The 70,547-nt window shown below is 41.5% G+C and overlaps 4 protein-coding genes, 2 long non-coding RNA genes and 1 pseudogene across 10 annotated transcripts; 5 read left to right on the top strand and 2 right to left on the bottom strand.

The window, feature by feature from the left end:
- The first annotated feature begins 10,638 nt into the window (after window positions 1-10,638).
- LOC143686591 (general transcription factor IIF subunit 2 pseudogene) lies at window positions 10,639-11,406 on the top strand (annotated as a pseudogene).
- Window positions 11,407-18,311: 6,905 nt separating this feature from the next.
- LOC143687362 (uncharacterized) lies at window positions 18,312-21,808 on the top strand. The gene is made up of 3 exons (XR_013177511.1): window positions 18,312-18,475; window positions 20,349-20,607; window positions 21,466-21,808. It is a non-coding gene; the product is annotated as an uncharacterized LOC143687362 (long non-coding RNA).
- AARSD1 (alanyl-tRNA synthetase domain containing 1) lies at window positions 21,776-30,639 on the bottom strand. Its single transcript, XM_077164276.1, has 12 exons — window positions 30,505-30,639; window positions 30,246-30,377; window positions 28,313-28,472; window positions 27,652-27,709; window positions 27,044-27,200; window positions 26,831-26,947; window positions 26,473-26,603; window positions 26,071-26,137; window positions 25,800-25,891; window positions 24,732-24,786; window positions 23,526-23,620; window positions 21,776-22,007 (listed from the first exon to the last, which is right to left on the bottom strand). Exons 1-12 carry the CDS (start codon window positions 30,541-30,543, stop codon window positions 21,872-21,874), a joined length of 1,239 nt encoding a protein of 412 aa, XP_077020391.1. The 5' UTR covers window positions 30,544-30,639; the 3' UTR covers window positions 21,776-21,871.
- On the top strand, window positions 30,554-36,448 carry LOC143687361 (uncharacterized). Its single transcript, XR_013177510.1, has 3 exons — window positions 30,554-30,724; window positions 32,235-32,426; window positions 35,146-36,448. It is a non-coding gene; the product is annotated as an uncharacterized LOC143687361 (long non-coding RNA).
- Window positions 36,449-47,016: 10,568 nt separating this feature from the next.
- PTGES3L (prostaglandin E synthase 3 like) lies at window positions 47,017-52,010 on the bottom strand. Of its 5 annotated transcripts, none has more exons than XM_077164277.1 (9): window positions 51,560-52,010; window positions 51,235-51,328; window positions 50,761-50,874; window positions 50,575-50,641; window positions 50,372-50,470; window positions 48,819-48,908; window positions 47,900-47,953; window positions 47,405-47,524; window positions 47,017-47,218 (listed from the first exon to the last, which is right to left on the bottom strand). In XM_077164277.1, exons 2-9 carry the CDS (start codon window positions 51,240-51,242, stop codon window positions 47,042-47,044), a joined length of 729 nt encoding a protein of 242 aa, XP_077020392.1. In that variant the 5' UTR covers window positions 51,243-51,328; window positions 51,560-52,010; the 3' UTR covers window positions 47,017-47,041. The 5 variants fall into 5 exon arrangements, with proteins under 5 accessions (XP_077020392.1, XP_077020396.1, XP_077020393.1 ...); XM_077164281.1 differs by having other exon boundaries at window positions 47,405-47,432; window positions 51,560-52,004; XM_077164278.1 differs by having other exon boundaries at window positions 51,235-52,010.
- On the top strand, window positions 51,723-61,682 carry RUNDC1 (RUN domain containing 1). Its single transcript, XM_077164275.1, has 5 exons — window positions 51,723-52,261; window positions 55,156-55,314; window positions 56,241-56,439; window positions 58,395-58,502; window positions 58,923-61,682. Exons 1-5 carry the CDS (start codon window positions 51,764-51,766, stop codon window positions 59,786-59,788), a joined length of 1,830 nt encoding a protein of 609 aa, XP_077020390.1. The 5' UTR covers window positions 51,723-51,763; the 3' UTR covers window positions 59,789-61,682.
- A 2,954-nt stretch (window positions 61,683-64,636) lies between these two features.
- On the top strand, window positions 64,637-67,660 carry RPL27 (ribosomal protein L27). The gene is made up of 5 exons (XM_077164282.1): window positions 64,637-64,759; window positions 65,001-65,083; window positions 65,983-66,152; window positions 67,348-67,458; window positions 67,567-67,660. The coding sequence occupies exons 2-5, from the start codon at window positions 65,003-65,005 to the stop codon at window positions 67,613-67,615; spliced, it is 411 nt and encodes a 136-aa protein (XP_077020397.1). The 5' UTR covers window positions 64,637-64,759; window positions 65,001-65,002; the 3' UTR covers window positions 67,616-67,660.
- Window positions 67,661-70,547: the final 2,887 nt, after the last annotated feature.

Raw genomic sequence — 70,547 nt, 5'->3', positions numbered from 1 at the left:
AAACAAATCATTTTTGAAAATTGAAGATATGGCCCAGTCAAAAGAACAAGCCAACAATTCAAATGAGATACAGGAGTTGAAACAATTAATTCAGGATGTTCGAACAGACATGGAAAACCTCATCAAAAATCAAATCAATGAGTTGAGAGAGGATGTAAAGAAGGCAAGGGATGAACAAAAAGAAGAAATTGAAAGTCTGAAAAAAACAAATTATAGAACTTATGAAAATGAAAGGCACAGTAGAAGAGATGAAAAGAACAATGATAGTCTACAGTATTATATTTCAATAGACAGAAGATAGGATTAGTGAACTGGAAGATGGGACATCTGAAATCTGACATGCAAAAGAAAATATAGGGAAAACAATAGAAATATATGAGCAAGGACTCAGGGAATTGAATGACAACATGAAGTGCATGAATATACATGTTGTGGGTGTCCCAGGAGGCAAAGAGAAGGGAAAAGGAGGAGAAAAACTAATGGAGGAAATTATCACTGAAAGTTTCCCAACTCTCATGAAAGACTTAAAATTACAGATCCAAGAAGTGCAGTGTATCTCAAACAGAATCGATCCAAATAGACGTACTCCAAGATGCTTACTTATCAGAATGTCAGATGTCAAAGAGAAAGAGAATTTTGAAAGCAGCAAGAGAAAAGCAATCCATCACATACAAGGAAAGCCCATAGACTATGCATAGATTTCCCAGCAGAAACTGGAGGCGAGAAGACAGTGGTATGATATATTTAAGATCCTAAAAGAGAAAAATTGCCCATCAAGAATTCTATATCTAGCAAAATTGTCCTTCAAAAATGAGGGGAAGCATGCACGGGTAGTTCAGTGGTTAGAATGTCTGCCTTTCATGAGGGAGACCTGGGTTTGATTCCCAGACCATGCACCCAAGGGGAAAAAAATAAGGGTGAAATTAAAACATTTTCAGACAAAAAAATCACTGAGAGAATTTGTGACCAAGAGACCTGCTCTGCAAGAAATACTAAAGTGTGCACTAGAGACAGATAGGAAAAGACAGGAGAGAGAGGTGTGGAGAAGAGTGTAGAAATGAAGACTCTCAGTAAAGGTAAAAAGAGGAAAAATTAGATATGACATAGAAAATCTAAAAGACAAAATGGTAGATGAAAGTACTGCCCTTACAATAATACCACTAAATGTTAATGGCTTAAACTCCCCAATAAAAACACATAGACTGGCAGAATGGATTAAAAAAACAGGACCCATCTATATCCTGTCTACAGGGGATGCATTTTACACCAAGGATAAACATGGATTGAAAGTGAAAGCTTGGGAAGAGATATTTCATGCAAACAACAATCAGAAAAGAGTAGGAGTAGCTATACTAATATCCAACAAATAGACTTCAGATGTAAGACAATTAAAAGAAACAAAGAAGGACACTATGTATTAATAAAAGAAACAATTCAACAAGAACACATAACAGTCATAAATATTTATGCACCAAGCCAGAGTGCTCCAAAGTACATATGGCAAACACTGAAAAGAGACATAGACACATCTACTATAATAGTTGGAGACTTCAATTCCCCACTCTCATCAACGGACAGAACATCTAGACAGAGGATCAATAAAGAAACAGAGAATTTGAATAATACAACAAATGATCTAGATTTAACAGATATTTATAGAACATTACACCCCACAACAGCAGGATACAACTTTTTCTCAAGTGCTCATGGATCATTCTCAAGGATACACCATATACTGGGTCACAAAGCAAGTCACAATAAATTTTAAAAGATTGAAATCATACAAAACACTTTCTCAGATCATAAAGGAATGAAGTTGGAAATCAATAATAAGCAGAGCACCAGAAAATTCACAAATATGTGGAGGCTCAACAGCACACGCTTAAACAACCAGTGGGTCAAGGAAAAAATTATAAGAGAAATCAGTAAATATCTCGAGGCAACTGAAAATAAAAACACAACATAACAAAATTTATGGGATGCAGCAAAGGGAGTGCTAAGAGGGAAATTTATTGCCCTAAATGCCTATATCAAAAAAGAAGAAAGAGCAAACATTGAGGAATTAACTGTTCACTTTGAAAAACTAGAGAAAGAATAGCAAACTAACCCTAAAGCAAGCAAAAGGAAAGAAACAACAAAGATTAGAGTAGAAATAAATGAAATTGAGAATATGAAAGCATTGAGAAAAATCAACAAAACCAGAAGCTGGTTCTATGAGAAAATCAATAAGATTGATGGACCCTTAGCAAGGTTGACAAAAAGAAGAGATAGAATGCAAATAAATAAAATCTGAGATTGGAGAGGAGACATAGCCACTGACCCCGCAGAAATAAAGGAGGTAATGAGAGAATACTATGAACAACTTTATGCTAATAAACTCGACAATGTAGATGAAATGGACAACTTCCTAGAAAGGCATGAACAATGAACATTGACTCGAGAATAAATAGATGACCTCAACAAACCAATCACAAGTAAAGAAATTGAATCAGTCATTAAGAAGCTCCCCAAAAAGAAATGTCCAGAACCAGATGGCTTCACATGAGAATTCTACCAAAGATGCTTAAACTCATTAAAAAAATTGAAGAGGAGGGGAGGCTACCTAACTCATTCTACGAAGCCAACATCACACTCATACCAAAGCCAGACAAAGATACTACAAGAAAAGAAAATTACAGACTAATCTCTCTAATGAATATAAATGCAAAAATCCTCAACAAAATTCTTGCAAATCGAATCCAGCAGCACATTAAAAGAATTATACACCATGACCAAGTGGGATTCATCCCAGGTATGTAAGGATGCTTCAACATAAAAAAAAATCAATTAATGTAATACACCATATCAACAAATCAAAGCAGAAAAGCCACATGATCATCTTGATTGATGCAGAAAAGGCATTTGACAAAATTCAACATCCTTTCTTGTTGAAAACACTTCAAAGGATAGGATTAGACAGGTACTTCCGCAACATGATAAAGAAAATATATGAAAAACCCACAGTTAACATCATCCTCAATGGGAAAATACTGAAAGCTTTCCCCCTAAGATCAGGAACAAGACAAGGATGACCATTGTCACCACTGTTATTCAACATTGTGTTGGAAGTTCTAGCCAGAGCAATTAGACAAGAAAAAGAAATACAAGGCATCAAATTGGAAAGGAAGAAGTAAAACTCTCACTGTTTGCAGATGATTTGATACTATATGTCGAAAACCCTGAAAAATCCACAGCAAAACTGCTAGAGCTAATAAATGAGTACAGCAAAGTGGCAGGTTACAAGATGAACACTCAAAAATCTGTAGTGTTTCTATACACTAATATATTAGCAATCTGAGGGGGAAATCAAGAAAAAAATTCCATTGGCAATTACAACCAAAAGAATAAAATATTTAGGAATAAATTTAACTAAGGATACAAAAGACCTATACAAAGAAAACTACAAGAAATTGCCAAAAGAAATCACAGAAGACCTAAATAAATGGAAAGGCATACATGTTCATGGATTGGAAGACAAAATATAGTTAAGATGTCAATTCTACCGAAATTGGTTTATAGATTCAATGCAATACCAATTAAAATCCCAAAAACTTACTTTGCAGAAATAGGAAAACCAATAATGATATTTATCTGGAAGATGCCCTAATAAGTAAAAATAGCCTGAGAAAGAAAAATGAAGTCGGAGGTCTCACACTACCTCACTTTAAGGCATATTACAAAGCTACAGTGGTCAAAACAGCATGGTACTGGCATAAAGACAGATATACTGACCAATGGAATCGAAGAGAGTGTTCAGATATAGACCCTCTCATCTATGGACAATTGATCTTTGATAAGGCAGTCAAGCCAACTCACCTGGGACAGAACAGTCTCTTCAATAAATGGTGCCTAGAGAACTGGATATTCATGTGCAAAAGAATGAAAGAGGATCCATATCTCACACCCTATACAAAAATTAACTCAAAATGCATCAAAGACCTAAACATTAGATCTAAGACCATAAAACTGTTGGAAGAAAATGTAGGGAAATATCTTATAAATCTTATAATAGGAGGCAGTTTCCTAGATCTTACACCCAAAGCACAAGAATTGAAGAAAGAAATAGATAAATGGGAACACCTCAAAATTAAACACTTTTGTGCATCAAAGAACTTTGTCAAGAAAGTAAAAAGACAGCCTATACAATGGGAGTCAATCTCTGGAAACAATATATCAGATAGGGGTCTAGTATCCAGAATATATAAAGAGACTGTTCATCTCAATAACAAAAAGACAAAAACCCAATTACAAAATGGGCAAAAGACATGAACAAACACATCTCAGAAGAGAACTACAAATGGCCAAAAGGTATATGAAAAGATTCTCAACTTCCCTGGCTATTAGGAAATACAAATCAAAACCACAACGAGAGTGATTGTGAATCTTGTGTCTGATGCTCCTTTTATCTATGGCATGGACAGATGAGTAAAACATATGGATTAAAAATAAATAAACAATGGGGGAAAAATGGTAAAATAAATTTAGTAGATTGAAATGCTAGTGATCAATGAAAGGGAGTGATAAGGATATAGAAAAAAATAGGGGAAACAAAGGCTACGATATATTGGGTAGATGGAAATACTAGCAATCAATGAGAGGGAGGGGTAAGGGGTATGGTATGTATGAGGTTTTTTCTTTTTCTTTTTATTCCTTTTCCTGAATTGATGCAAATGTTCTAAGAAATTATCATGGTGATAAATATACAACTATATGATGATATTGTGAATTATTGATTATATACCAAGACTGGAACAATCATATGGTAAGAATTTTCATGTTTGTATGTTATGTTTAAAAATAATAATAATAAAATGCTAAAAGCAATAAAAATAAATAAATAAATACTCACAATGATATATCATTTTACACCCACCAGAATGGCCATTATCAATAAAACAGAAAACGACAAGTGCTGGAGAGGATGTGGAGAAAGAGGCACATTTATCCAATGTTGGTGGGAACGTAAAATGGTACAACTGCCATGGAAGGCAGTTTGGCGGTTCCTCAGAAAGCTAAGTATAGAATTGCCACATGATCCGGAATACCACTGCCAGGTATCTATTCAGAGGACATGAGGACAAGGACATAAACGGACATTTGCACACCAATGTTTATAGCAGCATTATTTACAGTTGCCAGAAGATGGAAACACCCAAATGTCTATCAACAGACGAGTGGCTAAGCAAGCTGTGGTATGTACATATGATGGAATACTATGCAACTGTAAGCCAGAATAAAGTCATGAAGCATGTAACAACATGGATGGACCTTGAGGACATTATGCTGAGTGAGATTAGCCAAAAACAATAAGACAAATACTGTGTGGTCTCACTGATATGAACCAACATTAATGAATGAACTTGGAGAATTTCAGTTAAGAACAGAAGCCATCAGGAGACATAAATAGGGTAGATTTGGGGTAATTAGAGCTGAAGAGGTACAGATTGTACAACAGGACTGATTGTAAAAATTCAGAAATGGATAGCACAATACTACCTAATTGTAGCAGAACAATGTTAGTATACTCAATGAAGCTGAATGTGAGAATGATAGAGGGAGGGCTGGGGGCACAAATGAAACCATAAGGAAAGATAGATGATTGATTTGAACAGTGAGTAAAGAAGTATTTGCAAAGTTCCCTTGGGGGAACAGCGAGAAAGGGGGGAAATTCAACTTCCCCATTTGGAGAATTACTGATATTCTCACAAGCAGGGGGAACAACGAAATCAGTAGGCTGAGCCCTCAATCTTGGGGTTTGTTCATATGAAACTTATCCCTGCAAAGGATAGACTAAGCCTACTTAAAATTAAGCTTTAGAGTCAGCCCCAGAAAACCTCTTTTGTTGCTCAGATGTGGCCTATCTCTCTCTCTCTCAGCCAACACAGCAAGCAAACTCACCATCCCTCCCCTCTCTACATGGGACATGACTCCTAGGGGGTGTAAACCTCCCTGGCAATGCGGGACAGAAATCCTAGAATGAGCTGGGACTCAGCATTAAGGGATTGAGAAAATCTTCTCTACGGAAAGGGAAAAGAGAGAAATGAGACAAAATAAAGTACCAGTGGCTGAGAGATTTTAAACAGAGTCAAGAGGTTATTCTTACGCATTTTATAGATATCCCCTTTTTAGTTTAAGGTGTATTAGAGAGGCTAGAGGGAAGTGCATGAAACTGTAGAGTTGTGTTCCAGTAGCCATGTTTCTTGAAGATGATTGTATAATGATATAGGTTTCGCAATGTGACTGTGTGATTGTGAAAACCTTGTGTCTGATGCCCCTTTTATCTACAATATGGACAGATGAGTAAAACATATGGATTAAAAATAAATAAATAATAGTGGGAACAAATGTTAAAATAAATTGGTAGATGGAAACACTAGTGGTCAATGAAGGGAGGGGTAAGGGGCATGGTATATATGAGTTCTTTTCTTTTTTCATTTTAATTTCTTTTTCTGGAGTGATGCAAATGTTCCAAGAAATGATCATGGTGATGAATATACAACTATGTGATGATATTGTGAGTCATTGATTGTATACCATGTATGGAATGTTTGTATGTTAAGAATGCTTGTGTTTGTATGTTGTTTATCAATAAAAATATTTTAAAAAATAAAAAATGTCTGTGCTGGTTTGAAAGGAAGTATGCCCCCTAGAAAAGCCATGTTTTAATCAAAATCCCATTTCATAAAGGTAGAATAATCCCTATTCAATATTGTATGTTTGAAACTGTAATCAGATCATCTCCCTGGATCATCTGATTTAGTCAAGAGTGGTTGTTAGGTTGGATTAGGTGACGACATGTCTCCACCCATTTGGGTGGGTCTTGATTGGTTTATTGGAGTCCTATAAAAGAGGAAACATTTTGGAGAATGGGATATTCGGAGAGAGCAGAGAATGCTGCAGCACCACAAAGCAGAGAGTCCACAAGCCAGCGACCTTTGGAGATGAAGAAGGAAAACGCCTCCCAGGGAGCTTCATGAAACTGGAAGCCAGGAGAGAAGAAGCTAGCAGATGATGCCATGTTTGCCATGTGCCCTTCCAGCTGAGAGAGAAACTGTGACTGTGTTTGCCATGTGCCTTTTCAGATGAGAGAGAAACCCTGAATATTATCGACCTTCTTGAACCAAGGTGTCTTTTCCTGGATGCTTTTTATTGGACATTTCTATAGACTTGTTTTAAATTGGGACATTTTCTTGGCCTTAGAACTGTAAACTAGCATCCGATTAAATTCCCCTTTTTAAAAGCCATACCATTTCTGATATATTGCATTCTGGCAGCTAGCAGACTAGAACAATGCCCATCCATCACAGATGGTGTCTTTCCTGGTGAAGCCCTTTTGCAATGCACGAGTTAGGAAAAGAATCCCAGGAGGCTGACATCACTGTCTGTGATGGTGAAAGTCAAGCAGCAACTTGTACCAGTCGCAAACAATAGAAACCAACTGTAACAAACTTTAATAGAAATGGACTTTATTGCAATGATATGGGATAGTTCCCAGAACCAAAGACAAGGCTAGAGAACCAAGCTCAAGAAGAGGCAGGAAGCAGAGAAGCTAGGGGCTCAGAAACACAGCCGAGGCTCCACCACAGGTGTGGCCTGCTCTGTCTTGGCCTCATGGGCAGGTCCTGAACAAAAAAAAAAAATGTCTCATGTGAACTCAGGGTTCATTCCCTCCATTAAAGGAATCTCAGAAACTAACCCCACCTGGGCCCCAAAACTTTGGGCCCAATATATGTAGTGTCGCTTGTGTACAAGAGTCCACTGGTCAATACCCACTTCCTAAGAAACTCAAGGAAGCAATGAAATGAAGTTGGATTTTATATCCAGAAGACTTGAAAGTCTCCAGGCCAAGAACACAAGGGCAAAGAAGAAGCTGATGCCATCTATTGATTTCAGTTAAAGCCTTCCTATGGACCAATTGACTAAATTATGGTGTTCCAGACAAGGCAGCCATTTTTTAGAAAGCCACCACCAGATCAATGACAAGAAGCAACAGATCTGTATACTTCGATAGGGGATTATCTTCAAGATATTTAATTCAGTGGCAGAAAGAAGCAGACGTGTATAGAGAGTATGCCTAATAGAGAAGGAACAGCTACCGATCTATGTATTTGCGTGTGTGTGCATGATTATCCCAGAAGGTTATAGAATTTGATAGCAGCGAACATCTTGTAAGGAGAACTGGGGCAAAATAGACCAAAGAGACTTATTTTTTCCTGCATATCCTTTATACATTGAATTTTTTAAATCATGAGTCTATATTAGCTAGTCACAGCTATAACTTTTAAAAGAAAATTATAAAATTTTTTAAAAAGCTTCTGAATAAATAAATGAAGCGGGGTGCCCCAGTCATACTGCTATCCTTTTTTTGTGAGTGTGATGATTCAGTGGAAGTACAAAAATGTGAAGAATTATTTTTTTCTCTGTGGCTAAAGAGACTCCTTTGTCTGCGTGTATTTTTGCAGATCTTTCTGTTCTGCACCATCTTTTCTTCAGTGCAGTATTTTGGAAAGAACCATAAGCTAAAATCAGAAATTCTAGTTTGCCTCACAAGCAGTGTGACCTTAAACAAGCCCCTCAGCCTCATTTGCTTCTGACCTTCACTGTAAAATGAAGTGAATGCATTAAATACTCTTTAAATTATTTTCAGTTACTGTGAGCTCTGGGGTCCTTTAATAAGAATATTACACGGATGTTGTAGAGCAGTCAGTAGTATGATCCCTACTTTCAGGTCAAGAAACTAAAGCTTAGGAAGAGTCTCTGCAGGGAGATCAGAAATCTGGTTTGCCTGAGATTGTAATGGTTTATGCCTGCTATCTGGCATGATATTTGCAGCACCCATTTCACTTTCAAAGTGCCCTAATTTGGGTAATGAACTATAAGGACGCTCTAGGTCTCAGTGACCAGAACCCAAGTGAGTGATGACAAGCTGAGGCGGCCTCCCAACCCAACACTCATCTTGCACACCCTAAGGAAACAAAGACATAGAAGAGTAGAGGGAGATCACACACACACACACGCACATATGCACATACGCTCACCTCAATAGAAAATGGATTCACATATGTTTCTGTTCATGGGAATCCTGCCTGAGTCCTTCTGTAAGTAAAGAACCCCTTGTGAAGCAAATAATACTTCCCCATCTCCCACCAACGGATCCAAGGATCCATTTTGGACAGCATGATTTTTAATGCAATTTTATTGAGATATATTCATATACCAAATAATCCATACAATCAGTGGCTCACAGTATCATCGTATAGTCATGCATTCATCACCACAATCAATTTTAGAACATTTTCATTACTCCAAGAAAAAAAAGAACACCCAAAATATCCCATATTCCCTATCCACCCCCATTATTTATTTATTTTGTCTTTATTTTATTACTCATCTTCCCATACACTGGATAAAAGGAGCGTCAGTCACAAGATTTTCACAGTCACATGGTCACATGATAAAAGCTATACAGTTATACAACCATCAAGAATACACTAGGATATACGATGGAATATTATGCAGCTGTAAAACAGAATAAAGTTATAAAGTACGTAACAACATGAATGGACCTTAAGGACATTACGCTCAGTGAGATTAGCCAAAAACAAAAGGACAAATATTGTGCGGTCTCATTGATATGAACTGACATTAGTGAATAAACTTGGAGAATTTCATTGGTAACAGAGACCATCAGGAGATAGAAATAGGGTAAGATATTGGGTAATTGGAGCTGAAGGGATACCGATTGTGCAGCAGGACTGATTGTAAAAACTCAGAAATGGACAGCACAATACTACCTAACTGTAATACAATTATGTTAAAATACTGAATGAAGCTGAATGTGAGAATGATAGAGTGGGGAGGGCTGGGGGCACAAATGAAATCAGAAAGAAAAGATGATAAAGACTGAAATAGTATAATCTAGGAATGCCTAGAGTGTATAATGATAGTGACTAAATGTACAAGTTTAAAAATGTTTTTGCATGAGGAAGAACAAAGGAATGTCATTACTGTGGGGTGCTGAAAATAGATGGTAATTAATATTTCAAAATTTTAATTTATGTATGAGACTAAAGCAAAAAAATGTTTATTTGGTACAAAAATTATATTTTGACTAGTGCAGTTCCTAATATAACTTACGTGGACAGCTTAATTGAACACAAGTACATGGAACCTTGAATAGGGCATAAGATTTTGTAGGTTTATCCAGTGTGATGCCCCAATAAATCCCAGAATGATTTGAACAGTGAGTAAAAAAGTATTTGCAGAGTCCCCTTGGGGGAATGGTGAGAAAGGGGGAAAATTCAGCTTCCCCAAGTGGAGAAGTCTTGATAGTCTCACAAGCAGTGGGGACAACCAAAGCAATAGGCTGAGTCCCCAATCTTGGGGTTTGTTCATATGAAACTTAACCCAACAAAGGATAGGTCAACCCTACTTAAAATTAGGCCTAAGAGTCACCCCCAAGATCCTTAAAGAGAATACACCTGGGTTCATCAGGGAGCCCTGACTCAGCAGTGACCACCCATTCTGGAAGCTCTGACCCAGCACAGCTTTCAAATCTGCTCTGCTCAAGAACACATGGCATCCGAAGTTAGCAGACCCATGGCTCAGAGGATGCAACTTGACTTGGAAGGGATTCAACAGAACAACCTGATGTGGCTAGTGAAGGTTCCTAAATACCTGTCACAACAGTGGTCTAAATTTTCGGGAAGAGGCGAAATAGGGAAGCTACGGATTGCCAACAATCAAAGAAAGACAGAGCTGTCATTTACTTTGAGTGAGGAACTTACAAACATCAACAATACTGATGGACAACCAGCCCCAGTCACCACTCCCAGGGAGTATCAGTTTTTCTTTCAGGAGATGGGAAGGCAAATACTCACAGTGCTGACCGAGGGTGCCCAGGACAGGCTCCCAATGGACGGAACAGTGGTACATAGAGTGGAATGCAGACCTGTTGGGTCTGACTCCTACATGAGACTGAAGAGAATGCAAATAAAGGAATCTTCCAAACCTGCCAGAACCCTACATAAACTAGATAAGGTAGTCACAACCAATTATAAACCAGTTGCTAATCATCAGTACAATATTGAACATGAGAGGAAGAAGAAAGAAGATGGAAAGAGAGAGCGGATTGGTAAAGACCAGGTTTTAACCTTGCTATTTTCTGCCTTTGAGAAACACCAGCATTATAACTTCAAGGATTTGGTTGACATTACTAGGCAACCTGTGGTGTTTCTGAAGGAAATCTTGAATGAAATAGGTGTCAGGAATGTAAAGGGGCCCCACAAAAACACATGGGAGCTGAAGGCAGAGTACCGACATTACCTAACAGCAGCCAAGAGTGAGGAAGATGATCCTTTGCCATGAAGCACAGGAGACAACACGAGCGTAATAACTTCAGACGCTACAACTTATGCGATACGTGGGTATTCTTGGCAAGGGGCAGGAATCAGGGGATTAAATATCTTTTTGAGTTTTAGTATTTACTTTTAAATTGTAAAACAAAGAAATAAAAAAAAAATTTTAATGAGAAAATGTTTTCTAAATGAGGACTGCTTGTCTTTGCCGCATCCCCAAGAGCTGAGCTAATGTAAGTCCAAAGAAAAGTGGGGCACAGCAAGGAAAAAACAGGTGTCACCAGAAACTCTTGAATAGGGTGGGAGTTGAGGAGCCAAAGTTCTGCATTCTGAAATGAACTCAAAATAAATCAATAATTTATTAAGCTCAAAGTTATTTCTGAAGTGTTTAAAGTACATGGTCCTTTCATATGCAAATTAATAAAAATATTAAGAAGGAGAATGAGAACATTAGAATTTTCTATTATTGAGCTCATTCTCTTTCTTTTAAGGAAGACGCTGCTCCTGATTGATCATGTGGGAACAACTATATTAGCGGTCCGTTCCTCACTTCGTGTGAGTTATGTGAATTAGATCTGAGATGTGGATCCAAAATTATTGCTTAAAATATCTTTTTACTAGATTCCACTCTGGCAGCATTGAAATGAAAATTTACAATAATAATAGCAATGATAATAAAAATGGCTAATATTTATGTACTTGCTATAAGCTAGGTTGTGTGTTTAGGACTTTACATCACTTATCAATCATTTTTCCTCTCAGCAACTCCGTGAGGGAAATATGGAATCTCTCTTCTGCTATCCCATTCCTAAAGCTACTGAGAAATGAGGGGTTGAGGAAGAAGGATTTGTTGGTTGTTTTCGTTTGTTTGGTGTGTTTTTGTTGAATTTTGTTGTTTTTTAAGATGTCTACATGCTGTCGGGAGGGTAATCAATGACACTGGAAGGGGGGGAGTTGAAGAAATGAAGTCCTCAAAGGTAAGTGGAGGTGGGATTCTGAGCACAGGTTGGATAGGGAGTTGGGCAAGGTCACTGCTTCTATTTTTTTTTTTTTTTAACATGAGCAGGCACCGGGAATCGAACCCAGGTCCTCTGGCATGGCAGGCAAGCATTCTCGCCTGCTGAGCCACCGTGGCCTGCCCAACTGCTTCTATTTTAATGGGCAAAGGGAAGAAAGATCAGTACCGATGCAGGCACACTGGTACATTGCTGGCAGGAAGAAGAGGGCTTTCCTTTCTGGTTGCCTTTATTCTCTCTATAAAATATGAGGCAAATAGAAAAATAGATGAGGCAAAGTCATCAAAGTGATGTGAACAGGAGCTGATTTATGGAAAGATGAGAAAGTAGTAATAATAGTGTAACTATGTACACTACATATCAGGCACTGCTATAAGTACTATATTGATGTCGATTCATTTAATCCTCACAGCAAACTTGTGAAGTACTTTTTCATCCCATCTTTCAGTCAAGGAAATGAGACACACAAAGGTGTGTCTGGCTGAGGTCACTGGCTATAAGTGGACAGAGGAGGGATTTGAACCCTGGCTCTGCTTTGCAGACACCACTGCACTGCCTTTCAAGTAGTTGTCTTGGAACGTGGGCCGCATGCTAAATAGTGAAACGTTGAATTCCAGGGTAGAACTGAGTGTCCTTTGAAGTAAAATTGATTGCTAAAATTGAAGTTTTAATTAGGTAGACAGATGTGGAACATGATACAACAGATGTAAAGTCCTAGTCAGGGGTCAAATCCAGTTAGGAGGACATACAAGGTCAGACCAAGGATCTCAAAAGGGCACAGAGAGTGAGAGAAGATTAGTGAAAAGTTTTTTTTTCTTTAGAATCATTGCTGATGGCAAGGTGAGATTTCTCCCTCCACTTTGAAGGTGAGGTGGGGGATGCTACTTTCAAATCTAAGTCTAGTGTGGAGGACTTCAGAGCACCTACCAGGAGACCTCTGAGCTGTGTACCTTGAGTTGAGAGCAAGGCTTAGGGACTATGTGACACTTAAGAAAGCCACAGCAGATTATAGACATGGAAATCTGGAGGGCTTGAGGAGAGTTGATTAACTGGGTCAGGACATACTGCTGCACCAGGATAGGTCTCAATCCTGGAGTATCCCATAGCAAGTGTGCAAAATATTGCCTGAGGGCCAGATGCTAGAAAGGGAGCTAGCAAGGTGTTATCTTGGGCTTGGTCCAGCTAGGCTGTCTGGAGGGGTTTGGGGATCTAAGTAAAGAGAGGCTGAAGAAGCAGTGCTTGATGCCAGGGCTGAGGAAGGAATCACAAAAAGCCACCCAGGAGAGAGAAGCCTTCATCATCCTCTTTCTCCTGTGTCATTAGATTCTGGCAGGTTCCAAACAGTGGCTAATGAGTAAGGGAGGTGTGCTTGTTTGAATGAATATGTACCCCAGAAAAGCCATGTTTTAATCCTGATCCAATCTTGTGGGAGCAGCCATTTCTTTTAATTCTGATTCAATGCCGTAGATTGGAAACTTTTGATTAAATTATCCCATGGAGATAAGACACTCCCAATCGTGGATGTGACTTTTTGATTAGATAGAGATGTGACTCTGCCCGTTCAGGGTGGGTCTTCATTATTTACCAGAGTCTTTAAAAGGGGAAATGTTTTGGAGAAGCCTCAGAAATGAAAGAGCCAACAGAAACTCCAGAGCAGAGTTGACACAGATGCTGTCACTTGGAGAACAGAGACAAGGATGTTTGGAGATGCCTGGAGCCCAACAGGCATTGCCATGAGATATTTAGCAAGCCAGAACCTGGACAGAATTAAGGGAAGTCAAGAGATGAAAGCCAGCCCTGGAGAAGCGAAGTGAGGAATCCCTACAGGAACAGAGGCTGAAGGCAATGGAGTCCAGGAGCAGGGACCAGCTGATGCCAGCCACGTGACTATCCAGCTGACAGAGGTGTTCCTGACACATTGGCCTTCCTTGAACTAAGGTTTCTATCCCTGGATGCCCTAGTTTGGACAATTTTATAGGCTTAGAACTATAAAGTTGTAACATTAAATTCTTTTAAAAAGCTGTTCTAATAGGGTAAGATGTTGGGTAATTGGAGCTGAAGGGATACAGATTGTGCAATAGGACTGAATATAAAAAATCAAAAATGGACAGCACAATACTACCTAACTGTAATACAATTATGTTAAAATACTGAATGAAGCTGAATGTGAGAATGATAGAGGGAGGAGGGCTGGAGGCACAAATGAAATCAGAAAGAAAGATAGATGATAAAGATTGAGATGGTATAATCTAGAAATGCCTAGAGTGTATAATGATAGTGACTAAATGTACAAATTTTAAAAATGTTTTTGCATGAGGAAGAACAAAGGAATGTCATTACTGCAGGGTGCTGAAAATAGATGGTAATTAATATTTTAAAATTTCAACGTATGTGTGAGACTAAAGCAAAAAATGTTTATTTGGTACAAAATTTATATTTTGACTAGTGCATTTCCTAATATAACTTATATAGATAGCTTAATTAAACACCATAAGTACCTTGAGCAGGACATAAGATTTTGTTGGTTTGTCCAGAGTGATGCCCCGATAAACCCAGAGTGATTTGATCAGTGAATAAAAAAGTATTTGCAAAGTCCCCTTCAGGGAATGGTGAGAAGAGGGGAAAATTCAACCTCCCCAAGTTGAATTCTTGATATTCTCACAAGCAGTGTGGACAACCAAAGCTATAGGCTGAGCCCCCAGTCTTGGGGTTTGTTCACATGAAACTTAACCCCACAAAGATAGGTCAAGCCTACTTAAAATTAGGCCTAAGAGTCACCCCCTCTTTTGGGGTGTCCCCAAAAGGTCCACACCCCTAGAGAACCTCTTTTGTTACTCAGATGTGGCCTCTCTCTCCAGCCAACACAACAAGCAAACTCACCACCCTCCCCCTGTCTACGTGGGACATGACTCCCAGGGGTGTGGACCTTCCTGGCAATGTGGGACAGAAATACTAGAATGAGCTGAGGCTCAGCATCAAGGGATTGAGAAAACCTTCTCGACCAAAACGGGGAACAGTAAAATGAGACAAAGTGTCAATGGCTGAGAGATGCCAAACACAGTTGAGAGGTTATCCTGGAGGTTATTCTTACGCATTACATACATATCACCTTGTTATTGAAGATGTAATGGAGAGGCTGAAGGGAACTGCCTGAAAATGTAGAGCTGTGTTCCGGTAGCCATGTTTCTTGATGATGATTGTATAATGATATAGCTTTCACAATGTGACTGTGTGATTGTGAAAACCTTGTATCTGATGCTCCTTTTATCTACCTTGTCAACAGATGAGTAGAACATATGGAATAAAAATAAATAATAGGGGGAACAAATGTTAAAATAAATTTAGTTTGAGATGCTAGTGATCAATGAAAGGGAGGGGTAAGGGGTATGGTACGTATAATTCTTTTTTTCTGTTTTCATTTTATTTCTTTTTCTGTTATCTTTTTATTTCTTTTTCTGAATTGATGCAAATGTTCTAAGAAATGATCGTGATGATGAATATGCAACTATGTGATGATATTGTGAATTACTGATTATATATGTAGAACGCAATGATCATATGTTGAGAATGTTTGTGTTTCTTGTCATATTTTTTAATTTAAAAATTAATTTAAAAAATAAAAAAAAAGAGTCACCCCCAAGAGTACCTTTTTTGTTGCTCAGATGTGGCCTCTCTCTCCAGTCAACACAACAAGTGAAGTCAATGCCCTCCCCCTGTCTACCTGGGACATGAATCCCAGGGGTGTGGACCTTCCTGGCAACGTGGGACAGAAATCTTAGAATGAGCTGGGACTCAGCATCAAGGGATTGAGAAACACTTCTCGACCAAAAGGGGGAAGAGTGAAATGAGACAAATAAAGTGTCAATGGCTGACAGATTCCAAACAGAGTTGAGAGGTTATCCTGGAAGTTATTCTTACGCATTAAGTAGATATCACCTTCTTATCCAAGATATAATGGAGAGGCTGGAGGGAATTGCCTGAAAATGTAGAGCTGTGTTCCGGTAGCCATGTTTCTTGATGATGATTGTATAATTATATAGCTTTCACAATGTGACTGTGTGATTGTGAAAACCTTTTGTCTGATGCTCCTTTTATCTACCTTATCAACATACAAGTTAAACATATGGAATAAAAATAAATAATAAGGGGAACAAATGTTAAAATCAATTCAGTAGATTGAAATACTAGTGATCAATGAAAGGGAAGGGTAAGGGGTATGGTATATACGAATTTTTTTCTGTTGTCTTTTTACTTCTTTTTCTGAATTGATGCAAATATTCTAAGAAACACTTCTCGACCAAAAAAGAATACGCTAAAAACAAAAAAGGAATATCTATGTAATGCATGAGAAAAAACTCTAGGATAACCTCTCAACTCTATTTGAAATCTCTCAGCCACTGAAACTTTGTTTTTTTTCATTTCTTCCCCCCCTTTTGATCAAGAAGTCACTCTCAATCACACGATGCCAGGGCCAGGTTCATCCCTGGGAGTCATATCCTATATTGCCAGGGAGATTTACACCCCTAGGAGTCATGTCCCAAGTAAAGGGTAAGGTAGTGAGTTTATTTGCAGATTGGCTGAGCAACAGACCACATCAGAACAACAAAATAGGTTCTCTGGGGGTGACTCTTAGGCTTAGCTTCTTCTTTGCAGGAATAAGTTTCATAGGGGCGATCTCCCAAATTCAAGGGCTTGACTTAGTAAATTGGGAGTCCCTAATGCTTCCAAGACTATCAGGAATTCCCGAGGTGGGGAAGTTTACTACTTCTACATTTTTCCCCAGTCCCTCAAGGGGCCTTTATAAATACTTTATTTTCTGCCCAAAATACTCTGAGATGTATCAGGATATTGCATTAACCTGTACAGAATAACAAGATCATTCCCTATGTAATTATGTTGTTTAAATAAACTGACCATACAGCTTAAATTAGATAGTATGCTACAAAAAATATAAATTTTGTACCAAATAAATATCTCTTCCTTTGGTCTCATGCAGAAGTTTGAAGTTTTAAATTACAATCAATATCATCCATTACGCTGTATTCTGATTTACCTTAGTCCTAACCAAATCTGTTTCATTCATATCTCTAATTGAAGTCTAATCTCTTTTTAAGCTTCTTTAACAGTTACTGAATGGAGTAATGCCGACTTAGCTGCATGTGCTGGTATGAAAGGATTTATGTACCCTAGAAAAGCCATGATTTAATCCTAAACAATCTTGTGGGAGCAACCGTTTCTCTTAATCCCTATTCAGTATTATAGGTTGGAACCTTGATTGGGTTATCTCCGTGGAGATGTGACTCAATCGGTGTGGGAATTAAACTTGATTAGAGACATGTCTGTGTGGGTCTTGATTAGTTTACTGGAATCCTATAGAGGAGGAAACATTTTAGAGAAAGGAGGAGATTCAGAGAGAGCAGAGCAGAATGACACAGACATGAAAAGCAAAGAGTCCACCAGCCAGTGACCTTCGGAGATGAAGAAGGAAAATGCCTCCCAGGGAGCTTCATGAAACAGGAAGCCAGGAGAGAAACCTAGCAGATGACACTGTTTGCCACGTGCCTCTCCAGATGAGAGAGAAGCTCTGACTGTGTTCGCCATGTACCTTCTCACTTGAGAGAAACCCTGAACTTCATCGGCCTTCTTGAACCAAGGTATCCTTCCCCGGATGCCTTAGATTGGACATTTCTATAGACTTGTTTTAATTGGGACATTTCCACGGTCTAAAACCCGTTAACTTGCAATTTATTAAATTCCCCTTTAAAAAGCCATTCCATTTTTGGTATATTGCATTCTGGTAGCTAGCAGACTAGAACACTGTAGAACTCTAACTCTGAGTCACAGGGTCACACAGATACCCAAAGTTCTAAGGAGCTACCAGATTCCACACAAAGAGCACAGTATCTCAGAATTTAGAAATAACGGTTAAAACTCAGGAACAGATGTGATTGCTGTAAAAGCTTACAATCTAGGAACTTTTAAAATAAGCCTTATTGAACATTCTTGTACAGCATTTTTTTTTTGTATGCTGTACAGCGGGGTCACATTTCATTCTTTTTCCATGTGAGTATCCTGCTACTGCAACACCATTTGTTGAGTTATTGTTTGCTTGCTTGTTTGTTTTGGGGTGGGGGGGAGTGCATGCAACATCATTTTTAAACTATGGTTTTGTACAAAACATGGTACTCATTTAAGTGAGAAAAGCAAAATGAAGAGGAGTATATATTATGCTGCTATTTATGTTTCAAAAGGGGGAAGATTTACATACATCTGTAAAAAAAGTACTGTCAAAAAGATACATAAGAAACTGGTATCAGTGGTTGTCTCTGAAGAGGGAAATTAGATGGTCTGAGGGCAGGGCAGGAGGAAGATATAAAAAAGTTTTTCTACGATGCTTCCCTTACCTCTAGGCAAGAAAATTTCACTCCAAAAACTCAAACTGAAATTCCCCTTCCCCTGGCCACCTCTTCACAGCTCAGCTGTCTCACTAATCCCCTCTCCTGGCTCCAGTGGGTGTCCTCAGACTCCAGACTTCTGTTCTTAACAAGAAGGCTGCCTTGTGGCTTTCAGTCTTACCAGACCAACTGTTTCACCTCTTTAGCTTTTGGAGAAGACTAATTGGACCCTGTCATTCTCTCCTTAGGGGACCCTGCCATGGGAAAACAATGATTTCACACCAGAACCATATCGACCCACAGGCATGGTCTACTGGACTTCAGCTCTCCCCATTAAGCCATGTTCACTGCCATAAACTGGTTTAGTGATGTACTTTTCAGCATTGGAAGAATATGGAAACAGTTTGTAGCCATACAATTGCAGCCATAGAGATTCTTCCCTAAATGTCAGGTTCTTTTATATGTCTCTCCTATTATTTCATTCCGGCCATTATTTCATCTACGATCATCAGTGTTCTGGCTAAAGTTGGGACTGGAACTGAGTGTTAGGTCCATTCAGTTTAAAAGGTTTAATTATGAAGATGAATGCTTTTTGCCAACACCAACAGAGAGCTTATTCCCCTAATAAGGAACTAAATGTCTAGCCCTGTACACAACAATGTGGAAATTGGACCTATCACTGGCTTGGCTGTTTTAATTGCTTACAGGTAATCAGAATTCGTCCATTATTTGTAAGAAAGGTATGAGGTTACTGGGTTATGAAACCTTGAGTTTTTGAGATAATGAGTTGCAGTAGTAAGAGACTGCACCAAAGTTCTAGGGACAAGATTTCTATGGCATACCTTTGGGCAAGTTGCTTAAGAGTTTATCTCTTTGTTTGCCGGAGGAAGCTGTCCATTTCTAAGGTTCCTTCCAGGTCTAGAGTTCTATTTTATCATTCTGTGATATTTAGGATAGTCCAGGTATGATCTGAAATCTATTTGGAAAATTGGGAATTAGTACAGGCAGTTTCTAAAATTAATGGAACTTGTGATGAGATAACTTGTGAATAAACGCTTCCTCTTTTAAAAACTAAATGGAACATCACACCTACATTTCCTAGTTCTGCAAACTATATTTTTATTCAAATTGTTAAATTTGAAGCTAGCCTTTTTATGTAACTACCGTAAGAACGTACTGCTGGGGTGCATGGTGATACAGTGGCAAAATGCTCGCCTGCCATGCACATACACCCCCCCCCCAAAAAAAGAATTTATTGCAGTATGGCGTATTACTAATTATGTACCCAATGGCACCTAACTTCCCTGATCCTTCTAGTTTATAAAATAAGGCTGTTACACTAAAACAATGGGTTTCAAACAGTGCCCTATGGCTTCATGGAGGTGTCTCAGGGCCAACCAGATTAGCAGAGCCTTCCTCTGTTTCTATATTGGGCTTCCATATAAGACTTCACAAACTTTCCCTTACTTTAAATTGAAAACAAGTTTTGAAGCCACTTCATTATGCGATCACTAATCTCCTTCCAACAAATCTCTATGCAGCCATGAGCTCCACCTGCCTCAGTTTCTTTACCAAGAGCAGCAGAGGAATATCCTCTCATTTGGGATTTTTACTTGGATAAAAGTCCTTGTATTGAACAAGGAGACAAACATCTAAATTGAAGCTCTTTACCTGTAGCTGCTGGGTTCAGAAGCCATCTCCATCGGGCTCAAATGTATCTCCATAATAACTTAGGAGAGCAGCTTGGGGTGCCTGCAGCTGTCCATAGCAGCCCCACCCATGGATACAGTCTAACTTCAGGTGAGGAAGGGGGTAGCTACTCTTACATTTAAAATCAACTCTCTATTTGCAGGTTAAGAGGAACCAAACATTAAGATAATCAAAAATCACTTGATCTTGGGTCACCTCAGGCAAAAGTGGCTCTCTTAAGCACTTACAATATAACGTTACTTCACATTGAATATGAAACAAGCCAGTGAACTAGGTTGTTCTTATTGCCATTTTACAGAAGAGGAAACAATTGTGAAAAGGCAAGATAACTTTCCCAAGGGGACACAGCTGACGAACCAGAATTTTATTTTATCAAGTCTCAAATTGTGAGATATAATCACATGATATAAAACATAAAAGTACACTGTAATAAAAAATTAAAGCAAGACCACCACCAGCATGTCAGAAACCCATCCTCCCCACCCCCACCTTGGGTCCCTTCTCCATCCTGTCTCACTCCCTCCCCCTAGAGGTAAATGCTGTCCTGACTTTTACAAGTAATCACTGGCTTCTTCATATAGTTTTACTTCCTGTATATGCACAAAGTTAGGATTTCTACCCAGGTCTGTGGAACTCCAAAGCCTACTTCTTCTATCAGTTACTGAAAAGATGAGTTTAAATCTTCTTTTGATTGCACATTCATTTATTTCTTCCTTTAGATTTGTCAATGTCTGCTTTGTATACTTTGAGGCTATTAAATACGTACAAATTTAGAATTACTTAATTTTCCTGTGGATAGGCCCTTTTATCATTACATGTAGTTTTTAAATAGCTTTTATTGCCTTGAAGTCTAATTTGTCTGATTATTAGTGTTGTGACACCAGCTTTCTTTGGAACAATCTTGCATAAGTTCATCTTTTTTCCATCCTTTTATTCCCTCAATAACAGATTATGGAGCATCTTTCTACTACATATTTTTGGTTTCTGGACTGATTTGCAAACTCACTGGTGCTCTGTAGTTATGAAGCACAAGACTTGGAAAAGAAAGAAAAAAAGAAGAAGAAACCAAGGAAATTTGAATGAGTCTAAGCCCTCAGTCAAATCTCCAATGTGACATACACAATCCTTAAGCAACTGTATTTCTACATTAGAAAAGGTTTCGGCTGGGTTTAAGTTGGTACAAACAGACACTAATTACATAAACACAATGGAATATACTGAACAAACTGTTCAGTAAATACATGTGGGACCACAATCATTTTGAGTTAAATTATTTTATTGTACAAGACTCCTTCTGTGGTGACAGATGGCCCATTCTTAGTGGCAGGAGCACCAGGGAGGGCACCCTGGGTCCTCACTCCTCAGCACTCTGTGTGCTGATATACTCCTGAAGAAATGCCCGCACCTCTGCTCGCCGGCTCATCTTGGTGGCTTTGCCTTGAAAGCGGCCTTTTTTCCCCGCTCCTTTGCCTTCTAGGATCTCAGCAACCCTGGGGAGCAGAGACATAATCAGGGAGGATATCCCCAAGGGAAAAGTCATAGAAAAACCAAGGGCAAGAAGTTTACAGGGTACGTGGGGTAGGGGTGGGGAATGGGAGTTAAGGCTTAATGGGTGCAGAATTTGTTTGATGTGATGGAAAATTTTGGTAGGGGATGGTGGTGATGGTAACACAACATTGTGAATTTAAGTGACACCGCTGAATTGTATACTTGAAAGTAATTAACATGGAAAATGTTCCACTGTACAATTACCATGATAAAAATTAAAATTAAAAAAAAACAACACATGCATCTACACAATCAGATATGTGCAATGCTCATTCTAAGCGTGAATGATTAGAAACAATATAGGTGTCTGTAAGTGGAAGACTGGATAAATCATGGCAATCTATGGTATGAAATATAACAGTTATTATGCGGTTATTATAAGTATTGAGGCATGACTAACATGGAAAAAGTTTCTGAAATATATTAAGAGAGATTTAAGTTGTAGGACAATATGTGTGGTTCAATCCCATTTATGTTTTCCTTTTTTAAAGAGATTACATCAATGTATAGAAAAAAATAATAGGGAGGATACCAAGTATCCACAGGGGTGTTTTCTAGGGAGGGAGTGGGGGTCCACAGGGGGTCAGGAGTGCAAACACAAATGCTATGGGGAGTGGCAGTGAAGCAAGCTGGATGTTGAAGAAACATGGGGACCACGGCAAACAGGAGGGGACTGGCCCACCTAAACGGCGTCAGTGTTGACAGAGGGTCCTTTTTTTTAAAGAAAAGCTAAAACACTCTGCCTTTATATAAGAATCTCCTAATTTTAAAATGTGGCAAGTAATTTTGAAAATTTAAAACAGTGAGCAGGCCAAACTAGACTATAGCTACATCTGGCTGCCTGTCTGGAGCCTTTGCTTTAATACTTATGTTTTACTTCAATGTTTTATAATGAACATGTATTCATCAAAGCCAATTAGGAAACTCTAAATGACATGAAGATTACAGGGCACTATCTCCCCACACCTAACTTATAATGAGAAAATTCTAAACAGTAATTTAAGGATAAGGAAGTCCAACAAGGTTCTAATTTTTCCATAACAACTACAATGCCTTTTTTGCTCTAGTCTCAAAATCCTAATTTTCTCTCCCAAATATTTTTCTGTGTTTCTGCCTTGTTGGTATCTTAAGCACCTACCTTATCTGACTACTGATAACCCAGCACTAGTATTCACATGCTTATGTAATAAAATTTATAACAGGGAAAAATGAAAAAGAAAGCACATGAGATTTGGAATCAAAAGAGTCTCAGTTTTACCACTTTAAGACCTCAGACACAGAACAGGACTGTACTCCAACTGTAAAACTAGGGATGATGATGGTAAAAATGTTCACCTGTGACGCAAATCAAATGAGATCACAGATATGATGACCCTCTAATCAGAAAAGGGTTATCTTAGTGATACCAGGCTAGGTTTTATAGGTTCTCCACCCATGCAAGAAAGTCCACGTAAGATTACCTGGGCCCCAAGGTCTCCACAGCCTCCGCTGGCCCTGCCAGTAAGAAGAGCCCAGCACCTTTTTCATCACCCACGGTTAAGAACAGAAGGGTCTCCTAGAAGATAAAACAGAGGAATGAACCGTGATATGTAAGGGTGTGGGGTCACCACCCTCCCAACCTCTGTACTCTCCTCAGTCCCTAGATGAGTTTTCCTCCCAAGCCACAGGATGATGTCCTAGTAAATGATGATACAGCCCCTTCACTCTGGTCTACCAAGGCCAAGACATGTTGAGATCAACTATACAAACTTAGAGTAAAAACTAAAAAGGAGATGGGAGGCCGCTGGCCATAGCCAAGCATAAAATGCCTTTCATGATATGACTCTCACCAACCTTTCCAAGTTGGCCACCATGCCACCATGTCCCTTTTGCCTGACATTCCCCAAACCAGCATGTTTTTCCATGTTCTGCACCTCTGCCTCTGCTGCCTCCTCTGTCTGGCCACCTTTCCTCCCTTGTCTGTCTGAGGGCCTCTCAGCAGACTTCAAAACAAGTTCAATGGGCCCCAGCCCTAAAGCCTCCCCTCATTTTCAGGTAATGTGCTCCTAAACCTCTCCTCCCATACAGCTCTTTGGGCCTATATGCAACAGAGCATTTAACATCTTAATTAATAAATGTCAATATACCCGCTTGTCTGCCAGACCAGAAAATGAGCTCCTTGAGAATCAGTACTTTCTACCCAGAAGAACTACAGAGAGATGTAACACAATGCTTGACGCAGAGTAGGTATTCCAAAGAATTTTTCTGGGGTAAATGCAAAATAGAGAGACCTGGAAATCTCTAAGTTTTTGATTGCCAGGAGGAGGGAGAGCAGTTGAGGTCACGAGCAGAGGAAAATGGATGGGATGGTTTTCAAAGAGCCTTGCCAAACTCATTTTATTTCTAAAATAAGGCCCTGGACACACACTAATCTGCTGAAGAGCTCCAGCTCTGAGAGAAGGAGCTTAAAAACTAGCAAATGTCACAGCCCCAGAGAGGTCAACATCATAGACCCAGGTCAACACCTGAAACAGAGCATGCCTCAGTACTAATAAAACAGTACTGAACAAATTTCTATACCCTACTGTTCAAGTGTCATGTGGACAGATTTCAACTAAACTAATGCCCCTCATTACCTCCTTAGATTACCATCCAGGTTGGGCAAAGTTTCTTACACCCATTCTTACCTCTGACCCAATCTCATTGGCAATGATATTCATGAACTCGGAATCACCCTCCTTCCTACAACAAAGGACAGAGATGAGATCCAGATTGGAGAACTGTAAAACTGCAGGAAGCCCGGCTTCTCCATATGAAATGGGCCTCACTGCTATCTTTTGTGCTCACAAAGCCCCAGGCCCTCTTAGCAAAGAAACAGTGCTGGCTGAGGAGGGCCAGCAAGCAAGATAATCTTCAACAGCTGACAAACAAGCTGTGTCTGTCTCTGTCTCCCTTAAATAAGATTCTCCAGGGTATGTAGAGATCTACTAGAAGGTGAGGGAAGATGTAATGAAAGTTAGGGTGTGTGCTGGTTTGAAGCTGTTATGTACCCCAGAAAAGCCATGTCCCTTTTTCCTGATCCAGTCCTGTGGGGGCAGCCATGTTTCTTTTAATCCTGATTCAATATTGGGGGGGTGTGGAAAGTTTGATTGGATTACTACCATGGAGATGTCCAGTTGTGGGTGTGACATTTTGATTAGATGCAGATGTGACTCTGCGCATATAAGTTGTGTCTTGATTAGTTTACTGGAGTCCTTAAAAGGAGAAGCATTTTCGAAAGAGCTCAGAGTCAATAGGAGACCCAGATATTTGGACAGATAGAAAGAAAACACCCCCAGGGAAAACTGTTTGAAACCAGAAGTCAAAGGACCAGCTGGCCCAGGCATGTGCCTTCCCAACTGAAAGAGGTGTTCTGGCTCATGGCCTTTCTTGAATCAAGGTATCTTCCCTTGGATGCCTTATAAATATAAACTTGTACCGTAATAATTCCCCTTCTTAAAAAACATTCCATTTCTGGTATATTGCATTCTGGCAGCTTTAACAAACTGAAACAGGGAGTTACTGTGCAGAGAGTTACAGTTAAAAGGTAAGTGTTAAACCCAGGAAATCTGGTATGCAACACATTTTTTAGGGTCTACTCTGCCTTGAAAATATCAGTGAGCAATCCCCTTCTACTAGCTGGTGTACACGCAGAGATGCTGAGCGCCAATCCTGAAACTGCTCTCCTGCCTTTCCTCCAGCCCCAAATCTCTCACCTGTGTAATACGACCACACCTCCCCAGTCTGGGCTGCTCCTAAGGCTGTGGGCAGTATGCACAGCAAGGTCTCGGAGAAGATTCAGGTTGTTCTGAAATGGAGGTAGCAGCACAGTAGATAGGTGTAAAGGATGACAAGAAGGCAGCAGTACCTTCCCTCCTCTCACTCCTCCACTGGACAAAGTACACATACGGTCAGGCAAAGGGGCCAAGTCTGCGGAACCTAGGCTAGGCAAAGCCCTTGCCCTCTCCAAACCATGGGCTATATCACCTTCTGCAGGAGCTTGGTCGAGTTTTGAAGCTTTTTCACTGCTTCCACATGATCCTCCACTCCACACCTATGACAGAAAGGTCAGTGGAGACTTGCTCGGCTTCATGAGCGCTTTTGGTATAGAGAGTAAATCGATAATGCCCTTCTTGAAAGGGTGACTCTCCAGATGGGGACCAGAGGACATGAAGAGGAGGCCCATAAGGTAATTGGGGGAGAGGTTATAAGGGAATAAATCTATTTTATGGGGGGTCTGATTTACTAGTCAAAGCACTTTATCATTTATGATTGCATCTTACCCCAAGAGGTAAGAGATTATTCTCTCCACTATAGGGTAGGAAAACTAAGCCCCAGGGTGTCAAGGATCTGAGAAGCAGAAGAAAGATTAGCAAGAAGGGGGCATACTTAAGCAGAGTGGTCAGTGCTTTTTCAGTCCCATGACTTCTCTCCATCCACTTCAGCACCCGGTTCCCAGCCAGAAATATTAGGTTAGTTTTGTTCTTCTTTCCCTTCTCAGTGCCGAGAATCTTAATGACCTGCATGAGGCAAGGGAGTAACATACACACAAGCAAATGAGTAAACCACAGTGGCTCCTGGAACTCAAAGGCAGAAGAAACCTGCACCTCCACCCCAGCTCTGAAGCAATGAAGAAATGATTTCTCTTAAAATTCCAGAATTGTCCTCCTCTGCCACCTCAGCCCTGTGTGATCCTCCACTCCTGATATTCTCTCTCTCAATCACTCAAAAGCTCATCCTCACCTACCTGGAGGTCACTGAGATTGTTCACGTGGGTTCCACAGCACATGTTGGAATCAACGCCCTCGATGGTAACAACTCGAATGGGCCCAGCATGATCATCTGGCAAACCTCGGCCCCTCACCTGGGACAGAGGGGAGGGAGAAGGGCTGAATGAATTTTGAGCAAGAACCTTCAGAGGGCTACCTGGCAGAAGCCACCCCACTGGCTCTCTCCTCACCTGCTCCACCTCGGGATCATCCAGGCTCAGCTCTCGCACGTTCACAGGCAGACGATTTCTGATTTTTTCATTGACATTTTGCTCAATGGTAGCTACTTGCTCTGCGGTTATAGAGGGACTGTCAAGCTCAATCACACTACGGAGTCGCCCTAATTCCCTGCCAGGTGAAGGAGAATGGTCACAGATGTTGACGATGATGACAATAATAACATATGAACGGTCCCACAGTTTACAAAGCATATTTCTATAAATGATTTTATTTAATTCTCACATAAATCCTGCAAGACAGGGTTTATCATTCTGATTTTACAGGCGAGGAAACGGAGGTTCACATGGATATTAAGGGCCATGATAAAAGTCATGTGGCTAGTGGGTAGAGGAACCAGCATACACCCCTAAGGTCTCTGGGCTCCCAATTCCATTCTTTCCTAAGCACAGGCAGATATCTCTCCTCTCATCCTACTATCCCATCTTCCAGGTGAATAGGGGACCACAGGGGAAATTCAAAACACTCCCCTTTCTTTTATTCCCCTACGCTCTGATCCTTTATTGAGAAAGGAGCAGGTAGTCAGGAACACACGCCCTATGTTCTTCTGCCATCTGCTCACCATGATGTTGTCTTCAGTCCAAATAGATAGTCAGCAACTGCTGTGATGAGATGCTGCCCTAAGCAAAGACAGCAGGAAAAATGAGAAGCCCAGAGAGCCACATACTCCCACAATGATACAATCACAGAAACTGGCTTACTGGAGACCTGTCAGGTCTGGTTAATACACTTCAGATACTTGAAAAGTACTCACAAGAATTCTGCAAGAGGCACTGTAATGCCATCTCACAGATGAGGAAACCGAGGCATACAGAGACCAAAAAACGTGCTAAGGCAATGTGGCTTATCAGAGACTGAACCAGGATTTGAAGTAATGTGCCATATTCATTCATTTAAAAAATACTTACTGAGTGGCAACCACAGGCAAAGGCACAGGACTTGGTATTAGAGATAAAGTAACATCCTGATTGGTGATAAGAAGAAGGAGAGAAATTAACTCTGTGAAGACAGAGGGGATGAGAAACCTGGGCAGGAAAAAGAAGCAGGATGTGCTTAAGGAATCAGGAGAAGGCTGGCATGGCTATATGCTGCCGGAATTCTGAATACCCCTGTTTCTTCCAAAAGTTTCACCTGTAGAGAACTCAAACCGAACCTCAATCATCACGGCATTCCCATACATGGCGAATGCTCCTCCGTAAATGAGCCCTGCCCGCCCCACTTACCCGAATGCTGCTGCATGTGATCAAACCTCCGCTCCCAGTCCACACGGACCTGGACCTGACTCCCAGGGACCAGGGGTGTCTCGGTGAAATGATCAGCCTGGGACCCCTGGCGAGTCACTCTCAGCACAGACACGTCATCAATGGTTCCTCGGTCATCAGGCTGAGGAAAGAAGTGCAAGTAATCAGTGATGGGAGGCAGGGCTCACTCTAACTCCTAGATACAAAAACCCTCTAGGAAAACAGAGAGACAGAATTTAAGCTCCTTAAGGGAGAAGGAGGCAATGCCAAATATGAGTCTAACTGTCCTTCTCTGGCCTTTTCACCTGAACACTTACATATTTTGTTCTTCAAAAATAACAGAATTAAAACAGAAATAAAACTATAACCACAGTAATGTAGACTTCAGTAAGCCTCAAAGATCCCTCATCCTCATAGCCATAGTTTAAATTCTTATCATCTTTTATGAGCCTCTAAAATTATCTGAATTTTCCTCCCTCTCTCCACCCCCCACTCTACATTGCTACTAGAATTAGACTAACAAAATACTCATTCCTTTAAAAAATGTATCCAGTGCCAACTGCTTATAAGACATTGTGCTAGCCCAAGAATATTATATAAACTAGACATGGTCTCTTCCCTGAAAGAACTTAAGAGGCTGGAAAAGAATACAGATAAGCTAACAGGCAATTGCAATATGATTTAAAACATGCCACACGAATAAGTACATGGTGATAGAGGAGTTCAAAGGAAAGAGACCTGCCTTGGGAAATGTGGGAAGGCTATCTGAAAAATACAATGTCTAAACTAAGACCTATGGATATATCAAGTCATAGATTTTCCTTCAGCAGATGAGAAAATCTTTGCGTTAGGAAAATCATGCACTAACGATGGCACTGATATGAAATTAAAATCTTCTCAATAACAAGTCTATTGGAAAATGTTCTCTCATATCACTTTTTTGCCTAAGAAACCACATGGATCACGTGAATTCACACTGCTTCCTGAACGAAGTCCATGCACCTTAGTAACAATCCTTCTAGGCCCTCTGAATTGGTCCTCACTTACCATCCCATAGTTACCTCTAGCCTGTCTTCAACAAACACCATAGTTCCAACTACATCAGACTATTTGCAATTAATTAAAGTCATCAGACTTTTTCAGGCTTCTCTGCCTTTGTTTGTGCTATTATCCCTCGAAGTAAGACTCTCCAACAATTTGATTGTTGACATCCTAACTATCCTTCAAAATACAATTCAAATGCTACCTCTCCCATAATACCAAACTTTGGAGTTACTCTCCTCTCCCACGTTCACACTGTACCTGTCTCTACCTCACCACAACACTGATAATTCTGCCTCTTCCCATGCCATAGTCACCCACCTGTCTCCGCTGCGGACGAACTCCTTTTTCTGTCCGTGTCAAACCTGCTAAGCTCATTTCTACCTCAGGGCCTTTGCACTTGCTATTCTTGCTGCCTAGAATATACCACCACCACCACCACCACCACCAAGTAATTGTAATGGCTAACCTGCAACACTTTATTTAGGTTTCTACTAAAATAACATGCCCCATTCCATCATTCTCTTTCCCTTTACTCAGCTTTATTTTTATTTATAGCACTTAACACTAGGTGGCGCATTATTTATCTATTTAGGATTTTGTCTTCTCCAATAAATAGTCCATGTATGTAAAAATACTGCTTTGACACACATTCCTTATCCTTAGAGCCTGGACTAGTACCTAGCAAATGTTTTGTCTAGATAACCATTTGCAATACATATTTGTAAAATGGATAAATAAACTAAACTGAATTAATTTCCAACTGTACTCAGTATAGCTGGAAATGAATGGGGCAGGAGAGCATTTTTGGCCCAAATACAATGGAACTGGGGGCTCACTAAAAGGGGGACGGGCTGAGAGACGGTTCTGGTACCTGTCCCCCGCCCTCAGGGAAAAGCACCGTGTCTTCCAAAACCACTTGGAAACCGCTCAGCACTTCCTTCTTGCCGTTGCTTCCTTCGGTCTGCAGCTCCGCAGGGCGGCAGGAGACCACGGTGGTGACGAACTAGAAAAAAACGGGTGAAAAAATAAGCCCCGATCCCAGCCCTCTGTACATTAGACTGAAGCCTATCACAGCACTGTCATGCGGTACCCTCTTCCTCGCACCTCCCCATCCGCTCAGAAGCCCGCACCTCCCGGGCGTAGCTGTCCCACTGGCACCAGAACGCCATGGCTTCGTCACCTAGAACGCAGGGTCGACGAGAGGAGCTTGGGAGCGGACGGAAAGCGGCGTGGGACAAACTTTATTATGGGCGTGTCTCTGCGCAGAAGCAAGAAAGTAAAGAATGGTGTGTGGCTAGGACAAATTTATCGAAACAGATGAATTTCGGACATCCTGGGTAAAAGAAGCAGGTGAAATTACGTTTAATAATCTGTCTTATTTAAAACAACTTGTCCAAAATATTATCGCGTCATGTAATGTATATATATTTTTCTTTCTTTTTTTATATTTATTAAAATGAGATATTTTTACTTTTTTTCCGTACAAAAATCTTCAAAACCCGGTGTGTATTTTACACTATAGCACATTACCTCAATTCGGACTAGCTTCATTTCAAGTACTCAATAACCACGTGGCTAGGATTGTACACTATAGAGGTAAACAGAATTAAACGCTGTAATCAATGCTTTAAAATGTTAAAACGGATTAAAAGTTAAAATTAAATTTCTTTCTGCGCTTATAAATCAATAAAGCTTAAAGACCTCAAATATTTCAGAATTTAGAATTTCTCAGATTTTAAGCAGGTAATGCAAAACATACCCCGGGGGTATGTAACACTCTCAGTTGATACTCTGAGGCAACAGGTGTAATCAAACACATTAATATTTACGGAGTAATAAATATATTAAATGGATAAATAAGGTCTATAAATAAATCATTTTAGGTCAAGTTTTGCTACCAAATAAGTATCAATGTCAAAAAAAAAAGTCTTTCAGTTTTCAGAATTGTAGATAAGAGGACATATGCTATACAAATTCAAGTCCCAACTCTGCCACTTATTGTGTCCTGCTTCATCACCTATAAGAAAAGACCTACTTATTTTATAAGGTTGATATGACATTCAAATTTTCTTAATGGGATAATATATAAAAATTTAGTAAACTGGAAAGCATGATACAAAAATGGCTTTTTATTTTCAGGTTTTTTTTTAAAGTTTGAGGACTTTTGTATTAATAGCAAAATGGACAAAAGTCATGGACAGAGCATACTAAAGTAAATATGAACCATTAATAAAAATAAACAAAAAAAATAGACAACGTATAATCATGATTTAAAGCAAATTAAAGCCAGCTACAGATTTTAATCTTAGCAAAGATCTAAAAGGTTTTGAAGACAAGTTGGCAGGAGGGAGAATTGGTGAAACTTCATCAAAAAGCAACTTGGAAAGAGCTATCAAAATGTTTAAATGTATCTATTCTTTAACCTAGCAAATCCACTTAAAGAAATTTACCCTACATTCTTTTGTTGTTAATATTTAAAGCTTTATCATAAAATAACAATGAAAACTGCATAAAACACACACACATACACATTTATTAACAACAACCTAGTAGTCACCAAGATCTCATCATGTTCTAGCACATTTCTGTCCCCCCTCCCAGTGAAATTCACTTATCCTTTAACTACCATAACCCTTCTGTGCCAGTTTGAAGCTATTATGTACCAGAAAAGCCATTTTTAATCCTGATTCAATATTGGGGGGAGGGCAGCTGTTTCTTTTAATCCTGATTCAATCATGCAGGGCGGAAACTTTTGATTAGATTATCTCCACAGAGATACAGTGTGCCCAATTGTGGGTGTGACCTTTTAATTATGTGATATGACTCCATGCATTCAAGGTGGGTCTTGATTAATTTACAGAAGTCCTTTAGAAGACAAAACATTTTGGAGAAAGCTCAGAGCCAACGGGAGACCCAGATGTTTGAAGATGAAGAAAGAAAATGCCCCCAGGGAAGCTGTTTGAAACAAGAAGCCAAAGACCCCAGCAGATGCCAGCCACGGGCCTTCCCAGCTGAAGAGGTGTTGCCAACCCATCAGCATTCTTGAGCCAAGGTATCTTTCCCTGGATACCTTAGTTTGGACATTTTTATAGCCTTAGAACTGTGAACTTACAATTTAATAAATTCCCTTTTTAAAAGCCATTCCATTTCTGGTATATTGCATTTCAGCAGCATTAGGAAACTAATACATCTTCCTGCTTGAATTCAACTCTTTCTCTGAATTTCATAGTAATCATTTTCTTAATTCACATTTTTAATGCAATTTTATTGAGATATTTTATATATTCACAAACCATATAATAATCAGTGGTCCACAGTATCATCATATTGCTGTACATTTGTCATCACAACTGATTTTTGAACATTTGCATTATTCCAAAAAGAAATAAAAATAATGTGAAGAACATCTAAAGCATTCCATACCCCCCTTGCTCCATTATTATTATTTTTTGTCTTTTTTTTTCTTACTCATCTGTCCACACACTGGATAAAGGGACTTTCAGTCACAAGGTTTTCACAGTTACATGGTCACACCTTAAAAACTCTAAGTTATTCAGTCATCAAGAATCAAGGCTATTGTCTTTTGTTGCTCAGATGTGGCCTCTCTCTCCAGCCAACACAGCAAGAAAACGCACCACCCTTCCCCTGTCTACGTGGGACATGACTCCCAGGGGTGTGAATCTTCCTGTCAACATGGGACAGAAATCCCAGAATGAGCTGAGATTCAGCATCAAGGGATTGAGAAAAATTCTAGAATGAGATAAGACCCAGCATCAAGGGACTGAGAAAACCTTTTCGACCAAAAGGGGGAAGAGTGAAATGAGACAAAGTGTGAATGGCTGAGAAATTCCAAACAGAGTTGAGAAGTTATCCTGGAGGTTATTCTTATGCGTTTAGTAGATATCACCTTGTTATTCAAGATGTAATGGAGAGGCTGGAGGGAACTGCCTGAAAATGTAGAGCTGTGTTCCAGTAGCCATGTTTCTTGATGATGATTGTATAATTATATAGCTTTCACGTTGCTTCCTGTTGAAACAGAGCTCGAAGGATATTAAGGAATGATGAGAAAGAGAGAAAGAAAGGAAGAAAAGAAAGACAGACACAAATGGGTTCAGGGGGTCTGAAGCTTAACTCTACATCAGACATCAGACAACTTTATTCTCAACCAGATCCTAGTTATATACCACAGGATGTCAATAGATATGCAGGCATTTCCTGAGGGAGCAAAGTTCTTATCTTAAAGTGTTCTTCATACTTAACATAACCATTTGGGGTAAACATTCTCTTCCTCCCAGACTGCTCTACATAACAATCTCTACAGTATACTGCCGCCATCTTGAGGCCAGCTGCTTCCAACAAATTCTGCAGGTCTTGTTTTAACCCTTGGCTCCTACACTTTCATAATGTGACTGTGTGATTGTGAAAACCTTGTGTCTGATGCTTCTTTTATCTACCTTGTTAACAGATGAGTAGAACATATGGAATAAAAATAAATAATAGGGGGAACAAATGTTAAAATAAATTTAGTTTGAAATGCTGGTGATCAGTGAAAGGGAGGGGTAAGGGGTATGGTATGTAAAATTTTTTTTTCTGTTTTTGTTTTATTTTTCTGTTGTCTTTTTATTTCTTTTTCTGAATTGATGCAAATGTTCTGGGAAATGATCATGATGATGAATATGCAACTATATGATGATATTGTGAATTGCTGAGTGTATGTGTTGGAAATGTTTGTGTTTCTTTCTTGTAATTTTTTTTAATTAATAAAAAATTTTTTAAAATAAACAACGTTAAAAAAAAAAAAGGCCCTCGAATATCATAAGGGCCTGGCATTTAACCAGTCTCGTTTGTATAAATTACTACAGTAATGTCAAACCAGGAAACTCCTCTCATTAAGGGAGGGTTAGTAATATAAGACCAATAAGTGTAATTTTCAGCACAGCAAAGATTTCCCTGTACAGAAACTATAGCAAGCATAGCTAGAAATAAAGATGAAGCCGTCAAGGGAACTCCCTGACGTTTAACCATCTGTTCTCCTTCTTCGGTAAGCTTTTTCAGCTGTCCCCAAGTAGGTGGAGAAGCTCTAGTTGTTTGAGGCAGTGGAAAACGAAATGTCGTGCCTCTTGTAGTCACTCTCAGCTTCGCCATTCTGTGCTGAAGATCTACCATTGGTTCCTCTCGCTCTCTCTTCTGAGCCATGTGTTAGCTTCACTCGTTTATCTGGGACCCACAACCTTTTTGTTCCTGTGGAAATATAAGCATAGCCTCGTCCCCAGCGAATGATGGTAGCTGGAGTCCAAGTATTGGTTAGCACATCAAAATATAAGATTGGTTGTTGTAAATTTTTAGGTTTTCTCTTACCCAGTGTCTTTGTGCAGGTGTTAAGGTATCAGTATTTTTTGTGAGAAAATTTAATGTAAAAAGGGCGTTCAGCAATCTTTTCCTAGGAGAGTCTAACATATCTCCCCCTTTTTGTTTAAACAATATTTTTTCTAGAGTACGATTTTGTTTTTTAATTATGGCTTGGCCAGTATTATAAGGAATTCGGGTAACATGAGTGACATTATATGTATCTTAAAAAGTTTGGAACTTCCGAGATAAATATGCAGGGCCATTGTTGGTTTTGACAGTATGAGGTTTACCGAGTACTGCAAAGGCTTCTAAAAGATGGGTAATAGCAGCATCAGCCTTTTCTGAAGTTAATGCAGTAGCCCAGGAATACTGAGAATACGTATCAATACAGTGATGTACATATTTTTGTTTTCCAAATTCAGGAACAATGGTAACATCCATTTGCCAAATATCATTGGGCTGATCCCCACGAAGATTAACTTCAGCAGGGAGAGAAGGCAGTACAATTTGCTGGCAAGTGACACATGAACGAACGATGTGTTTGGCTTATGTCCAAGAAAGATTGTGAGAAGCTCGTAGAGAACAAGCATTGGTGTGATATAAAGTGTGTTCTTCAGAAGCTGATTGCACAGATCCTACAAGAGTATCAATATGAGAGTTACCTGCCGTCAGCGGTCCAGGGAGGTTGGTATGGGCCCTAATATGAGTAATAAAGACAGAATGAGTCCGGTTTCACATTAAATATTGCAGTTGAGTAAAGAGAATAGTTAATTTTTTATAGAAAATGGCAACGTCACCGTCTCGATCATCTGAACAGTATAAGCAGTATATTGAGAATCTGTAACAATGTTGATGGGACAAGAATTGATATCAGTTAATAAGAGGATAATAGCAAATAATTCTGCTTTTTGAACTGAATTATAAGCTTTGTACCACATGGGAATGCACAAAATTAGAATAACCAGCCATCCCTGTTTTATTGGCATTTGTAAAATAAGTATCAGCATCAGGAATCGGTTGGGGAGAAATAGTTTTTGGTAATATCCATTGAGTTAGCTTTAAGAATTGTAATAATTTATTTTTTGGATATATGTTATGAATTTTTCCAGTATAATCACAGAGATAATTTTGCCATTGTTCATTAAGTGTCCAGTGTTGAGTGATTTCTTTTGCGGAAAATGGCACAACTATGGTTTCAGGATATTGGCCACATAATTGTTGTGAACGTATACGCCCTTTGACAATGATTTGAGTTATTTGATTTAAATAAGTTTCCAATTTTTTTACTTGTTTGTTAGGTAAAAATAACCATTTAATAATATTCTCATCCTACAATAGCAATCCAGTAGGAGAATGAACAAAGTAATCTGTAACTGACTGTAATTAATTAGTTGTAACTTCCACTGCACTTGGACCAGCCCTGTAATGCAGTTATTGTTTTTGAACCTCAATGTTATTTGTGACTTCTCATCATTAATTAAAGCATGCCAAAAAACTTGTTTATCAGTGCTTCCAAAACCTCCAGATCATTTTATTGGGGCGGCCTTTCCAGAAATATAAGGGAGGAGTAATAATTGAGCAATACGTTGATTTTTAGCAAATGACATTGGTTGTGTAGTAGACATCAAAACATAAATTTGCTCACAGTAATCTGCATCGATTACACCTAAATGGACAGAGATACCCTTAGAAGTGAGACTACTTCGTCCAATGATTAAACCTACAGTTTGTAGAGGTAAAGGCCTATAAATTCCAGTAGGGATTTTCCTAACTCCTTCCATTGGATATATGGAAAAGGCCGTTCGAGTAGGTATATCTAAGGCAGCACTTGAACTAGTGGCATGAAATAAGTCAGTTACATTCAATTTCCTGTCAAATTCATCTCCTGATGTAGTGCCCCTGAACTGACTGGGTACTGCTGTATTGGAGTGCTCGTGTTGTTTCTTCTGGGGTCCCGAGCTTGGCCCGCAGTCCAGTTTCCCGACTGAGAAGATGACACTGGTGGCAAAATATTCCCTTGCTTGTCCTTATTAGATCTACACTCATTTGTCCAATGCTTCCCTTTTCCGCAGCATCTACACAGCCCTGGAGGGAAGGCAGGAGCGACAGGAGCTGCGGAGCCCTTCCCTTTTCTACAATCTCTTTTGAAATGTCCCATTTTACCACATTTATAGCACTTCATGGTGGTGACAGACCGCCCTCTTATGGCAGCAGCTAATAAATTAGCATTAAAAGTGCCAGACCCCACATCCCTACAGACTCTAGTATAATCCTCAATAGTCCCTCCCTTTTGTTTCAATGGTAACAAGGCTTTCCGGCAGTCTGCATTAGCATTCTCAAAGCCTAAGGTAAGTAACAAAATAGTCTGGGCTTCGGTACTGTCTATAACTTTGCGAATGGCATCATGCAATCGGGCAAGAAAATCACTATAAGGCTCACTGGGACCCTGTAAAATTTTTGTAAAAGATTTTTCAACCTGACCAGAGGCCTGCAACTTCTGCCACGCATGCAGACAGATGTCACGGATTTGGGCTAGAGCATCATCACCTAACTGACATTAATTCCGCAAAGACGCTGCTCCTCCAGAACCGGTCAATTGCACCAGGGGGATTGCGAGCTGCATTCAACCGACTCACTCGTTCAGCTTCATCTAGCCACCGTGATTTAAATTGCAAATATTGTCCTGGATCTAAAACAGTCTCAGCCAATGTTTCCCAATTTTGAGGAATTAAAAGCTTATCATTAGCATATGCACCAAGCAAGCCATGGACATGGGGAGAATTAGGACCACAGTTAGTCACAGAAGTCTTTAGCAGTTTTAAAACCGGAAAATCAATATTTTGATGATTATCCTGATAAAAGCCTTCAGGAAACTGAGCATTAGCAGGGTGTAACGTACGTTGAATGGGAAAAACAGATAATGGTGAAGGAACAGAATTAGATCCTGTAAAAGTGTTCGAAGAAATATCAGCATCCAACAAAAACTTAACGTAAATCCGAAGGCAAGGGAAAACGAAACTTACTTCCCGCGGAGTTTGTTTGAAAAGGAGAAACACAATGAGCGTCAGGATGTGGCGCAGACGGCTCAAGCTGAGCAGGGAAAGCAACAGAAGGACGTAAAAGTAGAGACTGCAATTGTGAAAGCAACGTAGAAAGCTGCAACATATCAGAACCAGCAGGCTCCTTAGACTGTTTAAGAGGCTTTAAGCCAGGCTAAAGTTTAGGAAAATCTGGTTCAACTGGCTCGGGTGGTGCAGGCCATTCCTCCTCAGTTTCATTCGGAGCTTCCTCCTCCGAGCTATGACTAGTACGATCCTCGGCTTCAGCTAAAGGCAGATCGAGAAGAGTAATTTCATTTTTGCGAGGAGGACGGTCCTTCCGTCGGCCACAGACCGTGTCTCAGATCGAGAGTCCGAGTCAGACTGAAAAGGCAGGAGAGCTAATGCCACCAAATTATATGCAGCCCAAACCTCTGCACTGATAGGATCACCTGCCTGATGGGCTCTGTGCAATGCCTTACCAACCTGTCTCCAAACTTTCAGAGTCAATTGATTACGTTTGGCCAGCACAAACCAATAACAATGTTTAGTAACTTGGGCCAATAAGTCCCTAAGAACATGTTCTTTCATTTTCACTCCCAAACTACGCAGCAAAGATTTCAAGACAGCAACATAATCGTCAACCAAAGAAAGGGAATTTCCCATGACTCTGACTCCAAAGTTTCCCAAAAGATTTGCGTACTACCGCGCAATCCACTTTCCCTTTTGGTCCAGCTCATTCCCAATACTCACCTTGTAAAAAGGGATTTTATAAAGCTTAACAGTAGCTAATTTTTCCTGCTTAATTTCGCTATTTACATATATTTTAGCTTCTGAAATATCCAGCAAAAGCATTTGTGTCATTTTATATTCATGGCTATGCATGGTGTGAGTTAAGAATTATAAAGAAAAGAATTATGGGCCCCATCAGGTTGAAAATAAACACTCCGAGACTTTCCCAGGGCAGTTATCTGTTTCTCACCCCCCCCATGACTCCTTGCGCCTAAATTACTTGTAAAACTGCGGCTATCTGCAATAGCCACTCCCATGACTCATGCTCAAGAAATGCCCGCTGTGAAACTGTTAAAAGTGCTTGTTGTAAAAATGCTCTTATCTGCTTTTTGCAAAACAGCACCTGTGACCCATGCTCGACCCCCACCCCCCTCATCTTACCCCTTTTAAAAACTTTTACAAACTCAGGTTCGGGCTCTCTGTTCATGCGTGTTCAGTGAGCCCCACGCATGTGTGGAAAATAAACCCCTTGCGTGTTGCATGAGAGAACGTCTCTTGGAGTCTTCCTTTGCGTGGCAAAACTCTCAAATTCTTACATTTGGAGGTTCCACCGAGATAAGCTCTTCGTAGGGGAGGCTCCAACAGCCTTCTCTCTCAGGGTAAGTGAGGCCTTTTTGTCTGAGGTGCGATCGCTTAGTCTGTCAGACTGGCAGTGACTGTCGGAGAGTCGCGTGAGCACTCCCCGACCGCAACCGACAGACGTGTCCAGGGGTTGCAGGTCACTCTCCCGAGGGACGCCTCGGGATTGGGGAACCTCCGGGGACGCCTGGAGGCTTCCTACAGGGCCGACTCTGATTCTGTTTCCCTTCTGACGGGGGAGACTCGATCACAGTCATCAGGCCAGTCTGAGCTGTGTCTCTGAAACTGTGTAAACATGGTGTGCCGGCTCTGTGTGTGTCTGTCTGTATTTGTGTGTTGGGAATTGTTTTTTGTTTTACCAAAGATGGGTCAGGGAATATCGACTCCACTTTCTCTGACCTTAAGACACTGGTCGGAGGTCAGGGAAAGAGGTCAGAATCTATTTCTTATTGTAAAAAAGGCAAATGGCAGACCTTCTGCTCGGCCGAGTGGCCCTCTTTTAACGCGGAATGGCCTCATGAAGGAGCTTTTCATCTCCCCTTGATTCGGGCCGTCAAGTCAGTCATCTTCCGCCCTGACCCGTATGGCCATCCGGACCAGCAGCCCTACATCATGGTTTGACAGGACCTGTGTGAAAACCCACCTCCATGGGTAAAGCCGTTTCTCACTCCTCTTGGTCAACATGACTCTCCCTCTGTACTCCCAATCAAGGTGCTGGGTCCTTCTCAAGCTCCGAAACTCTATCCTTCCTTACCTCCTGCAGTCCTACCGGAATCCCAATCGGATCTATTCCTCTTCGACGCAGGTCCTTCTTCCCCTCCTCCTTACCCTTCAGCTCCGGTACAGGACCCCCCTTCTCTTAGCTCACCTTCTCCCTCCTCTAGTTCTCTCTCTCCGCCCTCTTCCATTCCCTCTCCACAGGTTCACCAACAGACGATCCCAGATGAACCAGGACCAGCACATAGTACACGAAGCAGACGAGCACTAAGCCCATCTGATGTGGCGGTCACTCTCCCCCTCAAACCGTACGGGCCTCCAGTGGATGATAGACACGGGGGAGATATGCCCGCTCTACAATACTGGCCCTTTTCCTCCTCTGACTTATATAACTGGAAAAATAATAAGCCTCCTTTTTCCGAGGCTCCCACTAGGCTGACTGGATTGGTGGAGTCCCTTATGTTCTCTCACCAGCCCACTTGGGATGATTGTCAACAACTCCTGGGGACTCTCTTCACCACGGAGGAGCGAGATCGGATCCTACTGGAAGCCAGGAAGCAAGTTCCTGGACAAGACGGGAGACCCACCCAACTCCAGCATATCATCGATGATCGGTTCCCGCTGCGCCGCCCTAATTAGGACCCGAACACCTCTGAAGGTAGGGAGCATCTGTCCATCTATCGCCAGACTCTAGTAGCGGGTCTCTGAGCAGCTGCATGCCGGCCCACCAATTTGGCCAAGGACAGTCAACCCTTGTTTGCTTTCGAGTGGATCGATCCAGAGACGGGATCCTCGAACCAACTGACTTGGACACGCTTGCCCCAGGGGTTCAAAAACTCCCCCACCATTTTTGACGAAGCTCTTCATAAAGACTTAAGCTCCTTCAGAATTCAGCATCCCAGAGTCACCTTGCTACAATATGTGGACGACTTACTGTTGGCAGCAGACACCAAGGAGGACTGTGAGTATGGAACCCGAAAATTGTTAAGTGAGCTAGCCGCACTGGGGTATCGAGCCTCTGCCAAAAAGGCCCAAATCTGTAAAAGGGAAGTAATCTTCCTGGGATATACTCTTAAGAATGGAAAGCGATGGCTCACCGAGGCTAGAAAGAAAACTGTAACACAGATACCCCCGCCCACGATCCGAAAGCAGCTACGAGAGTTCTTAGGGACAGCGGGATTCTGCTGGTTGTGGGTCCCAGGGTTTGCAGCCCTTGCTGCCCCATTATACCCCTTGCTCAAAGGAAGCGCTGATTTCCAGTGGGGAATAAAACAGCAGGAAGCCTTCGACAGCATTAAGAAAGCGCTCCTGTCAGCTCCAGCTTTAACCCTCCCGGACGTGAATAAACCTTTCACGCTTTACATAGAAGAAAGGAGAGGCGTGGCTAGAGGGGTCCTAACAGGCTTTAGGCCCCTGGAGGAGACCGGTGGCCTATCTGTCCAAGCGATTAGATTCAGTTGCCGGCGGATGGCCACGCTGTCTCAAGGCCATCGCGGCAGCTGCCCTCCTGGCAAAAGACGCAGACAAACTCACTCTAGGACAGAAGCTGACCATAATAGCCCCTCACGCCCTGGAGAGCATAATCCGCCAGCCTCCAGATAGATGGATGTCAAATGCCAGAATTACCCACTATCAGAGCATCCTCCTAGACAAAGACAGGGTGACTTTCGGGGCCCCGTCAGCTTTAAACCCGGCTACCCTGCTCCCGGACGAGACCGCGGGACCTGTGCTGCACACTTGCCAAGAGATATTAGCTGAAGAAACCGGAATCCGCAGAGACTTAAAAGACCAACCATTACCTAACTCGGAGGTAACCTGGTTTTCGGACGGAAGCAGCTTTCTCCAACACGGTAAGAGGCGAGGAGCAGCGGTAGTCAGTGGGACAAAAGTTATTTGGTCTTCTAGCCTCCGGGAGGGAACATCTGCCCAAAAGGCTGAACTAATTGCCCTCACAAAAGCTCTAGAATTAGCAAAAGAAAAGCGATCGACTATCTATACAGATAGCCATTATGCCTTTGCTACTGCCCACGTACATGGGGCAATTTACCAACAAAGAGGGCTATTAACCTCAGCTGGTAAAGAAATCAAACACAAAGAAGAAATTCTTAAACTCCTGGCAGCAGTCACGCTTCCCAAAGAACTAGCCATTGTCCACTGTGCTAGCCACCAAAGAGGCTCGGACCCAATAACCATGGGTAATAAGCGAGCAGATGAAGAAGCAAAAGCGGCAGCAGTAAGGGACCCTGTAAACTTGGTCCTAGTAACCAAAGAAAACCAGCAACCTCCTGAAACACTATCTGAGGTTACACCCCAAGGAGAATCAGAAGCCCTAGCTTACATACAGCAGGTCCATCAGCTCACTCACCTGGGGACAGGGAAACTACAGCAGCTCCTGCAAGACCAGAGGGAATTGTACCCTCTGGCAGCCTCAAAAAGGAAAGAACTGGCAGATCGCGTAGCCAGAGAATGTCAGGCATGTCAAATTGTAAACGCCTACCCCACAAAAGCTCCTAATGGAAAAAGACTAAGGGGAACTCGACCTGGGCAGTTCTGGGAAGTCGACTTTACTGAAATTAAACCTGCAAAGTATGGACTTAAATACTTACTAGTTTTCGTAGACACCCTTTTCAGGATGGGTTGAAGCCTACCCAACTAAGAAAGAAACGGCCCAGGTCGTAGTCAAGAAGATTATGGAAGAAATTTTTCCCCGGTTCGGTCTACCAAAGGTAATAGGGTCAGATAACGGACCCGCATTTGTAGCCCAGGTAAGTCAGGGGGTGGCCAGGATATTGGGGATTGATTGGAAATTGCATTGCGCATACAGACCCCAAAGCTCAGGACAGGTAGAAAGAATGAACAGGACAATTAAAGAGACCCTAACCAAATTAGCTATATAGACTGGCTTGAAAGATTGGACCATGCTCCTGCCTTATGCCCTGTTCAGAGCCAGGAATACCCCCTCTGCTCTCTTGTGTAATCTAACCCCTTATGAAATCTTATATGGGGCGCCACCTCCAGTCAAGGACATGTCCTCCATTCTAGAAATTAATAGTTCCCTTCATACCCCCTTGCTTGACAGGCTGCGAGCCTTGGAAAAAGCCCAGCGGTTCCTGTGGCGGCAGCTCTCCACCTCCTACCAGCCAGGAGACAACAGAACTCCACATCAATATCAGATGGGAGACTTCATCTACGTCCGCCGCCACCAGGTACAGACTCTTGAACCTCGCTGGAAAGGACCATATCAAGTACTCTTGACCACCCCCACCGCAGTCAAGGTCGATGGCATGGCATCCTGGATCCATGCGTCTCATCTCAAACCTGCGCCTTCGCCCTCTCAGTCCCAATGGAAACTGGAAAGGACTGACAATCCTCTCAAGCTGCGGGTTCATAGAGTTACTACTTCTTCTCCTCCTTCCCCCAGGGAAACCCAGTTCCAACCCGCATAAGCCTTGGAAATGGACAATAACCAGATGGGATGATGGGAAGATTATAAAAACTTGGGAAGGAGCAGGGGGGCCTTCGTTCCTGGTACCCCCTTGTAATCTTACCACTCTGGGGGTAACTGTCGCTGCCGGTATAGGCACAGGGACTGCTGCCATTGTACATAGCAATCAACAAACCAGTCAATTACAAGCCGCGATAAATCAAGACTTAAAAGAAATGGAAAAATCTGTCTCAGCCCTTCAGAATTCTCTAACCTCCCTTTCAGAAGTAGTTTTGCAGAATAGGCAGGGACTTGACTTACTTTTCCTTAAAGAGGGGGGACTATGTGCAGCTTTAAAAGAACAGTGCTGTTTCTATGCGGATCACTCTGGTGTTGTTAAAGAGTCCATGACAAAACTCAGAGAGCGCCTTCGTGAAAGACAAAAAAAACGAGAGGCGCAACAGGGATGGTTTGAATCTTGGTTTACTAAGTCCCCCTGGTTAACGACGCTATTATCTGCTCTCGTTGGACCTTTAATTCTGTTACTTTTAATAATAACTATAGGACCATGTATTCTAAATAAAATTATACAGTTTTTACAGGGGCAGATTGGAAATGTCAAATTAATGCTCATCAGACAACAGTACTCAGTGTTAAATAATCCAGAAAATCTCTAAGATTAGAGATATATACGAAAAGGAGTGGGGAATATAAAAAGGGATTTTATAAAGCTTAACAGTAGCTCATTTTTCCTGCTTAATTTCGCTATTTACATATATTTTAGCTTCTGAAATATCCAGCAAAAGCATTTGTGTCATTTTATATTCATGGCTATGCATTTGGTGTGAGTTAAGAATTATAAAGAAAAGAATTATGGGCCCCATCAGGTTGAAAATAAACACTCCGAGACTTTCCCAGGGCAGTTATCTGTTTCTCACCCCCCCCATGACTCCTTGCGCCTAAATTACTTGTAAAACTGCGGCTATCTGCAATAGCCACTCCCATGACTCATGCTCAAGAAATGCCCGCTGTGAAACTGTTAAAAGTGCTTGTTGTAAAAATGCTCTTATCTGCTTTTTGCAAAACAGCACCTGTGACCCATGCTCGACCCCCACCCCCCTCATCTTACCCCTTTTAAAAACTTTTACAAACTCAGGTTCGGGCTCTCTGTTCCTGCGTGTTCAGTGAGCCCCACGCATGTGTGGAAAATAAACCCCTTGCGTGTTGCATGAGAGAACGTCTCTTGGAGTCTTCCTTTGCGTGGCAAAACTCTCAAATTCTTACAACCTCGAGCCCCATGTTGGGTGCCAGTTGTTGTGTTTCGATGTTCGTCACAGAGCAAGGATGAGACTAGTGAGATGGATGCATAAAAGGAGAACAGAGGGGCTACTGCTCGCTCAGGCAAATAGCAGCCTCACTGTTAACTCCATGACCTTTTATTTTAGTTTTTTACACAAACAACAGCTGTGAGTACGTGCACAAAAACAGGCGCGCCTTGGGACTAGTTTTGTTACAGTCTTTAAGCAAGATAGCCAGCTTTATTTATAGCCAAGTATGCAGAACTTCCTGTTTTCAAGCAGTTCAAGGAACTGTTTGCAGTTCCTTTGCCTGAGGCAACCCGCTTGCAGGTAATCTTCAGGTCAAGTTTATCCTTCTCTTAATTCCTTAACCCTTCAATTTACACCCCTGAGAGTCATGTCCCAGCTAGTGGGAAGGGCAGTGAGTTCATCTACAGAGTTGGCTTAGAGAGAAAGGCCACATCTGAGCCACGAAAGAGGTTCTCTGGGGGTGACTCTTAGACATAATCGTAAGTAGGCTTATCTTCTCCTTTGCAGGAATAAATTTAAAAGGGCAAGCCCCAGGATCAAGGGCCTGGCCCATCAAATTGGCAGTCCCGATAATTGTGAGAATACCAAGTCTTCCCCAGTTGGGGAAGTTTAAATATTTTCACCTTTTCCCCAGTTCCTCAAGGGGACTTTGCAAGTACTTTTTAATCTTCTGCCCAGATTATTCTGGGATGTTACCAGGGTATCCCACCAACCTATACAAATCAACAAGATTTCACTCCCTATTCAAGGTTCCATGTAATGATGGTGTTTGAATAAACTGACCATACAAGTTAGATAGTATGCTATAGAAAATATAAATTTTGCACGAAATAAACAGCTCTTCCTTTGGTTTTACACTGAAGTTGAAGTTTTAAACTACAATCAATATCATTCTTTACCCTTTAGTCTGCTTTACCCTAGTCCTACCCAGATCAGCTTCATTCATATCTCTAATTGAAATCTAATCTTTTTTTTTTTCAGTGTTTTAACAGATTCTGTGTGGGGTAATACTGACTTTCATAGCTGCAGAACTCTAGCTCTGAAGTCTCAGGTGTCACACAAATACCTGAAGTTCCAGGGAATGACCAGGTTATACAAAAAGAGCTCAGCATCTCAGACTTTAGAAAGAGCAGTTACAACTCTGGAATAGATGTGACTGCTGTAAGAGTTTACAGTCTAGGAAAATTTGCAACAGGGCTTCACCTGATAACCTATGCTCTTGAATTCACTTCTCAGAGTTTGCACATTATAGCTAGTCCATATTAGTGAGGTGTTACATTTGTCTTTTCGTTTCTGGCTTATTTCATTCAACATACTGTCCTCAGGTTCATTCACCTAGTTGCATGTCTCATGACCTACAGACATTCGTAAACAAGTATTCAAAGATCTACATTTAAGCATTCTCACTGCAGCACTGTTTAAAAATAGCAGAAGACTAACAATGTACATGTCCTTCAATCAAGAACCAGTTAAATAATAGAAAATATATTCAACGGACTACCATGCAGATATCAAATAGAATAAAATACATTGATATGTGCTGGTTTGTAATGATCTCCAGCATATATTACGTAAAAAAAAAAAAAAAAAGCACAGTACCTGATGTACGTGGTATGACTCCAACTCTGTACACAAACACAAATACTGTATTTACTTATATATGTATTAAATTTTAACATATATATTATGCTATATAAACTCTATATGAAATTGTATTCCATGTTTTATAATATAATTGTAACTTATACAATGTATTATAAAATATATTATAGGTATTACAGAATTTATAATAGATACAGTATATCCATAGATATTTATTTGTTTAGGAATTATTACTATTGGCTACCCAAGCAAGCATGGAAGTGAAGATTTTACTTTAAATTTTATACCCTTCCATACATTTTTTTCCTTCCATACTTTTTTGAGTTTACTTTTTCAATAAATCTCAGTATCTTTCCATTAGTTTAAGGGCAATGTCTGTAGCTATTATATTTTGTTTGTCACTCTCTTGTACTTATTGGCATTTAAAAAGTATGAGCAAATGGGGTGGCTGATGAATGGAGGAATAAATAGATATAGGCATTAACTGGGATAATATCTAGTTTTAAAAGCATGAAGAGGTTTCTGGAATGTGCAGGAAGCTGACATAGGGTTTCTGGCTGTTTCTAGGGATGGCAGTATTAGCCATGTAGCAAAAGGCTGATTTCTGCTATGAGAAATCAGAATACATATCTGGCCAGAGAGAGAAGTTCCCGAGTTTGGTCAGAAATTTGCCCTAAACATCTTTTCTTTTCCAACCTCAACAACAAGGGCCAGAATCACTGACATTCACTCCTACCCCTTCCCTTGAGAAGAACTCTAGAACGAAAAGAGTCTTGACTCCAAGAGGAAGTACAAGAAAGAAAGAGACAGAGAACAATTCCTAGATATTTATTACAATCTATATGCTTCTTCCTTTGCTTTCATTCTGCCACATGCATACACATACATAAACACTCAGGAGAGCTCTTGTGAGTGGCTCAAACACAGAGATTACAAGCCCATCAGTAGGAAGTCTGAAGCCCCACTTGACTCCTTCCCCATCCTGCCATCCGACACAGCAGTTACAGTCATGTACCTAGGAGGAAGAAATAAAGCATGAGGGAGGGCCCTTAATAAAGAGCTTCTAGGAAAGTTCTGAGATCTTAGAGGTCCCTGGTGCATAACCAAAGAGCTGACAAAGACATAGACTCCAGCTTTTCAGAGTGACTGGAAGATAGTCACAGCATCCTTCTCAGCTCTTTAATCACAGAAAGTTAATTACCTGCTTTATCTGTGCTGTCAGAATCATCCTAGGAGAGAAAAAGAACTTGTGTTCACAAATGCTGCTCACTCTCTCCTGCTCTCCAAGTTTTCCTTTGTGATCTTCTGAACTCCACAACTTCTTGGGTGGCCAATACAAAAGGATTTAAACTTTGGATAATAAAATAAACCACTGGTATTAAAATAGCACTATGTCATGCATCTTTTTGTTTCAGAATTTTAATTAACGCTGCTGCTCTTTCAAGCTACAAAGATACTCAACAGGAAGAGATCTGTTCCAGGCTGGAGAAATAGAAGGATGTGGATGGAGGAGGGAAGGTACTGGGATTGTATAAAGCCTAGAGTGGAACACTCAATCTCTCATGTCAAATTCAGATTCAGCTAACCAGCATCAATAATTACTGTGTGCCAGGAACAAGGATAGAAGCTTTCCAAAACCTCATTTTTATGAGGTTATGAAAGGAAACTGAACTGTGGAGGGACAGGCTTCACTTACATCCAGGTCATCCATGGCAGGCGGAGGTCCCTTGGTACTGACCTTCTTCAAAAGCTAGTGGGAAGAGTAAAGAACACATGAGGGAGAAAGGGGTGAGGGACAAGCAATCTGTGTATTGTTGAACCACAGGAGAACCTTCCCAACCAGAGCAGTTAAGCAATTATCCCCATCTGTAAAAGCCCCTAAAATATTGGAGAAAAATAAATCAATCCCCTTATTAAAGACATTTTACATACACACAGAGTATGCTCTTTACTAATTAGGTTTGTGTCTGTTAGTTTTCTACAACTTGAATAAATAGCAGAAATTCTGCAGCCCAATAATGTATGTCAGGGTACTGCTTACTGGGAAACAGGGATTTATTTTATGATATAGATTTGTTAGATTCTGAATTTGTATAATTTATGTACATCACATTAGTTTTGAATGTTGGGCTCTTGGTTCCCTTTCTTCCATAGATCTAGCCAGCTACCGACTTTCCTTATGAAACTATGTAACCCTAGAAACTCCACTGCCATCCTCCACAACCACTCCAACAGATTTTATATTGCTTAACTTGAACTCTACATGAAGCTGTCTGGTTCAGGGGGGAAAAAACAACTAAGAAAATAGAAGAGAGAACAAGAGTTACAGAAAAGTGGGGAAAGATTTGCCAAACTTCTTCAAAACACAAGCTCTACCCTGAATAGAAAGTGACTCTACATACAATTTCACTAAGAGTATTCATTTCCCTTACCCCCTACTAAGTAAACACTGCATAAAATATGTAATGAATATCAGCAACCATAAGTAGCCTGCCTAGGGAGCTTATATAATTTTGCCTGGCCCTGATGACAATCATCTTCAGAAATGTGTGAAGAGAGAAACACAGAGAATGGCCAAGATGGGCAAAAAGTGACAGATGCTGTCTCTCTCTTACCTCTGCATAATGTTCTACCTGAGCCAGCTCCACTTCTTCATCCCCTTCCCAGTCTCTCCAGTTATCAAAGTTCACAGACAGCCACACTGGCTGCAAAAGGAAGCAGAGTTGCAGATTAGCAGCAGAAGAGCATGGAAGAATGGGCATGTGCACAGGTGCATGCATGGGGGAAAGAGGGTCTACAGGGGTACCATCTTCCCAACAGTGCCTCTGATTAAACTCCCTCCAGGCTGCCACGTCATCCTCATCACCCACGAAGATTTACTAGGAAACTACTTAGTACCAAGCACAATGCTAGGTATTATAGGTAATAAAAAAGCATACAAGTTCTGATCCGCAGGAATTTGCAAATAAACTACAGAGACATTTCTGGAAAGATAACTATATTATAAGGCATTATAGGAGTCAAGTGAGACAGATAAGCTGCATTCCCTGGCAGGGAAATAAGTTATTCACTCACTCATTTAACAGACATTTACTGAACAAGTATTATGTGCCAGACTCTTGAGCTTGGCATTGGGGTTAAGAAGATGTTCATCACACTGTCCTAGCTATCAAGAAGCAAGTGTGAGAGGGAGATGTAAACAAATCATTTAATACAGTGTGGAAATTTGATAGTGGAGTTATATAGGAGGTATTATGGGAATCCAGTCTTCTTGGAGAAGCAGGGTCTTGAAAGATGAGCAGAGGTTATGTGGATGAAGGTAACGGGGATGGAGACTTTCCAGAAAAATGGCACAGCCTGAGCAAAGGTACAGGGTAAGAAACTGCCTGCTGTGCATGAGCCACAAGCCATTTGCCATAATTGGAATGTCAAGTTTGAGGTGTTAGGTAATGGGATATGAGGCTGCAGAAGGGAGGTATAGACAGGTCTTGACACCTTGTGTGCCAGGTGAAGGTGCTTGGAGTTCAACCTAAGGGCAAGAGTCACAGGCTCAAATGTCTAAAAGAATCAAGAGGGTAATGAAAAGGAGTAAAGAAGTGCGGTGGAAAACATGCCCCATTTAAAGTTCCAAACTCAAGACCTTTAGAATTTTGACCAGTTTGGCCAGCTTCTTCCATTTTTCAAAAGAAGCTGATAATCTGAATTGTTAGGTGAAATCTCTACATTTTTAAAATGCCAGCAACTAATCAAAAATTTTAAATGTCAATAAACAATCAAAATCATTTTTAAAACACTAAAGATTATGAAAACAAATTTGAGAGCCAGATCTAGCCAGCAGGTGGCCAGTTTTCAACCTTTATGGGAGAAGAAACCACTAGAGAGCCTTAAATAGGAGAGTGACAGGGTCAAATGTGTGCAATTCAGACCATGCTGGGGCCATGCAGGGAATAAATTGGAGGTGGGGCTGAAAATATGTAACCCAATGATGGATAAGACCTGAACTAGGAAGAGGAAATAATGAACTCAAGAGTGTTTAGGAGGTCCACTTGGCAGGACCTGGTGAATGGCTGACTGCTGGTGGGAAAGGAGGCAAGGGTGATTCCCAAATCTAACTTGTGTACCCAGATACATGGGTAGCGAGCACAGGAGGAGCAGGCCACACACTCACCTTGATATCCTCCTTGGTGAGTCGGGGCCAGGCCACCTTCTCCTTCCACTTCCTCACAAAGCAAGTAATAGAGCGGCTGGAGCGCTTGTCTTGGGAGTCCTGCCAAATAGAGAGCCTCATTTTTAGGGTCTGAAGTTTAGAATGAATCTCTAGTTTCCCTGGGCAACCTCTCCAAGCAGACCTTACTGTTCCAACACCCTTACCTTGGAGTTTACCTTGGCATAGAACTCAATCTCATTGTACAACTCCACTCCATCAGCATTCTTGCAACTAAGGAAACAATGCATCTGAAGGTGGTGAGGGGTGGAGGTTCTGGGGGGTGGGGGGGACATTAGGAGGAAGGGAAGGTTCCTGAGAAGCCTGGCCTTCCAGATAAGGAGAGCCAATACCTGAACACAATGCGGTGGTCCTCAAAAAGCACATGGACGTCGGTGCTGTCTTCAACACAAAACTCCATGAACACATACTTGGGCCTGTCATACCACAAGGTCTGGGCATGTTGCCTGGAGAGAAGTTGAGGTGGGGTTTCATAGGAAAGACTGAGGGGCATTTGAGAAAGGTGGAGGGAGAGGAAAATCTAGGACGTTGGGTATCACAGTCATGTCAAAGTGGAGCTAAGTGAGACAAAAGGGAGTTGAGGGGGAGTGAGGGGACTGGGTGTGCGTGGTGAGAGTGAAACCTGGGGCCACAAGAAAGAGAGAGTTTGGGCGAACATTCAAGTCACACCCTCCCTCACCCCATAGTTAGGGGAACCTGATGTCTGGGGCCCTCAGAACCTTGCCGAACCTGGACGGCCCAAAAGACACAGAAGAAAATCTCCAGGGAAAAGAGCCAAGAAGTGCCCCACGGGCGGAGACACTCACCGTGTCATGGCGGCTTCCTCGGCCGGCGGCCTGTGGAGTCCGGGGCAGGGGCCGCTATCTTTAGATCCCGGGGACGTACCCAGCAGTGCCTATCCTTATTTGGTTGGGGAAAGAGTTGTGAGGAAGAGAGAGCGTGGATCGACAGCCAATGAAGCCGCACTGCAAACACACTCTGGGAGAACATAACCCCTGCAGCCCTTCACATCTCGCGGGTCTCCAGAAATGTATAGATTAGGATAGACTACCCCCTCCGCTGGGACCCGCACAAAGGCTAGACTAGACGCTATACACGTGGAATGAGGGGTAGACCGCAGGCAGAACTTACTCCCGCTTAGCACACTCAGTGCTTGATTCACAATAAACGCTCAAAAAAAAAAAAATTAGACCGAATTAAATCCCTGGGGAAGCCCGCCCTCGGTGACGTCTGGAATGTAAGCTCCGCCTATCCGCTCCTCCCGGTTTCCCAGCCAACACGCTGTTGCCATGGCAGCAAGGGGCGCGGCTGAAGTGCGGCGGCGTTTCCGGGAAGATGGCTGCTGTCAAGGCTGCTGCGGAGCCGGCAATGGTGGTGACCGCCGTTGGGCCCAAGGCAAAGGACGACGAGGAAGAGGAAGAGGAATCGCTGCCACCGTGCGAGACCGTGCGCTGGGCCCCGGTTGGGGCGGTGGCGGAGGCCGGGCCTGGGGTGTCTGCGTTCTCGGAAGAAGCGGCAGCCGAGGAACCCGGCGCGACCCCGGCCTCCCCGCCTGACTCGCCTGGACGAACATTGAGGCGGCTGCGGGCCGAGCGGCGACGGCTGGACTCGGCGCTGCTCGCACTGTCCTCGCACTTCGCGCAGGTGCAGTTCCGCCTGCGCCAGGTGGTGCGCGGGGCGCCGGCGGAGCAGCAGCGCCTTTTGCGCGAGCTCGAGGACTTCGCCTTCCGCGGCTGCCCTCATGTCCTGGGCTACGGGGGCCCCGGGGACCCCTCTAGCGACGAGGGCGACGGACTGACGGGAAACCAGCCACGGTTGTGGGGCGAGGATCAGGTAAGCGATTGGGGCGAGCCCGGAGGTATATTGTAATGGGAGTGGTAGGTGGATGACGATAGTGACAGAGACGGGGTAGCAATGTTGAGATTTCCGTCCTATGAGACGAGTACGCGTGCCAGAAATGAGGAAGCTGGAGACAGGTGTGCGGAGCCTGCTGCAGGGTGGGAAGCTAGAGAGGCATGGGAACTGGTGATGAGAGGTGTGCACTGCCATGGGGAAAGATGCAGGTGTGTGATAATGTGAGGGGCGGGGAAAGCAGCGAACGAAGGGAGTATTGAGAGGGCAAAGAGTAACCCAAGCAATGCTGCTCCCACCCACCTTGCTTTCGCCCCGAATGGCCTTAAGTCCTGGACATATTTGCTAATAGACTGCTTCGACTCTGGGGATTGCAGAGATTGGGCTCTTCGTGTGGGAAATCTGGAATGTGAAGGGCCCAATCTCTCCAATCCCCAAAGTGAGTTGGAATCCATGGAAATTTAGATGAACTTTCTGGAATCTAGAGAAAGTCTTTAATCGTTAGAATTTCTTGTCTGAGAGCCTTGATGAACATTGGGGTTTCTTGGTAATTGAAAGAAACAACCTGATTATATTAATTTTCTAATGTTGGTATTTTTATCTCCATCCCAATCCTGCTTAATAACGAGGTATTCTTAATGAGGTCCCGCTGGTAACTGTGGCATTGATTCAGTTAGCCAACACTGAGAATTGATGAGATTCTATGTATAGTGTAGAAGCAAAGCCTTCTCGCTGAAGTGCACAAATGTGGATAGCATGTTGAAGGTGTTGAAGAGGCAAGCTGCCATTTCTCCACCTTTTTCTTCAAGTTACAACCCAAGTTGGCTTTCTTCCTATTTAAATTGGTTTTAGCCAAGAAGACTTATCAGTAGCAGATATCGTCTTATTTTAACCTGAAGTGTTTCCAGTATATTCCTGTTTGCTGTTCCACCTTCTCTCCACATTCTCCAGCTCCTTACACAAAGAACACCACCTCAAGTTGACAGATTTTTAAGGAATAGAAAGGATAGAATTTCTATGGCCCAGCCCTCCTCATGAGTAAGCAGGAAGAAAGTTCTGCTTGGATGTAATACTCTATTTTTGCTGTTCATCTTCCCTTTCAGAAACAGTGTATGCTCAAAAAAAAAGGTGCATTGCTCAGTCCACCTTAGTAAGCAGCTGTAATCTTGTGTGCGTACATTGACACATGAACAGGTAGTACCAATGTGGGGGACAGTTTTGAACTGCATGACTTATTTCTTACCAGTTCAACTGGTTGGTTGTTTTTTTTAACTCGTATTTTCTCTTATCTCAGTTCATAGTGCAGATTATTTCTCATATTTCCTGCCTTGCTCCAGAGTTCCTTGTTTCCGCCTATTAAACTTGTTTGCCTACATTCCAACAAATATCATACTGTAGCTACCATGATAAATGACAGAGTTCACCAGACACAATCATGAAAAAAGAATCAGGGTTTTTGACTGATGACTTTCTTCCTTGGCTTCATAAAGTTAGAATTCAAAGCAAACAAAAGCAGAAAATTTTCCCGGTTCCCCTGGGCCTGGTTGGATAACTTTCTCCAAAGATCATTATAAGAATTTGTCATTCTGTTCCTAATTTAGTTCAATAACATTCAGCAAGTGTGTTTTGAGAGCTTACTCTGTGCCAAGCATTGTAGTAAGCATTGCAGATACCAAGTCAAGGCTCTTACCCTGAAAGAGTTCAAATTCCTCTTCTAGGGGAGACAGAATCCTAAATAAATAATGACAATATGATATGAACTATGGTACAAGTGTGTTCACAATACAGAGGAGAAAGTGATTCATTTGGGCTGGAGAAACTAAGGAAACCATCTCTTAAAGGATAGCGAGGCATTCACTAAGGGAAGGGGTGAGGGCAGAGTTTTAAAGGATGGGAGAGGGAGAATCTTGAGAAAAGGCCTGTTTTTATGTTGAGCAAAGCTAGAGGAAGAAAATTGCTTTTAAAGTAACTTGAACCAAAGTTAATTTGTTGTTTTTCATTTGTTCTCTCTCATATCTTACTTCTGGAGGGCTTGGTAAGTACCATTTTAAGGTTAAATTTAATAACCCATAGACTTCTAGTTTAAAATGTAGCCTTAGACCTAAAAATGATTTGCTGGCTTTGCCTTGTTTTGTTTCTGATACTCAAGAAAGGCAAGGAAGAACCAATTTTGAGAATACACTGGCAAGACTTTACCACCCTGAAGGATTTTTAATAAAAGAGTTGCAGAAACTATCTCCTAGCCAACAATAAGAAAAGGAATAGCTGGTCAGGGAAACCTACCAGGCTTTTTTTTCTTTTAAACATTGTTACCTTCCCACCCCTAATACTTAGCTTTTGGGTGCCCTAGGCACCTGTGTTTGATTATTTTGATTTTGCAGAAAGTAACCTATACTACACTGGAAGGGTTTTAAACCTTAAGAAAACTGGTTATGAGTTATAAAACCTTTCTCTACACCCTTACCCTCAGATTCTCTTGCAAAATTTGGCTGCATAAAATATTCGGGAGTTCTGCTGTGATCATTGGCTATGGAGGATGGCATGTTTAATTCCTGGGAGTCAGTCTTGGCTAAAATGAGTTGTCTCAACCCTAACTAGACCATTTGGGGGGAAAAAAGCAGTCTTAACAAAAAGCCCATTGTTACTATCCTGTTACCAGTGAAAGACAGATACTTTCTTAAAGAAAATACTCATTTTATTAATTACCCTGCATGAAATAATTATTCTTGTTTATAAACCTTATCAACTCTGCATTTCATTTAAATTACTCGAAAAAAAGTCATATTTTACTGGTCATTATTGGCTGGAGACAATTCTTAATGTGCCCTGAGCTTTCCTTTTCATGTGAAATAGACCTAAGTATTTTCTTGTCTTAGAGTGAGCAGGAGAAACGAGAGCGTCTAGAAATCCAAAGGGAGAAGCAGAAGGAACTGATACTGCAGCTCAAGACCCAGCTAGATGACCTGGAAACTTTTGCCTATCAAGAGGGTAGTTATGATTCCCTGCCACAGTCTGTGGTCTTGGAAAGACAACGGGTAAGCAGACTTCAGAGGTGCCTCCATCACTTCCCAAGATTAACTTGTCTGTCCCAGCATTCACAGGACATCCTCTATTAGCTTGTTCTCCCTTGGCCTTACTGAGAATCCTTGAACTGGCCTAAATGAGAGAGAAATTTTGCTATTACATAGGACCATTTTTTATCACAGGTTCTAAAGTTTTGCAATATGATGATTGATCTCTTCCCTTTTGGTGTTTATTAATAATAGTAGTAGTAATATAGTAACAGTAATCATTTCTTTCATTTGGCAATAAAAACACTTCTACTTGGGCACGTCAATCAAGGTAGACTAGCTTTTATCTGCTACCCACCACCAGTTAATAAGTATATAAAGAATCCAGACTGACTTTAATACTGTATTTACTTAAGCAAGACAGCTATAGCTTCCCCTGTGTGTTATGTCTGTGTCTGTGATGTGGCTGTAATTTCAAAACAATTCTAATAATGCACCAGGATATTATTTTGGGGCTGTAATGTATCTTGATACTTTGTAGAGATTTTTCATTAGTTGCCTAGAATGAGACAAGAAAGGATGAGGAAAAACTAGAAATTAAGAGAAATCAGTATTTATTTCTTGTAGCCTAAATATGTTATCACTCACTTTGGATTATTCACACTGTTCTTCTGAGTGAAAGTTGACTGACTTGGTGGAAAATCTGCAAACATTAAGAGATATTATTTCTGTTAGAGAAGAACCAAGGGTTCTTATTACTAGAAGTAGAGGTTCTGAGTCCTCACCCTGATCAGCAGGTCCATCAGTTTTTGCCACAACTTTGGAAGTTCTTTGTGTCTTTGATCTCCATTTAAGGGTAGAAGGCATATTAGTTAAAATTCTCTTCTTTATCCCTAACATTCGTCCTGAAAAGTACTAGAAGGTGTGCTCATTGTTTGTGATCTTGATAGGTGATCATAGATGAGTTAATAAAGAAACTGGACATGAATTTGAATGAGGACATCAGTTTACTGTCCACTGAAGAGCTTCGTCAGCGTGTGGATGCTGCTGTGGCTCAGATCGTCAATCCAGCCCGAGTAAAAGAACAGTTAGTTGAGCAGCTGAAAACTCAGATTCGAGACCTCGAGATGTTCATCAACTTCATCCAAGGTCAGAGGAAGGGATGAGAAGTGTGGACAGATGTCATAATAACTATATTCTGAGTGCTAATACCTAAAGTTGCCAGTTATTGATTTAAGCAGGTCAGACTTATTAAGGCAGCCAGCATCGTAGAGTGGAAAAAAACATGGGTTTTAGAACCAAAGTTAAAATCCCAGCTCTGCCACTTCCTCCCTTCATGTCTTTGGGCAGGTACTATCCTCTTTATTCTCACTCTCTTTATCCATATAGTAATGATTCATTCCTCAAATTCATTCAACAAATATTTATTGAGCTAGCTACTAGACGCCAGTTACTGTTCTACACATTCAAATAAGGTAATGTTTATAAAATTCTAGCCAGGGTAGCCCCAAGTAAACACTATTTTTCCTTTAAAATTTTTCCATAAAGGCAGAATACAATGGTAAGGAAGACATTGTCTGTACTTTAGAACTTCACCTACTCCTTGAAACCAGAGGAAGAAAGGTTTATTTTGCCCAGAACCTAGATTTTCTCTAACACATGATCTAACTCAACCTGTCTGGATAGATCATTTAGACAATCCAAACACAGGGAGTCCAGAATAAGGATGAGAGCCTGTAATCCTGTACAGCTTAATGTAATGCCTGGATACATTCCAGAGTATATTAAGAAGATAATAAAAAAATATTGGTAAAGTCTCTTGAGGGATGGCAGAAAAAAATATGGAATTATTAAACTTTACCACCCAGGAAACCCAGGATACTGTGTCAAACATTAGGGACACCCAAATCAATAGGCCAAGCCCTAGATCTTGAGGCTTGCTCTTGTGAACCTTATATATGTAGCGGAGAAGCTTAGCCTACTTATAGGTATGCTTAAGAGTCACCTCCAGAGGACCTCTTTTGTTGGTCAGATGTGGCCTATCTCTCTCTCTAAGCCCACCTCTCAAGTGAAACAATTGCCCTCCCCCCTACATGGGACATGACATCCAGGAATGAAAGTCTCCCTGATGGCATGGGAGATGACTCCCGGGGATGAGTCTGGCCCTGGCACCGTAGGATCAACAATGCCATCCTGTCCAAAAGAGGGGAAAAGAAGTATAACAAATAAGTTATCAGTGGCTGAGAGAGTTCAAATAGAGTCGAGAGGCTACTCTGGAGGCCACTCTTACGCAAACTTCAGTTAGACATTGCTACCTATCATAACCTGCCAATCCTAAAGAATTCCTAGGGCATTATATAAGATTCTATAAAGCTTCCATATACTAGGGTAACTTTCTAGAAACCTATAACCTACAAATGGGTCCTGAAAGGCAGAGGGGCCAGCCTTTCCAGAACATCAATTAGTTCCATCCCCCTATCCCACATTACTGACAGTCCTTTAAACATGAAAAGTTAGAATGGGCATAGCCCAGATACCCCTAAAAAGCGGGAGAAAGATCAAAGGTGATGGTGGTGTTATACTGAGAAGGTAGGGTTTAACAAATGTATATGAGGGCTGAATCATTATATTGATATTTCTTTTAGGCTCCAATACGTTAGCACAGCTAAAAGTAAAAACCTAAAACTGTGGAATTGTAACCCATACCAAAATTTGAAATCTGTTCCTGAATTATCATGATGTATTTTTAAATGTATTGCTTTTATGTATATTTGTTATTTTTCACAAAAAAATTTTTAAAAAGAGAGAGGAGGAGGAGTATAACAGAGAACACAGGATTTAACGAATGAGTATGATTGCTGAATCATTATATTGATATTTCTTTTGGTCTCAGTGTCTTGGAGCAGCTAGAAGGAAAAAAAAAAATCATGGACCTGTAACCCATACCAAACTTTAAAATCTGTTTTATAAGTACTTGTTAAAACATACTTTGGAATTTATTGCTTTTTTGTATATATATTTCACAATTTAAAAAAACATTAAAAAATAAAAATTTTCCTTAAAGGGGCTAAAAAGTATCTCCTCTTCATAATTCCTGATTACAGATGAAGTGGGAACTCCCTTGCAGACAGATGGTGGTCACTGTGAGTGCAAGACTGGTGGGAAGACAGGAAACAGCTCCACCAGCAGACTGCCCCCAGGAAATAGCAAGAGTAAGTACAGTTTCCAGAATATGCAAAGCCATAGAAACAGAAAGTAGATTAGTGGTTGCCTATGGCTAGGGCGGCTGAGGGTGAGGGTGGGAGTGATATTTGGAGAGAAACAAGGAATGACTGCTAAAGGGACAGGGGTTTCATTTAGAGGTGATGAAAATGTTCTAAAATTGATTGCGGTGATGGTTACACAACTCTGAATATACTAAATGGGTGAATTGTATAGTATGTGAATTATATCTCAATAAAGCTGTTCTTTACAACAACAAAAAAAGTCTTAATACCCTAGGTAGCTCTTGGATGCATGTGGGTCCCGTACTGTGGCTCAGAAGTAAGACTTGATCTTAGCTTGTGACTTGTTGAATGTGCCTCTGTGCCATTATGACGTCTCTCTGATGAAACATTGTCTTTTTTACATAGCAAAAGCAGAAGATGTGAAGAGAGTTCGCGAGACTGGGCTACACTTGATGCGGCGAGCCCTGGCAGTGCTCCAGATCTTTGCTGTTAGCCAGTTTGGTTGTGCTACGGGCCAGATCCCTCAAACCCTATGGCAGAAGGACCAGGCTGACAGGGACTACTCTCCCTTACTGAAAAGGCTGGAGATATCGGTAGACAGAGTGAAGCAGCTGGCCTTGAGGCACCAGCCACATGACCACGTTGTCACCTCTGCCAACCTCCAGGACCTCTCTCTGGGAGGCCAGGATGAGCTGACCGTGGCTGTGCGGAAGGAGCTGACTGTGGCAGTGAGGGACCTGCTGGCCCACGGACTGTTTGCCTCCTCGCCAGGGATGAGCCTTGTCATGGCCCCTATTGCTTGTTTGCTACCAGCCTTCTCCTCAGCCCCTGAGGCCATGCACCCCTGGGAGCTCTTTGTGAAGTACTACCATGCTAAGAACGGCCGCGCTTTTGTGGAATCCCCAGCCCGGAAACTCTCCCAGTCTTTCGCCCTGCCTGTGATGGGAGTCACAGCTGTGACTCCCAAACAAAGCCTGCTGACAGCCATCCACATGGTGCTAATGGAACATGACCCTTTCAAGCGCAGCGCTGACTCAGAGTTGAAGGCCTTGGTGTGCATGGCACTGAATGAGCAGCGTCTGGTGTCCTGGGTGAACCTCATCTGCAAGTCAGGGTCGCTTATTGAGCCCCACTACCAGCCCTGGAGCTACATGGCACACACTGGCTTTGAAAGTGCCCTCAATCTGCTCAGTCGTCTCAGCAGCCTCAAGTTCAGCCTCCCTGTAGACCTGGCAGTGCGCCAGCTCAAGAACATCAAAGATGCCTTTTGATGAAAATGTCCTGGCCCAAGACCAGTGCCTCACTCAGCAGGAGTAGATATGTTAGTCTTCTAGGATGGGAGCAAAGAATGGGAGGAGGGGTTAAAGAAATGTTTCCTAGATCCTGCTTTAGGTGGCCAAACAAATGACTGCAAAGTCTGTTTTTCCCACCAATTTAGCATCTCACAAAGATGTGCTAGAGGCTCACTTGTTAAAAGATTCTGCCCTGGTATATGACCACAGTATACAAGTGGGTGCATATGTTTGAGCCTATGTAAAAGAAATCAGTCATAGCACCCAGCTAATCCACCAATCTGTCATGCCCTGTGTAGTTTTTGGAAAACTCACATTGCTCTAACCATTCTGTTAATGCCAGTGAGTGACAACATGAGTGAGTTGTTGGTCCTGGAAAACATTCAGCTTGAGGCTCCTGTTCGTCAAGTTGGGAACCATTTTTCCTTCACCCAAAGCAGGTTTGAGAGTACTAGGGCCAGAGTTTAAATTCATTTAATAAATATTGGCCCTTCCTTACTGATCCCAGTATGGGGGTAGGCTATGTCTTTTCCATTGCTGCCTCTAAAACTAGGGATGAGAATATTTCTGAGGGAGTTAAGCATAAGTTAGTTTTAATATGTACCCTTTTTCTGGTAGTGATAAAAAATCTGTTTATGACAAAGTAGTCCTCTTCTCACAGCACAGACTGTGGTCTTTTTGTTGTGTTGAAGCTGAGTTGTTTTAAGAGGAATGAGAACCAATGTCTGCTAATATGTCCTCTGGCAAGTAAGCTTTTCTCTATGTATCTTCCAGCAAGACTGACACAGTCTTTTCAGAAGTAAAGTATTTGAGATCTCCTTCTTGAGAGAATCCTTGCCACCCAGTTGAATGTATACAGGAATCGATATTAATAACCAGCAGCAATTCCTCTCTGGGTTGTGACTCACACAGGCCACTTGTCCTGGAAGCTAGATGATGGATTGCTTCTCTCCCTCAGATAATGGCACAGGGTTTATTCACAAGTCAAGTTGGGCTGGCTTCCAGTCCATTCCCACAGTGGGAATAGGTACTAAGCAGATTGTTGTTTACAGGCAGGGCTGATAATTCCACAGTAAACTGACTCTAAGGTAGTCCTATTTGTTCTTCAGTATTTTAGCCTTTGTAGTTCCTACTTGTCCACATGTTTGTGATAGGTACTACTCCAGAACTGTCAAAAAACGGGAAAATAATGTGTTAATTTCTAGAAACCAAATAGGCTCCAAACACTACTGATTCAGCATTGTTTTCATGTATTAAATTGCCAGCTCCACTTTCTGTCTGCACTATTGTGTAGTGCATTTTAACTTAATTTTTTTTTTCAGCAACATGTTACTTATTTAAGAGGCATTATTGATATTTGGTTAGAATGAGTTCACCTTCTGTGCAAAACAAAGGAAATGTAAAATGTGAAAGAAAGTGTATCCGTGGTTACTAATAAAATCAGTATTTTCTGTAACTTCTCTGCAAAGACCCTAGAGACCCTCTGCTTTGGTTAAGGCTACTTTGCTATCATTCCACCTGATTCCTTGAGAGCTGTCTGGCTCCTGGCCTTTCTGCTCTTCTGCCCTCTACCCTGAATCAGCTCAGCTTTGGTTTTCCATTTTTCTTTAATATTTTCTCACTAAAAACTGCCCTTGGCATTATCACCCCCTCTCACCCAGGCCTACAGTCCCATCCCCACACCACATCTCACCACAATTAATATTTTGGGAACTGGCCCTTCTCTGTTTGTCTGTAAATAATTTAGAGTGGATGATAACTGATAAAGACATATGACATAGCTTAGGACCATCTCAGTGTTGTCTTTTTTAATCCTCACAAAAAAAGTAACTTGTATTAACTTGTATAATAAAAATCTGCTGGCCTCACAAGATGCATTTGTGTGTGTGTTTCTTAATTTAATCTTCACTACTTGTAAGGCATTATCCTTATTTTACAGCTGAAGAAAGTGAAGCACAGAGAGGTTAAATATTTTATCCTGGTTTACATGGTAGAAAAGCTGGAACCTAAGTTGTCTGGCTCCAAAGCCTATCACATGGTCTCATTGTATTGTGTTGCTTCTAGATCTCTTGTTCCCTTTTATCCCTCTCCCGTTCCCTCACTCCACCATTAGTTTTTGGAGGAGAAGGTGTTCTCCACATACTTGCTGGAAATTTCAGATGCCAGAGGACTAGGTTGCAGGGAGATAGATAGACAGTCATTGCCTTGTCTAGTTCTCCATGAAACCTATGTGTAGACTCAGGCAATCCAGCTGACATCACAGTCACAGATATCTGCTGGTCACTGATATCATCAGTGTCAGGGCTGAGGACGGGGCTCTATCCTTGGCTTGGAGTGAGGCAGATGGGACAAGGGAGGAGAGGAAGGACAGTCAGCCCAGATCTGTAAGGCTAAGCAGGAACGGAATGAAAAAGACCCAGCATATGTATTCAGTGAAAGTGCTGGGTCTTTGGGAAAACAAAGCAAATGTATTCGTTGTAGAACAAATTTGATCTGCAAAGCCAGACTGCATTCATTCAGTCTACACTTACTGAGTGTCCTCTCAACAGCTTGGGCCAGACTAGGTACTGAGGATGGAGATAATTCAAACATACTTCTTGCCCTCAAGGAACAAGAAATTTTGGAAAGGAGACACCAAAAAAAGTTGGAAGTTTGGGTGGCTTTTTAAAACTCAGATGGCTGGATTCCATTCCCAGAGTTTCTGATTGAGCGGTCTTGGATAGGGCCTGAGAATTTGCATTTCTTACAAGTTTCCAGGTGATGCTGATGCTGTTTGTCTAGGAACCATACTTTGAGAACCACTGATCAAAACAAAATGAATATATGTTCTATAATAAAGGTAAGTGTAGACTGCAGAGAAAGCACTGAGGAGAGAGATTAATTCTGCCTTGGAGAGTTCAGGAATGGCTTTGAAGGATGGGTAGAATTTGGACAGGATTACAAAGTCACATGGACCAGGCTGAATAAAGACCCCAGGGCTCAAAAGAGATTTAGCTGGTTGGAGCCCAGGGGTTGTCTTAAGGGTTTAAGAGGAGTCATAGGAACTTATACTGAAGGATAGATAGGTGGGAGTGAGAATTCAAACTTTGGAAGCAAGAAAGCCATTAAAGGATTTTAACAGATAAGTGGTGGACTTAAAGATGTGTTTAAAGCAGTTTCTCAAAAGATCATCATATAGCTCCACTTCCAGACCTGAAGTCAGAATCTCTTGTCATGGAGATGCACCTTCAACAAACATTCCAGGCAATTTTGATCCACACTAAAATGTAGGAAGGTATTGGAGAAGAGAAACAATGAGGCCAGGAGGTTAGTTAGGGAGAAGGTGGGAAGGGATAGAGAAGGGTAGATTTAAAAGTCACAGGGCAAAATTCACAGAATTTGACTTGGAAGGTGGTTTGTGGAAAGGGTCCAAAGTGATTACAAGGTATCAGGGTTTGGTTCCTATTTCCGAAGGGAAAAAGCAAAAAGAGAGGAGAAAAAAAAACAAAGTACAAAAGGGGCAAAAGCAGATAAGGAGGCTAAGAGAAGACCAAAAACATGGAAATGGACAGGGTACTGTGGTGTAGTGGGAAGAGCACCAGCACAAGAGTGGGGAGACCTTGCTCTGTGACACAAACTGACTTTGTTTTTCTAGAGTTGTCCTCATCTTTCATGATCTCCGAGGTCCCTTCCAACTTCAAAATTTCATATTCCAAATTAAAGCAGAAAATATTTTAATTGGATATAAAAATACAACTACATAATTAGAGTTATAAACCATTGGAATGGGATCCTGAGGGCTGCTGGCAATTTTGGTCCCTGGAGAGCCTCAAGAACAGAAGTGATGAAACCCTTTATCCTGACTGTTTCGACATCTTGCCCCAAAACCAATTCGGTAGGTTCCTCAATGTTCAGAAGAGTAAAACCTTAGGAAGGGTTCTCCTTGTCTTGAATTCCAGCCAGTGAACGGTACCATCTAAAAATGCTCTTCCATTGAGTGATGGGAAATAATAGTTTGAGAGCCAACTAAACCTGGTTTCTAGACCTAGATGTGAATCCCATCTACACCACTCATCAGGTTCAATCCCAGAGAAGTAATTTATCCTTTCGGAATCTCAGTTTCCTTATCTTCAAATGGGAGGAAAATACCCGAGATGCAGAGCTGTGAGGATTAAATGGGCTGTCAACTTAAATAAAACGCCTAGCCCGCTGCCTGGCAGAATAAGTACCCAATATGGTGACATGATAAAAAGCATGGACTCAGGAAATGGAATGCTTTAACTGAGTCCCAGATCTACTGCTTACTAGCTATGGTTACTTAATTTCCCGAAACCTCAATTTCTTCAATGTAGAATGGAAATAATAACCTATCTCCTAGTGTTGTTATGAGGCTCAGACGAGATAATGTAGGTGAATAGAATAACTCTGCCTACCTAGCATGGAGTCAGCAGGTCTTCACCTCCCTCACTAATTCTCTTAGCTAATTAATGTTATGACATCACTAGACGTAAAATCATTCAATTGATCTTTGTCTCTCCCTCCTTATGCCTAAGAGTCCACACAGTAGGCATCGATAAACGTCCCATTTTGTTCTCTGCATCTTCTAAGGCAAAACAGTCGAGTGGAGACGTGTCTCCCTCCTAGCGCGAGAGAAGGGAACTACAACAGAGGGCAACCGAGCTGCTGAGTTACAATATCGCGCGCGCACACGCCTTGCTTGCTCTTCTATCAGTACGCCAGCCATACAAAACTTACGTCGTTGTCTATTGCCGGAGCAGCTAATAAAGTTTGATTCAGGCCTTGCTACCTCCTCTTGAACTTCCGTCCGCAAGGCGGAGTCTGAACGCTGTACAAGTACCGCCGAGAGACCTAAGGGGCGGTACCGGATGTGAGGTCACACGGCCTCCGGGTGAAAGGTCGGCGGAAATAGGGTTCTTTTCTTTCTGCCATAGGCCGTAGTGGTTGCTGTTGGTGAGTGGAGTACTGGGTAGGGGCTTCCAATCTGCCGCCATCCACGACTTGGGGGTTGGATTGCCGGGCGACGCCGTCTGTGTTCTGTTCCGCGGCCTCCGGCGGCTTTGTAGTGAATCCAATACAGCGAGGAGGGCCCGCGGGCGGCCGCAGGAGCAGCCTGAGCTTGAGCACAGTAGTCGTCTCAGACGGATTTGGCCCACTGCGTTTCATAACCATCCCTTCCCCTTATTCTCCGCAGAAATGGGCAAGTTTATGAAGCCCGGGAAGGTGGTGCTGGTGCTGGCCGGACGCTACTCCGGACGCAAAGCCGTCATCGTGAAGGTACCAGCCTTGCGGGCCTCTACGCCCGCACATCTCGGGAACCGGTCAGGATTCCGAGAGCGAGCAGGCTTGGGACTTAAGCCCTAGTTCTGGGGCTAGGAACATTACGATGAGGGGATTGAGTGCAGGGGAAGTTTTGTGGGAGGAAGATGCAAATGAAAACAAATGTGGGAGTTGTACTCCTAACATAATGCAACCTCCACCAACGAGACTTTGAATAAATAATAGTGACCATCTTTTACTGAACTCTTGCAAGGTGCCTAACACTGCGTTACAGGTGCTGTCTTACTCAGTCCTTACAGCAACAATAAGGGCTTCTTTCTATTGCTGCTGAGATTTAGAGATATTGGGTATTTTGCTTAGGTCAAACCGATCCTTAGTGCTGCAGTTGGGATTCTGTAAAAAAAAGTAGAGTTTGCTTTTAGTCAAAATGATCATTTAGCTTCATCGTTTGCCTTTACCCACATTTTGTAGGCTTTTGCCACATATCCCTAGACTCTGGCCACAGCTATTTGTTATTGTTGGGACACCTAGGCAGCCCTGTTGCCCCTACTCCATCTTCCTGAGACTGATCTTCCTGGGGATAAAGAGGTACAGGGTAGGATAGTAGTGCCAGTCCTGACGGTACCCTTTAAAGCAGTATGTCCATGAAGAAGGTTAATGGATTTTGCTTGGCATGTTACAAGTACTCTATAAATCTCTTACATCCCAAAAGCCTTTCCATGTCTCTTACTGATAGGAATGAATACCTCTCCCCTCACTTCATTCAATTTAGCATAGCACTCAATATGGTCTGCTTTGTATAATTTTCTCCCCTTACATAGTGGAGACCCAGGGATAGAGGTGTTCTTTTTACATAGGCCCTCAATTAATACCAAATGTAATTCTTCCTCATTTAGAACATTGATGATGGCACCTCGGACCGCCCCTACAGCCATGCTCTAGTGGCTGGAATTGACCGTTACCCCCGCAAAGTGACAGCTGCTATGGGCAAGAAGAAAATCGCCAAGAGGTCAAAGATCAAGTCTTTTGTGAAAGTTTATAACTACAATCACCTCATGCCTACAAGGTGAGCATTTCAGAATGGGAATAAAAATGACTGATTTCTTTTCTTCCTTTCTGCCCTGCTAAATCTGGAGACACCCTTGCACTCTTGGTGGGGGGAAAGACTTGTCACTCTTTACCTTATAAAATAGCCATAGTTCTCAGTCTTTTTTTTTTTTTTAATTGTGCTATATAACAAAATTTCCTTTTTAACCACTTTTTAAGTGTACATGTTAGTGGTGTTGATTATGTTCACAATGTTATGCTATTGTCACCACCATCACCGAGACTCTTTCATGACTCCAGTCTTACCTCTTTCATGGCACCTTGTAACTGTATTTCCCATGAATCCCTAGTTAGTCTATGAAGACTCCTGACTTGGCCTGGAAGGATTGAAAAAATCTCAAGCTTGCTCTTTCGTATCTCTTTCTTACTCCCCCACTCACCTGTAAATGCTTTTGATGTTAGTTAAAAATTGCTTCATTTATTTACATCTGCAGTAACTAAACACAGGCATAGGGTCTGGTCTGCCTTCTTCCCTGTTCCACCCTCATAAGTTTTCAAAACTGGTTGGTGAATGAGTGAAAGAAAGCCTCTTGGATTAGTTTCACTCAATTGTGGGCTTTTTAATTGCTGACCCTTCACAGTATTATAGTGTGCAGCACTTAGACTATCTTGGTATAAAGATTATAAAGAAGTATAAGATCTTGGGAGAGTCCTGGTCGGTAAGGGTCAAAACCTAGCAGCACATGCCTTAAAGTTTGCTATCGGCTGCATGTTAATTCTGCACTTGACTTGCTGATCTAAAATGATAATGCATTTTAGCAGGTGCTAGCCGCCTGGCTTTTGCATTTTCACAGTGAAATTCTGGGTGGCTTTGCACACGTAGAATTTGAACAACACTAAGGAAAATGGCCCCAAATAGAAATAATTGCTATGGTGAAAGCAAAGAGGTCTAATAAAGTGAGGGTTCTTAGCTTAGAAAATTGAGAGGGAAAGCAAAGATTTTCTGTGGCTTGAATCCATGTAAAAGAGTCCATTAAATTTTGAGTTTCCAAAGAATGTCGTCAGGATTTTGGCACAGCTTTTGGTGATTGTTCCTGTGGAGTGCAACCCTGAAACTCCAATATACGAGGAGGACTTAGAAGCAGTCTGAAGGTCCTGGCAGCATGTGGACTGATCCTACCTCCCTGCCATTTATCTTTTGGCCATCCATTCAGGTACTCTGTGGATATCCCCTTGGACAAAACCGTCGTCAACAAGGACGTCTTCAGAGATCCTGCTCTTAAACGCAAGGCCCGGCGCGAGGCCAAGGTCAAGTTCGAGGAGAGGTAAGTAGGCTTTGGTGATGAATGTTGAGGTATGGTTTCACTGTTCCCTATGAAGGGAATTCCATCTCCCTGTTCCTTTCCTCATTGTTGTCCTTTTTTTCCTTCTAGATACAAGACGGGCAAAAATAAGTGGTTCTTCCAGAAGCTGCGGTTTTAGATATTTTTTGTTTCAATCATTAAAAATGATTTAAAAAAAAAAAAAGGCCCTGTGTGACTGTGCATGTATTAGACTGCGAAAGGGGGACCATTCGCGCAGTGAGACACTGGGTGGTGGATGAGGGGCTATGGGAACATATATAATAAAACTTAAATTCTGCCTTTTTGAGACTTAGGCTACTTCTGTCTTTGGCCTGAATTCCGTTAATGATCTGGCAGCCTTCTGAGTAAAGTATGCTCTGCTGAACCATTTTACCAGAATTACTCCTGACATTTTGGGTGGAGAAATTCTTTGTGCAGGATTGTTTAGCATCCCTGGCTTCAGCCCATTATATTCATAAGAAGAACATAAGCCACTCCCTTGTCCCCACCTTTATTGTGACCACCAAGAGCCCCTCTTGAGTGGAGACCACGTACTTAGACGGTTTTCAAACCTTAATGCCAGTGGGAATCACTTGGGTTTATTAAAATACAGGTTGCTGAGTCCTATCCTCAGACTTAATGGTGCCAAAGAATTTGCATTTCAAAACTGCTCAAGATGTGTGGGATGGATATCAATGATGGAGTGCTGCACCCTACACTAGTTATTTCTCCTGGGATAAGGGGAGGTCTCATCTGGGCCTTGGGCACTGGGTTGTCTTGTGTGGTACAAGAGAAGTAAGCAGTGGTGGTTTTGTCCTACTACTGTCTAGGATTTTACCTCCCACTGTGTACTCGGTTATTTACTCATGAAATAGCCTTTCCAGCTCAGTTGCCTCTAAATCACTAGTGGTAGAACTGGGATTCGAACATGGCCTCTGCGAAGCCTTGCATTTTGGCACCATACTAATACCTAAAATAGAAGTGGAGGGAAAGTGTTAAGAATGGGGTTAGGAGTAATTCGTAACTGGAAAACTAGCCAGGTGACAATAGTAGGAAAAAACCAAACCATGCACTGTGTTTTATGTACCCATGGGTGTTAGGCATCTTTTTTTAAAAATATTTTTTATTGAGAAACACCCACACATAAGTCCAACCATATTACAAAATCAATGATTCACATATCATGTAAGTATATTCTTTTTTGGCGGGTGGGGTGGGGTGTATGGTCTGGAAATCCGACCTGGGTCTTCCACATGGAAAGCAAGCATCCTACCACTGAACCACCTGTACACCCTATTTTTTTTTTCCTTTGCATGGGCAGCCACCGGGAATCAAACCTGGGTCTCTGATATGGCAGGCAAGAACTCTGCCATTGAGCCACCGTGGCCCACCCTGCACCCTGTTGTTTTTTTTTTTTTTTTCTACATATGCAATCAGTAATTCTTAATATCACACCCTATTGTTAATGACCATTTTTAGAACATTCAGATCAGTCCAGAAAAAGAAAAACTCATAAATCCCGTATCCCTTAACCCTCCCTCTCATTGGCCCATAGTATTTATTTTTTTAACTTTTTTTAAAAATATGACAACAAAGAAACACCTTAACATCATTCTGTTCTACATATATAATCAGTAATTCACAATATCACATAGTTGGATATTCATCACGATCATTTCTTAGAACATTTGCATCAATTCAGAAAAAGAAAAAGACAACAGAAAAAAATTCACACACATACCATACCCCTTACCCCTCCCTTTCTTTTTTTAATTTTTTTTATGATACATAACCACATATAAACACAAACATTCTTATCATTCTGTTCTTGTTATATAATCAATAACTCACACTGTCATCACATAGTTGAATATTCATCATGATCATTTCTTAGAGCATCTGCATCAATTCAGAAAAAGCAATAAAAAGAAGAGAAAAAATTCATACATACCATACCCCTTACCCCTCCCCTTCACCAATCACCAGCATTTCAATCTACTAAATTTATTTTAACACTTGTTCCCCCTATTATTTATTTTTAATCCATATGTTTTACTTCTCCATCAATAAGGTAGACAAAAGGCTCACAACCACACAGTCACAATGCGACAGCCATATCATCATACAATTATCTTCAAGAAACAGCCACCAGAGCACAGCTCCACATTTTCAGGCAGTTCCCTCCAGCCTCTCGGTTAAATCTCAAATAACAAGGTGATATCTATTCAATGTATAAGAATAACCTCCAGGATAGCCTCTCAACTCTGGAATCTCTCAGCCACTGACACTTTATTTTGTCTCATTTTGCTCTTCCAACCCTTTTGGTCAAGAAGATTTTCTCAATCCCTTGATGCTGAGTTTCAGCTCATTCTAGGATTTCTGTCCCACATTGCCAGAAAGGTCCACACCCCTGGGAGTCATGTCCCATGTAGAGGGGGAGAGCAGTGAGTTTGCTTGCTGTGTCAACCGAGAGAGAGGCCACATCTGAGTAACAGAAGAGGTTCTCTTGGGGGTGACTCTTAGGCCTAATTTTAAGTAGGCTTAGCCTAACCTTTGCAGGATTAAGTTTCATATGAACAAACCCCAAGATTGGGGATTCAGCCTATTGCTTTGGATGTCCCCACTGCTTTGGAAAATATCAAGAATTCTCCACTTGGAAAAGGTGAAATTTCCCCCTTTTTCACCATTCCCCCTAGGGGACTCTGCAAATATTTCCCTATTCACTGTTTAAATCACTCTGGGATTTATCTGGGCATCGCTCTGGACAAAGCTACAAAATCTCATGCCCTATGCAAGGTTTCAAGTATTATGGAGTGTCATGGTTAGGGACAGGTGTCAACTTGGCCAAGTAAACCTGTTTATCTGATTGGGCAAGCGCTGGCCTGTCTGTTGCAATGAGGACATTTCATAGGATTAGGTCATGATCACGTCAGCTGCATCCACAGCTGATTCCATTTGCAATCAGCCAAAGGGGAGTGTCTTCTGCAATTAGTGATGCTAAATCTAATCATGGGAAGCCTTTTAAGGAGGACTCAGAGGAGACAGGTTCCATTCCTGCTTTGGCTGGTGAG

This window comes from Tamandua tetradactyla, chromosome 6 (assembly GCF_023851605.1).
Source record: "Tamandua tetradactyla isolate mTamTet1 chromosome 6, mTamTet1.pri, whole genome shotgun sequence".
In the NCBI taxonomy this organism is placed as follows: Eukaryota; Metazoa; Chordata; class Mammalia; order Pilosa; family Myrmecophagidae; genus Tamandua; species Tamandua tetradactyla.
This window is presented reverse-complemented; position numbering and strand designations above follow the sequence as displayed.

Excerpts from the sequence above, each read along its gene's own strand:
- AARSD1 (XM_077164276.1), bottom strand. The coding sequence starts at position 30,543 with ATGGCGTTCTGGTGCCAGTGGGACAGCTACGCCCGGGAG. Across the intron at positions 30,378-30,504 it reads GGGACAGCTACGCCCGGGAG|TTCGTCACCACCGTGGTCTC; the intron begins GTGCGGGCTTCT and ends GTTTTTTTCTAG. Across the intron at positions 27,710-28,312 it reads TCACATGCAGCAGCATTCGG|GGCAGCATCTCATCACAGCA; the intron begins GTAAGTGGGGCG and ends GTCTTTGCTTAG.
- PTGES3L (XM_077164278.1), bottom strand. Across the intron at positions 50,471-50,574 it reads ATGCCAAGGTAAACTCCAAG|GACTCCCAAGACAAGCGCTC; the intron begins GTAAGGGTGTTG and ends TCTATTTGGCAG. Across the intron at positions 47,219-47,404 it reads TGACAGCACAGATAAAGCAG|GTACATGACTGTAACTGCTG; the intron begins GTAATTAACTTT and ends TCTTCCTCCTAG.
- RUNDC1 (XM_077164275.1), top strand. The coding sequence starts at position 51,764 with ATGGCTGCTGTCAAGGCTGCTGCGGAGCCGGCAATGGTGGTGACCGCC. Across the intron at positions 55,315-56,240 it reads TGGTCTTGGAAAGACAACGG|GTGATCATAGATGAGTTAAT; the intron begins GTAAGCAGACTT and ends TGATCTTGATAG. Across the intron at positions 58,503-58,922 it reads GCCCCCAGGAAATAGCAAGA|CAAAAGCAGAAGATGTGAAG; the intron begins GTAAGTACAGTT and ends TTTTTTACATAG.
- RPL27 (XM_077164282.1), top strand. The coding sequence starts at position 65,003 with ATGGGCAAGTTTATGAAGCCCGGGAAGGTGGTGCTGGTGCTGGCCGGA. Across the intron at positions 66,153-67,347 it reads AATCACCTCATGCCTACAAG|GTACTCTGTGGATATCCCCT; the intron begins GTGAGCATTTCA and ends CCATCCATTCAG. Across the intron at positions 67,459-67,566 it reads AAGGTCAAGTTCGAGGAGAG|ATACAAGACGGGCAAAAATA; the intron begins GTAAGTAGGCTT and ends TTTTCCTTCTAG.